Source organism: Schistocerca cancellata, chromosome 1 (assembly GCF_023864275.1).
Source record: "Schistocerca cancellata isolate TAMUIC-IGC-003103 chromosome 1, iqSchCanc2.1, whole genome shotgun sequence".
NCBI lineage: Eukaryota > Metazoa > Arthropoda > Insecta > Orthoptera > Acrididae > Schistocerca > Schistocerca cancellata.
Window position 1 is genome coordinate 551,590,231 of NC_064626.1, and position 72,089 is coordinate 551,662,319.

Below are 72,089 nucleotides of genomic sequence, written 5' to 3' on the forward strand. Positions count from 1 at the left end.
TAATTTTATGACACTATATAGTGAGTGAAATAGCATATCTGAGGTGCATGCTATCATCTAGCAGGATTTATGCCGAGCAAACAGGATAGTCTGTTGCAGTGTGCTGCCATCCAATGGCACTGACATACACTTCTAGCTGAGTGGCAAGGGCTAGCTGTGCACATTGTGAGCTGTGCATGTTGTTTATCAAATCTGTATGTATTTGAAACATAAAGCAATTATATTACATGAGTTGCACATGTGCAAAAGCTCCTTAAAATGTGCACAACTGAATGTGTGATCTCGATCCTGACGCCAAGTTTCATGGAGTCAAGAGGAGCAGTAGCATGGTATATTTAAGCGCTGCATTTTTCAGTTGCAGCATCGATCTTATGTTTTAACAGCGTTCAATGAAAAATAACCAATAAATCCGCAAGATGTCGAAAGTTAGGATGTTCACATTCTCTTGTACTCCTACACAGCAGCTGCCACTGCCCACTGGTCCTTGTGCTATTACATAAAACCTCCATTCCTGTTCTAGCTACCTCTTAACCACTAACCCTTCCAAAATATTAAACAACTATTTTCATGAATATCTGTTATCATGGCCTCATGGCATCTTGTATGGTTAGTAACAGTGCTTGTTTCAACACTACTCAATGTTTCTTGTCCTTTGTATCACAACTAATTACATCCTACAACATAACTCCCTAATTACTATATTTAGCTTTTGCACCAATCATACCCTTTCATATATGAGCCATTAACCAGTCCAGTGGTGTCTGATGTGCTGGAGAATCACACTGACAAGTGGTCCACCGCCTAAGGTGTATGAAGGCTACGCAAAACAGACACAATGCTAACACAGTGCTTGTGGTTGTGAGGTTTATGGTCTCAATCAAGTGCTGCTGATCCTCCGAGTATTGTTGTACATGTGGTTGAACATTAGGTTAGGATCCAATACAGGGTGTGTAAATAAAGTTTCAAGACTGGTTTTTTCCTGAGTAGTGGTGCTTGCGCAGACTGGTCTCACCACTTGCCCCAGTGGTGGGGGGTGTTGGCTAAGCAAGCCAAGCATCGGCATTCACCAGCAAAATGCTGGAGTGAAATCATTGTGAATACAAAGAATGTCTGTTTTGAAATGAAATCGGAGCATCTGAAATGCAGCACCTCTTGGAGCAGTGGTGTTCAATCAAATTTTGTGTAAAACTGAACAAGACTGGTATGGAAACATTCAAAATGATTCAAGAGGCCTATAAAGAACACACCATATCACATGTGATGGTTTTCATGTAACACAGGAGGTTCAAATATGGCTGTGAAGACTTGGAGAGCGATGAACCCTCTGGAAGACCTTCAACGGGCAGAACTGTCGAAAATCTGGCCATAGTGCATCACGTTTTAAACAGTGACCGACGTCTCAGCATCAGAATGGATTCAGATGAAATGGGTTTGAATCACCAAACAGGGTTTCAGCATGTGACAGTAGATCTAATAATGAGAAAAGCATGCATGAAACTTGTCCCTAAAGTGCTCTCGGATGAACAGAAGGAGCGGCCCCTGGCTGTTTCACGGGATATGCTTCAACGTTTACCATCTGAACCTGATTTTTTGGAAAAAGTGGTCACTGGTGGTGAGACCTGGGTCTTCAAATATGATCAAGAGTCGAAGAGGCAAAGCTTGGAGTGGCACATCTCCGCATCACCAATGCTGAAGAAAGCCCGCACGAGCAAGTCACATGTAAAAAGCATGCTCATTGCTTTCTTTGTTGCAAAAGTAATGATCGACAAAGAGTTTGTGCCTACCAGACAGACTGTCAGTGGTCAGTATTATACTGGAGCAGTCCCCCGTTTGAGGGATCGAGTTCACCGAGTCCGCCCAGAGAAGAAAGACGAGTGGGTGCTCCATCATGACAATGTGACTGCTCACACCTGCTTCACAGTCACTGAAGTTTTGACCCATTTCAATGTGGCAATGCTGCTGCAGCCTCCCTATAGCCCCAACCTCACCCTCAGTGACTTCTTTTTGTTCCCACAGATGGAGAGAGACCTGAAAGGGAAGTGGTTTGACAGTGTCACAGCTGTCCAACAGGCTTTGATGAGGGTTTCGAACAGCATTCCGGTTAAGGAGTTCCAGGGAGCTTACCAGCAGTGGAAATCTCATTGGTAGCAGTGAGTGAATTCTCAAGGCACCAATTTGAAGAATTTTAGTCCAATGTATGAAAGTATTCAATAAATTTTGTGTTCTGAGACCAGTCTTGAAACTTTATTTACACACCATATATTTCATTCGCATAGGTCTGGTTTTACTGGAAGGATCACAAGTGGCTTCTCTGGCCAGTACAACTGCGGCTGTATAATATTCAACAGTGTTTTCCCCCATAACAGAGGCTGACAGATGAAATGTCTATCCTGGTATGTTGCAGGCCGTCCCATTAATAAGTATTCCACTCTGGTGCACATCCAAACATTCAGCTCCAGTGAGCTTACCTTGCTGTATAGCAGTTTGCTACTATTATTTCAGAACCATTTACAGAAAAAAAAACCAGGAAAACCTGTTAGCTGATGATAGGGTTGCAGTTCTTCAGTATGTGACGTGGACAATCCTGACCTAATACTTTACCAAAGTACAACTTCACCTCACATGCACTGGTGGCCATAGGTACCACCTGGGTTGGGCAAATAGTAACCCTCTCCTTCTGATAACATCTGAGTTCAGTAAGTGACATCACCACAAGACTACCACCATCTTCTACGATCAGCAACACCTCCTGTGTCCTTACTTGGACGAATTTCTCCAAAGTTTAAAGTCAGCTTCAGTGCTCAATGATGGCTTGTGAGTACCACATCATTTTGCCTTGTAGAAAGTACTCTTGTTTCCAATGGTAGTACCCAAAGCAACCCCACTCCACTCCTACTGAAGAGGTGGTATACTGCTAAGGTAAGGACTTCCCTCAGCTTTTACTTCCACCCCTAGCAACCAGGAAATAGGGAACTCCCATAACTCCCTCCATCAAGAAGTCTGCTGTTACATAGGCACACAACACTAAAATATCCAATTTACACACAAATTAATATAACAGCATAATCCTGCACATAATATCAACAAAAATGCTTTCTCCTATCCTCCTCCTCTATTGATATGGTAATCCCTTAAGCCTCTAAATAAGACATACACTTCCACCCAAATGTAAGCCATTCTCTCCTACTTTCTTGATCTTAATCCATGTGGAATCTCCTGTGCAGGCCATGCAAAGTTTCCTCTTCTTCCTACTATCCATATCCCTTCCCTCAACAGATGACAACACCTGTGTTAATTCATCTGGAGCATTTTGAAATGGCTTCAGATGCCCCACATGCACAATAGTTGTACAAGTGAGTAACTTATGCTTGACATTTACCAGTGATGTTGTCTCAACTACCTGATATGAGCCTTGATAACAAGTTGCAAATTTCTTGGTCTTACACTTTGGTACATGAGGTTTTGATAACATTACCCACTGACTGATTTTACACTGTGATAATCTGTCCATACAATTCTCCAACCGCTCTCGACATTCCAGGGCTCTGGTGTTTGCTCCCTGAACACACTCCAAAATTTCCCTCACTTTTTTGGCAAAATCTGTCACGGACTCCCTATCCCTGCCAACTTTTGGCCTTATTTTGTCAAACAGCATTGGCATGAGCCTCCTATAAACTACCTCATATAGTGATAACCCCATCACAGAATGGACTTTTGAATTGTATGCACTCACCATGAAAAATAAATACATGTCCCAATCATTATGTTGTATGCCCACATAATGACTCATCACCCTTCTGATTTTACGATATACCCTCTCCAACCCAGCTTTAGCCTGAGGGTGCAATGGAGTCATACTTAACTTCTTAACTTTCGCTAAAATACACAGGTGCTTTAACAAATCAGACATAAAATTGTCCTTTGATCAGGGATCGTAGTTTCTTGCATTCTAAATTTGAGCGCCCTACTGTTGACTAATGCTTGTGCTACCATTGCTGCCTGTGATTCCAATCATTTCCAGATATCTAGAAAAATAATCAATAATATTTAACACAAATGGATTCCTGACTCAACTCTTGCTGGATGGCCCAAGAACATCCAACCCAATCATTTCAAAAGTTTCTGTAGCTTCTGGTAATCTCTGCAAAGGTATTAACTTATGGCTCATATCTACACACATTGCACATAAACTCTTAGCATACTGTTCCAAGTCTTCCTGGACATCCACAAGTAGTGCTTTGCTACTTAACTATTTGTAGTTCTACAAGCCCTATCTCTTGACAATACATGGTCATGTGCTTCTTTCAGCACTTCCTCTTTTAGCTTTGCTGGCACTACTACTCGTGTCTCCAGCCTAGTTGTTTTACACTTTAACCCATCTCACACACTGAACTGTGGCTGCAACTCATACTGTTTACATTTCAAGTATGCCTGTTGTGCTTCTTACCATTGTGCAAAGTCATGTTCCAGTGTCTGTACAAGTGCTACTTTTTGGTTTACACTATCTGCATTTGTGTGTCTCTTACCAGGATTGTGCATAGCTTCATACTCAAATTCACTTAACCTCAATGCCCATCTATCCAGCCTTCTAAAAGGGCCCTCAAGCCCCAGCAACCATCTAAGGGTTGCATGGTTTGTTACTACTTTAAACTTCTTTTCACACAAATAACACTTCAAATACATGATCCCATACATCACACGAAGCTTCTGTTTTTTCTGTTGTTGAGCAGTTTTTCTCTTCAGTTGAAACTTCTGGGCTGAGAGGCTATGGTCGACGTATAAAATTTTCAACTAACATTTCATCTCCATCTGTGGGAGACATCTTCTGAGGTCGTCCAGCTACTACCTCAGAAGATGTCTTCCGCAGATGGAGATGAAAAGTTATGTGGAACTTTCACACATCGACCATGGCCTCTCAGCCCGGAAGTTTCAACTGAAGACAACACCAGCCATGGAAGCCTACACTGTATGAGTTTTTCTCTGTTCTGTTCAAATGCCTAGAAGCACATACGTCCAGATGCTCCTTAAGAGGGGAAGGATGTCAAACGGACCAACTTGCAGCAGGAGAGGTACCACAGGACATTTTAATTTCCACTGTCTATACTTTTACAAATAAATTCATAAAGCTTTGTCAGCATGAGCAGGAAGGATTCAGAATTCACACCCATTGCAGTGGAAGTTTGAAAACATAACGAAGTAACTTTTTTACATGTGAAATTTCATCATTTTTTTCACTTACTAATGTCATCATTTGTTGCTATAGGTACACTTTTCTTCTAAGTAAGAGAGATTCTTTGATGAATTTTGCACAACATACAAACCACACTTAGGTGTATGAAACTCTAGAATTTTCCAAATCTATTAAAAACTGTAGTAAAAATTGAGGTAATTAACTATAAAATTTGTGTTTTTTCTAAACATGAAGTTTAAAATATAACAGTTCATTCGTTTTTTCATAAATTAAATAAATTCTAGAATTTCCTACACCTGTGACTATGGTATGTATACTGTGCAAAATTCATCGAAGAATCTCTCTAACTTATGAAGAAAAGTGTACCTATAGCAACAAATGCAACCATTAGTAAGTGAAAAAATGATGAAATTCTGCACGTAAAAAAAATTTACTTTGTTATATTTTCGAACTTCCATTGCAATGGGTGTGAACCCTGAATCCTTCCTGGTGATGCTGACAAAGTTTTATGAATTTATTTGTAAAAGTATAGACACTGGAAATTAAAATGTCCTGCAATGCCTCTCCTGCTCCAAGTTGACCGTTTGGCGTCCTATCCCCCTTAACTGAGAAAACATTCGATAGCGAGATTGGAAGTGTCACTTGACAAGACAAACTCTTTTTCATAGCATGTAAAATTTGTACTGGGCTTGGTGTCAGTACACTCTTTAATTCTTAAAACATGTCTCAGCATTCCTTTTTCCACTCAAACTTTACTCCTTTTTTAACAGTCATGTATCTGCAAATCCTTTTATGAATTTTCTTTAATAATTCACTAAACCCAAAAAGGATTGTAACTCCTTGGTATTACTAGGGAGCAGAAATTCCTGTACTGCCTGTATCAACCCTCTCACTGCTAATAAGATGCACTAAATGCATAGATTTGACAGAGAGATGGGGGGAGGTGGAGACGGCCAGACAGAGGGGGAGTAGGTGATGGACAGAGATAAGGAAGATGATTGAATTGACAGAGAGAGGCAGCAGATTAGATGGACAGAAAGAGCAGAAAGGATGAGATGGGAAGAGAGAGAGGACGGGGGTGGAGGGTAGGGAGAAGATTAGAGCTCAATGTCCCACTAACATCAATGTCATTAGATACAGAGTGTAAGCTCAGAATATTTAAAGGATGGGGAAGAAAATTGGTCATGTCCTTTCAAAGGGACCATCCTGGTGTTTGCCTGGGGCAATTTAGGGAAATCACAGAAAACATAAACCAGGATTCATGAACACAGCTCTGAACTGTAGCCTTCCCAAATTCGAGTCCACTGTGTTAACCACTGTGCTACCTCGTGCAAAGAACTGCGATGGAGATGGAGAGAGGTAATATGGAGGAGGATGAGATGGACAGAAACAGGGGCAAGGAGGGAATGGACAGAGGGAGGAGAGGAAGAGGTTTGGTGATAGAGGGTAGGAGGAAATAGTCAGAGAGAAAAAGAGGAAGAGATTAACAGGGATAGGGGGAAGAGGGAGATGGTCAGAATGAGGAGATTGGCAGAGAGATGGGAGAAGAAGGAGACACGCAAGAGGCAGGTGGTGGGTGTAGAGGGGGATTGGGCATGTGGAAAAGGAAAAGGGGGGGATGATATGGACAGAGAAAGGGGAAGGAAGATATGGTCGACTGATTTCAACCACCCTTGGTAAACACAACACTTAGTGTCTAGAAACATGAGCTGTGTGTGTGGGGTGGGGGTGGGGGGGGGGGCAGTGAGAGCCCCCTAGCTCCCTAAAACAGATCGCTGTTCAGAATAGTGTCAGATTTGAATGGAATATTATAGAAGGGGAAACATTATATATAAATGTCTCAATTCCGTATCATGCACTGTTGGTAAAACTCTTTTAGAAAAAGTTATACTGTGCACCAGTAGCTCTTCAGAAGTTCTGGACACTCAGGGGTATGAAAAACAGCATTGGATCAATGTCTGCCAAGGGTCTGGAGAATATGATTACAAAACTCAAAAATACAGGTTTGTTTGAAGTGCAATGTAGCAGAGGGAGGAAAAAAATTGATCTGGCATCGGTAGAAGATGTGGCCACTGCACTGCATCAGTAGTTGGGAACTGGTGTGCAAACATGCAGTGGGTTGGAAACTACCCAAAGTTTGGATGTGCCTGTGAGCATAGTGCATAAAATTCTATGAAACATCCTGCATTACTATCCATACAAAATTACCCATGTTCAGGAGTAGTTTCATGCTGACCTGCCAGTAAGACAAACATAAACTCTAGAATTTCTTGCTCATGTTGAAGTGGACAATGAGTGGCTATGGAACATTCTGTGGACAAATAAAGCCCATTTCCATCTCCAATGACATCTCAGTACACAGAACTGCAGAATATGGCCAATGGAAGATCCACTCATACATCAATTGGTACTGCTTCATTCTGCAAAGGTAATTGTATGATGCAGGTTTACAGCATTGTTTATCATAGGGCCATATTTTTTCGAGGAGGTGGGTCCTGCAGGTTCTGTTACCAGTACTGCCACTGGCAAATGCTATGAGAGTCTTTTGCACACCCTTCAATAGCATGGGTGTATGTGTAGGATCATTTTTATGCAAGTTGGTGCTCCTCTGCATACTATACTGCCAGTGAAGCAGCAGCTGTAGAGGCATCCCGGAAATGTCGGAATTATCAGCCATCATTCCCCTATTGCGTGGCCTCCACAGCACCCAATCTTACTCCAAGTGACTTTTGGCTTTGGGGTTATTTGAAAGATGTTGTCTTCACTGCTCTGATTACAAACATAGCTGAACAGAAAGCACACAATGCATGCATTCCAAATGTGACCCCCTGAGACCCACTAATGTGTTGTGTAACATGCTGTTTCTCGATTTCAACTTGTGACCAAAAATGCTGGACATCATATTGAGCATCTCTTGTGCCAGTCTCATTACACTAGAAAATATAATTTATTGTTGCTTTTTATGCTGTTTTTGGCCTCAGAATAGTTAAAAACTGATTTTATTGTTGCTTTTATGCAGTTTTTGGCCTCGGGACAATTACAAACCAATGTTATTGTAGCTTTTTATGTTTTTTTGGCTTCACGACAATTAAAGGCATTTTTCCATTTCAGTGTGGTATGACCTCACTGTGAGGGATGGGCTTGCTTAAATAACAGTGCCACAACTCTTGAATGCCAGACTTAGATCGTCTTGCACATTGCACAGTAGTGTAATGCCATCAATGAATTCTGGACATTATTATTAAAGCAATTCCAATGCAGCCATGTGAGAGACAGGCAGGCAGGCACAAGCACCCAGGTTGAGTTGCGCAGTCATGGTGACATTATAGAAAGGACATGCAATGATGGGTGCTGCTAATCAGTATAAATGTCCTCTGTTTCTAGTACAGTTGCATGCAGCTTGGCACCACCTTCCACGACATTGCATCTACAGCAGTGTCCAACATGCAATGGGCTAGCCAGCAGCTGAAGCTGGTCTGGGCAGCCAGTCCCACCAGACCAGATCATGATTCTAAGTCTGCTCCATGGACATAGGTGACACAATGTGAAGACATCACCCAGGTACCATAGCAGTACTGAATTTTTGCCTTGGAGGGAAGCAATTCGCAACCAGGGTGGTACTGCTACCATCTATCCCTGGCCACCTATGGGTATTTTTGCAGATGTACACGTCACAGGCAATGCTCATTTGGAGCTACGTAGTGCTGCTTCAGACACGCACAGCTGAGTTTTGGTAAGTGGTGTACGCAAAGTGAGATACAGATGTCAAATGGCCATCTCACCACTGCTGTCTTCCAATGCCATTGGCATCACACGTGGACCATGCATCTGCAGAGGGTGAATCCAAGAATATCACATCACTCTGTCATTGTTAACCAAGACCAATAAAATACGTTGTATCTTGAAGCAGAGTTTTCCTACTCAACCCTGGTCAGCACCGTCACATCCACAACCCATCACTCCACCACCTCTACACCACAGCAGCCCTGCTCACACCCAGTTTACTATAGAGTGGTGCCATAAGTACTTGTGAGCCTCGTCTGGCAATTGGTGCCAGCACAATCAATCTCCATGCAGCACTGCTTTGCAACTACAGAACACAGTTTCATCAAACAGTGGGGTAAGTGAGCAGACTATTGGTTTTTAGGGTTGTTATGTCATGTTTTATGTACAAAGGGCATGGAGACTAAGTGAGTGATGCATAGGGATTTGAGTATTGTGTTTGTACAGCCAGGGGATCCAGCTGATCTTTCGCAGTCTGTGGTCATACAGAGGAACATTATTAATGATCTGTGAGATGTGGTCAGTGTAACTTGTGAGAGCATTCCGCATCATATACAGTTTCAGTGCAAATAATTTGTGTTAACTGTCATCACCTCAAGCGTACAGTTAGTAGTGCACAGCGTCAGAATGGATGATGATGATGATGAGTCGTAAGACGTAAGTGTGAATGGAGTCATATGACCTTTCGTGTGTGAATTTTGTATCCCTTAGTGTATACTGGAAACTAAGATTCAGCAATAACAGATTCTCAAGTGCAGGTTATCATTAGTTGGGAGGTTGTTCAAGCATTGGTTTATAGTATGACAGAGTTAAAAGCACATAATGTAGACTTGCATAATAGTCTTACAGCTAAACAGGAAGAACTGGACTTAGGTGAGCAACCTAGTCATTTATTAGACCAGCCACAGACAGTTTGATCATGTCCCTCTCTGGAAAGCCGACTGACGTATAATGTCCTTTTCGGATGACCTGCAGTTAGTAGCTAATAGGATGGTGGGAGGTCACAGGACCAGTTATTACAGGTGCCAAAGTTGCAGTTAGTAGGGGAAGCCAAGACATGTCAGATGTACAGAAGGACTAAAAGGAGCCCAGAAATTTGATGAATTGAAAAAATAGAAAAAAGGCCTGCTACAAAGATACGAGAAGTGAAACATCTGAGGTTTTATCAAAATCAGTTGGTAGAATATGGAAAGTGAATGTGCAGACGTATGAATTAGGGGAAAGTGATGAGTGAAATGCAATCATACACTGCAAAGTGGAACAGAGAAGACTGAACAAATTTTTGTGAGGCTTGCTGTCTAATATATCTAGATGGGTGAGAACATGTGCCCCAAAGGATTCATATTCTGTGATCAGATTAGCCATGGAATTTGAAGAAATTAATGTAGTAAGAGGAGTAAGGGATAAGAGAGAAGTATTTTCCACTGATGTGAGGTGTCACAGATGTGGTAGAACAGATGTGCAGAGGCAATGTTTCCAATCTCATTGTAGTAGGTGTGGTGTGCTTGGATGCCACCAACATGATTGTAGGAATGATAAGGGGAAACAGGGGTCAAATAAGCAGGTATTAAACACAAAAAGGAACCTCAAACCCACCATATGAAGCTACCAATAAATTTTAATCCAATGAATACAGATTCATGGGTTGTAGGGGGGTTGTAGTATAGTGGGAATAGTGAAAGACAGAAAGCACAAGTTTTTATTAGACACAGGAATGCATGTTACAGTAGCAAGTGTGGACCTTGTGTGTCAGAGCCTATTAAACTCTTCACAGTGTAATGTATGTGCAGTTGGAGATAATATGTGGAATTTTCAGGTGGGGATGCAGTATTTTAGGCAAAGCATAGAAGTTGTGCTCTGAGTAAGTGATAGTTATTGCATGATCTTAGGACTGGACTTTCTGACAACACAGCATGCCAAAACTGACCTCAGGTAATATAGAGTTGAACTTAAGGGGACAACATACCAGCTAGGGGAGATGGCCACCTGTAAAGTCTAAACTGCAGTCAGCAGCACAAAGGATTAATTCACATGTGCCGCAAGGTACCAGGAAGTTGCTCTGGGTAAATGCTGAACTGGAATGACCTGTTAATGCATTCTGCTTATACTCTGTCTCTCATGACATTGATGTCAGTGGGACATTGAGCTCTAATCCCCCCATGTCCCTCCCCATTATTCCTCCTCTCATCTCTCTCTTCTCATCTCATCCTCTGACCCTCTCTCTGTCCATTCCCTCATCTTCCTTATCTCTGTCATCACCTACTCCCCCTCTCTCTGTCCATCTCCACCTCCCCCCCCCCCTCGTCCATCCCCTCCTCTATCCATCTCAACCTTCCCCAAGCTGTGCCCATCCGCACGTGTACCTTCCTGGAAAATGGGTCGATGAAGTAAGCTGTTTCAACTCCTACTACACTCCTGTCATACAGGGCAACCTAAATGTTTGCAACATGAAAAATGTTTCTTGCACTGTTCTGCAAAGCAGGTTGATAAGGCAGGTCAGTCTATCCCAATACATCATGTCTGTTGTTCAGGGCAGTCATGTCACAAGCTGAGAAACCATTTCTTGCCCCTACCTCCCTTCCTGTGGGACCTGTGAGGTTCTAACCCTGACAGTGCCTTGTGTGAGACAAGCAGTATGTGCACCAAATTTCGCTGAGAAGAAAATGATGCAACACACTCAAGGACTATGTTCAGTGGCACAGCATATAATATGTGCATATTGAGAAGTTATAATGTTAGTGTTTCATTTACCTTGATCATTGACTGTCAGATGATCCTCAGGAGGGCTGTCTGTGCATCAAGTGTGTGACAGCATTCCCTGCTTTTATCTCTTCATTGATTATCCTCTGTGTCGATGTACTGGGTGAAAAAAATAGGAGGTGGAAGTGCAACTACTGACAACTGTAAATGATGTAGCTGACAGATGCACAGTTACATTTCACAGTGTTTTACTTTCACTGTTCGCAACCCCCCAATATTACAGTTATATGGCCAGTGCACTATTTTTTAACTTTCAATAAGCCTCATTAATAGGTTGCAGGTGAACATCCACATACTGCTACAATAGTTTACTGTTGAACATGTACAAGCAGGAAAAAACATAACCACATAGTCAACAGTTCTTTTGGAATAATCAGGTATGTATGGAATAGACACTGTCGTCGTTTTAACACACGGCATAATTGTGTTACACTTATTTCACAGTTAAGTTAATGAATTGTTATAGTTCTAACCAACAAAGGTTTCTCATCTGAAACTTGGCCACGGACTGACTGTCTCAGGACCAAAAATTGGGTCCTTATATATCCTCACAATAATAGGTACAGGAACTACACATTGTTCGAAGTTAAATTTACAGAAAGTACAATTAAAACTTAACTCATTAAATTAACTGAATACACTGAAAAATTGGTTCTTTTTAACAGTTTCTTCTACTACAAGAGTTAGACTGAATTATTTGTTTAAATCATGAAATTAACAAATATCATTACACAAACAATACTTTTCACAAAATTATTAATTACTTTGGAATTAATTAAGGGCTGGCTTTGTTAACATGTTTTTGAATAGAGCCAAATAAATACTTTAAGAATACTATTAGTTGTTCCTCCAAATGTTTGTCATTAGTACAGAATTTATATTTCTTTATAAGTCAACAATAGAATTTAAGTTACGAGACAATTACCAATTTCACCCTATAACAAAAGATACTAACTAGGTATAGTTGAAATAAATTAGAAAATCAATTACATACATAAAACTAGACACAAAATTTGATCTGGTGGTATATTCTTTAGAACTGAGGGCCAACCTTTCTCTTTTATAAAAATGCAGATTATACTTGCATCTGTTAATGGTAATTAGTTAGAAGTGAAAAAATTAATTCTAAGGAGGCAGATGGCAAAACAAGGGGGGAAGTAAAAATATCCCAGCTTGCTTCATCACAAGTGTTTTGACTCTGCAGGCAGGAAGTGTGCTAAGCTTAGAGGTGAACAGTGTTTGCAACAACCCTTATAGGGTAACCATGCTCCACCAAGAGTACATGCTCCTGTTGAACGAACAGCTTCAGCCATTTGAATTGGGTCACATTGTGGGCCAGCAGCAAGCAGGCTAGATGTATCAAAGGCTTGCCATACATGTTGGGCACAATGTATTGGTAGTGGGTCACTGCTTACAGCAATGGTCTGTGGAACATTACCACACCTGTAGAGCTTGTCCTGGATGTCTGCGTTTTACAGACATACGTCAAGATTGGTGCATAGTGCTAACAGCGGTGGCTGACCAAACTTCATCTGTGGAAGAAATCTGGGGCACATGCTGCACCTGCTGTGTCACCAGGAACCATTGGCAATCGTCTACTTGCAGTAGAACTATCCCCATGTGTGCCTCTTCCCACACCAATGCTAACATCACAACACCTCCAAGGAAAGGTACTCTGGTGTTGTAAAAGAGCTGAGTGAAGAATGAAATGACACTCTTTTTGTCTTCAGCGATGAGAGTAAGTACTGTATGTATGCAAGTGATGGACATACACATATATATGGTGTAGACCTGCTGTGCAGTAGCGTTCTCGCTTCCCGAGCCCGGGGTCCCGGGTTCGATTCCCGGCGGGGTCAGGGATTTTCACCTGCCTCGAGATGACTGGGTGTTTGTGTTGTCCTCATCATTTCATCATCATCCAGGAAAGTGGCGAAATTGGACTGAGCAAAGGTTGGGAAATTGTACGGGCGCTGATAACCACGCAGTTGAGTGCCCCACAAACCAAACATCATCATCACACCTGCTGTGCAGCCTATTTCAGAGTGCACTTGCCCATGACACAAGGGTCCCACCCTAGGCTTCGAAATGTGGAGGCCATCAGTCACATTTGGTGTTTCTGTAGGGTGAAGTAACAAGTGCCCACTACAATGCACAGGCTTTTATCTCTGTGCTACTGCCACTTCTTCAACATGAAGGTGATTAGCTTTTTCAGCATGACAATGCATGTCAACATACGGCTGCCATTACACAAAGTGCTTTCATGGTATACAAGTGCCCTGGCCCGCAAGATCACTATATCTCTTGCAACTGAACACATATGGGACATGATGAAGTGGGAACTTACTCGATCTACAGGGCCTGCAAGAATCATTGCCAAATTGAAAAAAAGTGCAAGATTCTCAGGACAGCATTGGACACCTTTATGGTTCTTTGTATGTGAGATTCATGCATGTACTGTGGGCAGAGGGGTACAAACTATGTACCGATGTGACTCACTGAGTGGGCATCCTTTACTGTGATGTGTGTGTCATTTGATCAGAATTTATCATGTACTCCTACAGTTATGAACTACCTGTCACTTGTCAGTAAAATGACATTGCCATTGAAGGTGCTGCATTTTTTCCAGCTGTGTATATATAGACAGCTAGATAATGCAGATATAGTGTTAGATATACTATATAAAGAGGTATGGTTTCCTGGTCTTTTTTCAGTGTAGACCTTGATTCGTTCCGTGGATCTGAAGGTTCACTTCTTTGATAATTTGTATGGAACATGATGACTGGATGAATGACTGAATTGTCATCTGATTACAGCCATTGTTTCGTAGAACTTCAATATCTTTATGTATAGTAACTTTTCCAGATGTTTGTTCATACCTTTAGTTATTAATTTATTAATTGTTTTCTATAGATCCCTTCATGAAGGAGAACCTTTAAAGGTGTGGAACAAACCAAGAACACATTAACAAAAGACAAGCAATTGGTGAAAACTTAATCTGTACAATGTATTTTGCATAATACTACTTCGTGTTTACACCAGCAAAATGTAACCTAGTAAATTGGATTCTATCAAGTCAGCAAAAAGTTTTAATATTGTGGTATAAACACTACCACAAGCAGAACTCGCCCCCCTTGGGAACATAAACTTATTGTAACCTCCTAAAAGATTTTATTTGTGAAACTGTCTCTCAGTGAGATAAATTTAGTGTGCTGCACCAACTCAAGATGCATACCTGATCACTTATTAGTGTGTAGAGTAACAGCTGTTTGCTGGTAAACAAGTTGCAAACTACTCAATTACTAACTGGTAGGCCTGTACACAGTGTTTCTCACAGTTGTTCAGTGTATTCACACAGCAAATTGCTATGACATCAGTGCATATGGTGGTGTCAAATAAGTGTAACAGCTTTTGTCATAGTGTTGCACGAAAGATATGTGCAATGCGAAGGAAACGCTGTAATGCTCATTTTAGTGTCACCTTTTATGAACACGGAATGAAAGTTTGGAAGATTCCTCTGTGGTTTTGGAGTACCATGAAGCTTGTCTGCTGGATTTGAAATGTGGGTAGCTATCAGTCCTCTCAGACCAAAGCACAGTGTCAGCCTGATGTGTTTTCTATGGAATATTCTAAATACAAGTTTCCAAAGGACAATGTGTGCTACAACTGATGTCTGTCCAGATGCTTTGTAAGCTGAGTGAATATTTTCTTAACCAGCACAATCACCTTATCTGTCAACAGCACAAGCAATCAATGGATGAAACTCATGAAAAAACAAGGATTTAATGTCAATGAGATCTGTTTAGGTACACTCAGCAATCCTTTTGTTTCCTATATCTCCCAGAATTGGGACCTATTTACCAATGATTTCTTTCTCCAACCACTTAAATATTTTTATTATATTGCAACTAAATTAGCACTTGGCTGCTGTTCTGTACAGCTTGTTTGTGTAGCGTCTGCACATGATTAAATGTCAGTTTGATCAGTAGAATAACGAATTTAGAAAATGCTGTAAACATCTGTTTACTATAGTTTGACTGGTCTTGCAGTAAACGACATTTGAACTGTAACCTTTTTTGAGTAAAAATCATAGCTATGAAATGTATCAGTCAAACACAGATACAGATTCTGATGTGTAAGAATTTTCCCTGCATAATTAGTCTCATATAATTTCTATGCACAAGTTTTGGCCATTATATAATGTATCAAGTTCAAACAATGGAAACATCGAGATATATCTTCTTCATAGTAAGTAACATTGATGCATCAAGCTTATATTGTCTGTTCCCTAGCTTCACTGATAATGCATTCCAGTTTCTCATTATTATTAAATTCTCATCCCACCTGATATATATAGTTTACAAGTTCATTAATACTATGAAACACTTCTCAAATTTCTCTGTCATAGCTATAGTTTGCATAATACCTGTATAATTACAATGCCTGTGGAATATCTGTTTAGTTTCATAATCAATGTTCCTTCCATTTGATGCACATAATTACTCATTTCCAATGCCCTTGTGCATTATTATTTCTATTTCTGCTCTACCATTGCCTAACCCTGTCTGAAAAATTGTATGATCCCCACTCGAAAAATCTCACTCTCTTGTCCATCGCATCTCTCTGGTTCCTCAAAATCTACCTGCATCCTTTTCATTTCTATCTTTAGGTCTTCTAGTAAAGCAAATTGCTTTAGTATTATAATATTCCATGTACTCAGCCAGCATAGAATTCTTTTGATGTCTAATACCAACAGGCCTGGTGGTTTAGTGGTAAAGTTCATGCTTGGAAAATGAAAGACCAGTGACGGAATCCTGGTCAGAGTATAGAATATTTCAGCCTGCCTTTAACCAGGAATGTCAGATGATTCAGATTCCACATTAAACTTTATATCCCCTTTCCCTGGTAGAATTCTGAGGTAAGTTAGGGACACGAAAGTCACCAAAGTGATGTCCAGTTGAAGACTTGCATCAGTGAACTGAGCCTCATGGAATAATTGTACATCTAATAGCTCCAACCAGTAGTACTCCTCATCTGGGGATTCAGATGAGGGAGCATTTTACCTCCAGAACATTTTACCCAGCAGGAGACTTTCAATACATTTTTAGCAGACTGCAAATACTAAGGAAGGTTTCCCATTTCCTTACACATCACAGTACTACAGGTAGCATAATAGTTGTTATGCCAGGTGACTTCCATCAACTGTGAGTACTCAAGGAACTACTGCCTTCCTCCAGAATGAAGTTTCTTTCTGTACTGGCCTCAGCACAGAGGATTGCTGCTTCCTCTCTTTGAATTATGTTGATAATTTCCTGGCTCCATTAGCTACATAACTGTGAAAAAAGACAATGAGTATCCACAAAAATTATCCAACAATCTAAAATTAAACAAGAATCTGAAATTACCTTTTTTGATTAACTTATTAGTGAGTTTGAAAATGTGTCGTGCTCTGAGAAATAAATTCAACGGGAAGTACAAGAATATGTACAGTTTCTCAACTATGACAATGATTGTCTCACTTTTTAAAGATGGATTACTCTGATACCAAAAAGGTACTTCAGTAGTACACAAGAAGTTAATATTTTTATATTGTTAATATGTATTTTCATTTACCAAGCTGATCTTGTATGATTAAATCCACTGTACCCAACAAGCTAGGAAATAAAGTTAGAAAATACTCACAAAATATATTTACTTGGAATATACCAACAATTTCAGGTTGATTTTGAAAATTAAAATCTTAAATATGGAAAAGAAGCCAGATCAATTAGAAAACTTTGTTGGACACCAACAAAACAATCAGCAAATTGTCACTGTCCGACACTCCACAAATTGAAGAAACAAAAAACAAACTTTTAAAAATGCTTATTCAACTTTGGTACCATCTGTAACACCAATTTCACAAACAGAACTTCACATATGATCTCATTAATGGATTTATTTCATTGTTTTCATGTCTTTTATTTGTTAATGTTAACTTGCATAATAAAAGTTGAACAAAATGTTTTGGAAGCTACCTTTTTTGGGGTTCTTTGGGTAAAATTGTAACCCTTGGCTAATGTTTTAAGAGTAGATACGCAAAATCTCCCAAAACAATACTCAAGTCAGCCAGCAGAAATAGACTGTTAACAGTCTAGGATGAACCAAGATGGTCCTCATCTCTCCAGTCTGACACACAATCTGTAGCCATGCCAAATAGACTGGAGAATTTGTAACACTGTGACTGCATGTTGCACTATTCGAGACAGTCTACATTCCTGAAGAGGATATAATTCTGACCTACAAATTTCACATTTGTTTTTTTCCTTTCTAATCCATAAAATGATATCCTTTCTTTTTTTCCAGTGAAGTATTTGGGCCAATAAATAAGGTAGTGATATATAACAGTCATTTACATGGTCGTGTTCTTCAGATTCTACTACAATGACTCTGCCTTGTGAAACTCAGTGTAGTTTAAGGAAGCTTTGTCTTCTCTACATTGCGCCCCCCTCCCCCCAAGGCATACTCTAAAGCACTGTTGTGACTGAATTATGCAGTAGGCTACTGGATGTCCCTGTGAACTGGGACAAATATCAGGAATGCCATGTTTACTTTGTGTTGGTTGTTGTAACTGCAGGTCAGTAATGGCTGTACGAGAATGTGACATACAAATATTGGAGACTATTTTAGCAATATTTTGTAAAGCTTCTTAATTTCCATGATAGCAAAACAATGCCAAAAAACAACTGCATCAAGGAAATGGTACAGTGTACAGGACAAGCTAGACAACCAAATGAACCTGTCATGCAGTGCTTGCGAAAGACACCGCGTTTCCTGCTGCATTCAGCAATGTTAGATCTGTAGTTCAGACAATCATTTCTTGAAAAGTATAGGAATTCTGTAATGAATAAAAATACAATAGATTCCAAGAGGGAGCAAGTTCTCCCTCTTCTCCCGCCATCTCACCCCCTTGTTGCAGACATCCATGCACGAGATCCTTACAAGGTACTACCAGACAGACAGGGATGACTTAGGATTTTAAAGGTGTTACACCTTCATCATATCCATTTTATTCTGTCCTGTGACAGGCAGATGCTGGCCTCCCAGAAGCTGAACTGCTTCCTGCTTCATACTGCAAAATGAAATGTCATCTTACTGTACCCGATCGCATTTGCATCAACTTTATTCACTCCAAAATGCTGAAAGCATCCTCTCCTTTCCCATTTGCTTCAGCTGTGGCTGATAATGAGGAACATATGTATCATTATTGATCATACGCACACAACAAAATCAAATCCTGCTTAGTTTGTTTGCTGCTGTCCACATGACGAGTGGTGTAAAATTCTGTCTTTGTGATCACTTAAAAGTGCATTAAATGTTGTACAGTACAATACAGTAACCAAGATGAGTATTATGAGTAAATACAAATCATTAAGTTTATAAGATAAAATGAGAGTGCTTGATAAAATACAAGATAGTGCTTCAGAGTTTAGGATTGTTAAGTTCATTGTTACAGTATTAAGAAAAATCATAATAAAGCTTTGGACCTTTTTTTGTAAAAAAGGCGAATTAGCCAGAAAGCGGGCAAGAGGTACTGAGAATGAAAATATTGCCACGGCATCGTCATGATGTAGTAGTGCCTCTGCTATGGATCATGGGTCATAGAGCTAGATGACTCCGACAAATAAATGGTAAAATATAAATTTGCAATACAGCACATGTGCAGTAGTGTATATATCAAGCTTGTTTAACATAATCTTTCAAAGTGTATTGTAACCTTAATTTGTTTGTCCTATTTGTAATTATTATGATATCATTACATTGGTTGCTATTAATTTAAATAAACTATACAGTATTTCTCATAATATTATGGTTCATCTAGTTTTTACTTAACTGCTAATGTATGAAATGCACCAATATATGACTGTTAGAATAAGTATGACATGACATGTTGACCTCAAGTATCAGACTGCCACATCTAAAGGCTTATAAAATTTTTTGTAACAATCTTATTTCATTTATCTGGTCTTTTAGAACTGATTCATATTCTGACAATTTTGTTTTGATCTTAGAAAGCATACAAATATCTATGTGCTGGTTAGACTGTTACTGATCGATAGCTGAACATAAAACATAAACAATTCTCATTTTGAAATTCCTTGATATCTTTTAGAAAAAGTGAAACCAGCTTCTTGTTAGTATTTATGGAATAAACTCGTGCAAATGTCAGGAACATTTTCCAACTAATAATCTTCATGATATAAGCATTGTTACTGAACATATTTTGTAAATTTCAATACTAAAAGTCAAAAGCTGTCTAAAACTTTATGTTGCAATGTGTGATTGGATTTTGGATTTGATCAGTCAGCATACACCAGCTAGTTTTTGATTGTAAGACATAAATTTTCTGCTTCTAATAATGAATGATGTAAGCAGTGACTGTTCGAAATATATACAAACAGTGGCATATCAATCACTCAGGGTTTCAGTTTTCTGATGGTTTTTTGTGAGCCAGTTTTGTTACAGTTTTATGCAATAAATATGTAATTCTGGAAGAGAGCATCATGTTAACCTGACTTTCTTGAAATTTCTCTCAGCATCTGCAAATCATTAGCTACATTGCCAAAAATTTAGCAAGTTGCATCTAACTGTTACATCCTGTTATACTTCACATGTTATATACCTTCATTTCATTGCATTTCATTTTATATTTTCATATAAACATTTTGAAAAATATTTGGAGTTTGAATAATATGGCCTGAAACTCACCTCAATTAGTCCAAATCAGTAATCTTTCACTGTACATGTTTTACTCATTTCCTCTGCTCAGAAATTCCTTTATAGAAGACAAACTGTCACTGATTCACAATACTTAGTTTAATAAAAATATTTGTCACCTGTGCTATATATCTTCTTTACCATTGTTTCCTGACACAGAATTTTGCACCTCTTAATATAATTTCTTCCAAATATAAACATAAATTTCTGCTTTAACACATGATCTTAAACTGAAGTTAAGTTCATTTTCTTACTTAAAATAATTGTTTAAATTTTCTGCATAACTTATTTCCCATTTCACCAGTAGCAGATGATGTAATCACAAACTTGAAGGGGAGATAAAAAGAAGCAAAACAATGTTTCTTGACATGAAAGAATCTTTATTTTAATGAAACCTACAGTTTATAACAATACATACTCAAGACAGTTGATTGACATGATACAGAGGCATACTTCTTTTATTTTCAAATATGCTTTCAGATGTGTTATGAAACATTTATTTTCCAAAACCACCTTTACATGCTGGACTAGACGTCACTTCCTTGCTTGACTCTTCCCACTGCTTCGGAGTTTTTGCCTTAAATGACACAAATTAAAGAGACTTCTTTGAAACTGCCACATATAGGTAAACAAGCATTACAGATTGCACACTCACCTCTTTTTATCAGTTTTACAAGGAGCTACCATCAGCAAGCAGATTAGCAAATAATAAATGAAGTTACAGTAGTCTCTCTTTCATAAAGATCATGGCTATGCACACTTAACAGTATAGAAATTGGTTGACAGAAATCACTTCTAGAAATCATGTCACGTACAGCACTGACATGAATGAAATGTTTTTTCAGTTTATGTTGGTAACACTCAGAGCAGAAGTATAATTACATGAAAATGGTCCTTTCAGTATCTTAAACCTGTTCTAAGATGATACAAAAACTTTGTGGAAATGCAATACAGTTTCATTAGTTGCAGATGTTTAACCCCCTCCCCCCCCCCCCCTTTTTTAAGAGTAATGTTCATAATGGCTGTGTGATTAATTCTAAATCTCAGTAGCCCTGCAATGGAAAACACTAAAGAAAATAAGAATCCAAATGCCAATAAAGACAAAAACAAGTTACGAATGTACGAATGATATAAAGTGCACTGATAGCTTGATTGCTATACGTTAATGATTCACTAGCTGCTTTATGCCATTGTGTTTTGGAAAGGCATCTGAGATTATGCAAAAGAACTTGCTCTTCTTCTATCAGGAGTGTACTGAAAGTTTCTAGAGGAATGATGGGTACCAAGTGATCGGAAAAAGGTGCAGGTCATTACCTTTTTCAAGAAAGACTGTTGCACAGATGCACATAATTATAGGCCTATGTCACTGACATCAATCTGTTGTAACATTATGGAACATGTTTTATTCTCAAGTGTTATGGTATTTTTTGAGAATGAAACTCCCCACTATAAAAATCAACATGGATTTGATAAACCAAGATCTTGTAAAACTCAGGTTTCTCTTTTCAGCCAAAAAATTCAGAGCGTCAAACACAAAGTTGTCCAAGTAGATGCTGTTTTTCTTAATGTCTGGATGGTATTAGATAAATTTGCACTGTTCTTTAGTACACAAAAGAAAAGCTTACTGAGTATTGGGACAGATTTGTGACTGGCTCCAGGACTTGTCAGCATGTAGCGCTTTTCTCACATGATATACTGAAAGCTTTGGATCAAGGTAGTCAGATAGATGCAGTATTTCTTGATTTCCAAAAAGCATTTGACTTAGTCCCACATCTACATTTGTTGTCAAAAGTATGATCATATGGCGTATCAAGTGAAATTTGTGACTGGACTGAAGGAACTGACCTGGAAGATTCTTGCAGACAGACATAAACCATCCTGGTCAAGTCTATTAACAAAGTTCCAAGAACTGGCTTTAAATGATGACTCTAGGAATATACTAATTCCCCTATGTACTGGTCACATAGGGATTGTGAGGATAAGATTAAAATGATTATTGTGTGCACAGAGGCATTCAGTGATATGTACACTCTGCCAAGCAACTAATGGTAACTTGCAGAGTGTACAATGATGAGACAAAACATTATGATGACCTTTTTCACAGCTTGTTTGCCCATCTTTGGAACAAGATACACCACAGATTCTGTGTATCAGGGGTCTGACAGTTTCTTGGTAAGTTTGTGGAGGTATGTGGCATTAGATGTCTATGCATAGGTCATGTAATTTGTGTAAATAGCAGGCCACCGATTTATATACAATGTGCTGATGCCCGATAGTGACCCAGATGAGCTGCATAGGATTTACATCAGGTGATTTGGCTGCTGAGACATCAACATGAGTACATTATAATGCTCCTCAAACCACTGCAGCATGGTTCTGGCTCTGAGACATGGACAATCATGCTGCTGAAAGATGACATCGCCGTCTGGGAATACATCTAGCACGAAGGGATGCAGGTGGTTTGCAGCTGTCAGTGTGTCTTTAATTACTGCCACAGGCCCTATGCAAGTGCAGGAGAATGTCTCCCATGGCACAGTACTGCTCCCACCAGCCTGTGGCTATGGCGCACTGCACGATTTGAGCCACCGTTCACACTGATGACAGCATTTGTGGAGACAACCAGCAACCTAGTGTAGCAAAAATGTGATTCACCTGAAGAGCCGACATGTTTCCATTAATCGATAGCTGAATCCTTGATGGTCCTGCATCCACTGCAATTGCAACTGGAGAGTCATTGTTGGGTCAACACGTGAACACACAGGAGTGGTCTGCTGCGGAGCTCCATGTTCAAGAATGCACAATGAACGGTGTGCTCCGAAACATTTAGGTGTGCACCAGCATTGTGCTCTTTCGGCAGATATGCCATAGGTCACCATCTAAGCACTTCACAGAGCAAATAAGCCTCCGAAACCCCATATTCTGTGAAAAGTCATGGATGTCCTTCCATTTAGTGTTTACTGGTAGTTTCCCTGCCCTTCTATTTCTTTTCATAGATGCTCACAACAGTAGCATGTGAACATTTGACCAGCTTCGCCATTTTCGAGATACTCCTTTACAGGCTCTGTGTAGCAATAATCTGTCCTTTGTCAAAATCACTTATGTCTATGGATTTCCCCAGTTGAAATCCATATCTATGCTATGGTGATCCCTTAGCAGATCCATGTCTGCTCCACTAACATAGCATGTCACGTGTTGGCAATGCCACCAGGCAACACCCAATGTCGTGTGAGCATTGGTCATAATGTTTTGCCTTATTAGTATAGATGTAGAGCTCAAAGTGTGGTTCTTAAACGTTTGAAAATGGCAGACGTAAAGGTAAGTTAGTGAGTACCCCAAAGAAATGGTGTAGTGGATAATGTTGGAAGTTCTATGATCCTGTTCATAGACAATGTTGTTTTCTATAGGAAAGTTGCAATTCCAGAATATGGTAGCAAATTACAGCAAAAGCTGTGTTACAGGGCCAGGTAGATGACCTTTAACATTAACAAATGTAGCACAATGTGCATAAATAGTTGAAGGATCATTTACTGTTTGTTTAGCAACTGTAAAGTACATCTACATCTACATCAACATGATTACTCTGCAATTCACATTTAAGTGCTTGGCAGAGGGTTCATTGAACCACAATCATACTATCTCCCTACCATTCCACTCCCGAACAGCGCGTGGGAAAAACGAACACCTAAACCTTTCTGTTCGAGCTCTGATTTCTCTTATTTTATTTTGATGATCATTTCTACCTATGTAGGTTGGGCTCAACAAAATATTTTCGCATTCAGAAGAGAAAGTTGGTGACTGAAATTTCGTAAATAGATCTCGCCATGACGAAAAATGTCTTTGCTTTAATGACTTCCATCCCAACTCGCGTATCATATCTGCCACACTCTCTCCCCTATTACGCGATAATAGAAAACGAGCTGCCCTTTTTTGCACCCTTTCGATGTCCTCGGTCAATCCCACCTGGAAAGGATCCCACACCGCGCAGCAATATTCTAACAGAGGACGAACGAGTGTAGTGTAAGCCATCTCTTTAGTGGACTTGTGGCATCTTCTAAGTGTCCTGCCAATGAAACGCAACCTTTTGTTCGCCTTCCCCACAATATTATCTATGTGGTCTTTCCAACTGAAGTTGTTCGTAATTTTTACACCCAGGTACTTAGTTGAATTGACAGCTTTGAGAATTGTACTATTTATCAAGTAATTAAATTCCAACGGATATCTTTTGGAACTCACTTATCGTTACTTAGCGTCAACTGCCACCTGCCACACCATACAGCAATCTTTTTTAAATCACTTTGCAACTGATACTGGTCTTCGGATGACCTTACTAGACGGTAAATTACAGCATCATCTGCGAACAACCTAAGAGAACTGCTCATATTGTCACCCAGGTCATTTATATAGATCAGGAACAGCAGAGGTCCCAGGACGCTTCCCTGGGGAACACCCGATATCACTTCAGTTTTACTCGATGATTTGCCGTCTATTACTATGAACTGCGACCTTCCTGACAGGAAATCACAAATCCAGTCGCACAACTGAGACGATACCCCATAGGCCCGCAGCTTGATTAGAAATCGCTTGTGAGGAACGGTGTCAAAATCTTTCCAGAAATCTAGAAATACGGAATCAACTTGAGATCCCCTGTCGATAGCGGCCATTACTTCGTGCGAATAAAGAGCTAGCTGCATTGCACAAGAACGATGTTTCCTGAAACCATGCTGATTATGTATCAATAGATCGTTCCCCTCGAGGTGATTCATGATGTTTGAATACAGTATATGCTCCAAAACCCTACTGCAAACCGACGTCAATGATTTAGGTCTGTAGTTCGATGGATTACTCCTACTACCCTCTTAAAACACTGGTGCGACCTGCGCAATTTTCCAATCTGTAGGTACAGATCTATCGGTGAGCAAGAGGTTGTATATGATTGCTAAGTAGGGAGCTATTGTATCAACATAATCTGAAAGGAACCTAATCGGTATACAATCTGGACCTGAAGACTTGCCCGTATCAAGCGATTTGAGTTGCTTCGCAACCCCTAAGGTATCTACTTCTAAGAAACTCATGCTAGCAGCTGTTCGCGTTTCAAATTCCGGAATATTCCATTCGTCTTCCCTGGTGAAGGAATTTCGGAAAACTGCGTTCAATAACTCCGCTTTAGCGGCACAATCGTCGGTAACAGTACCATCGGCACTGTGCAGCAAAGGTATTGACTGCGTCTTGCCGCTTGCGTACTTTACATAGGACCAGAATTTCTTCGGATTTTCTACCAAATTTCGAGACAATGTTTCGTTGTGGAACCTATTAAAGGCATCTCGCATTGAAGTCTGTGCCAAATTTCGCGCATCTGTAAATTTTAGCCAATCTTCGGGATTTCGCGTTCTTCTGAACTTCGCATGCTTTCTCCGTTGCCTCTGCAACAGCGTTCGGACCTGTTTTGTGTACCACAGGGGATCAGTTCCATCTCTTACCAATTTATGAGGTATAAATCTCTCAATTGCTGTTGCTACTATATCTTTGAATTTGAGCCACATCTCGTCTACATTTGCATAGTCAGTTCGGAAGGAATGGAGATTCTCTCTTAGGAAAGCTTCTAGTGACACTTTATCCGCTTTTTTAAATAAAATTATTTTGCGTTTGTTTCTGGTGGATTTGGAAGAAACGGTATTGAGCCTAGCTACAACGACCTTGTGATCACTTATCCCTGTATCAGTCAGGATGCTCTCTATTAGCTATAGATTTTTTGTGGCTAAGAGGTCAAGTGTGTTTTCGCAACCATTTACAATTCGCGTGGGTTCATGGACTAACTGCCCGAAATAATTTTCGGAAAAAGCATTTAGGACAATCTCTGAAGATGTTTTCTGCCTATAACCGGTTTTCAACAAGTATTTTTGCCAACATATCGAGGGAAGGTTGAAGTCCCCACCAACTATAACCGTATGAGTGGGGTATTTATTTGTTACGAGAATCAAATTTTCTCTGAACTGTTCAGCAACTATATCATTGGAGTCTGGGGGTCGGTAGAAGGAGCCAATTACTAACTTAATTCGGCTGTTAAGTATAACCTCCACCCATACCAATTCGTACGGAGTATCTACTTCGACTTCACTACAAGGTAAACCACTACTGACAGACACAAACACTCCACCACCAATTCTGCCTGACTATCTTTCCTGAACACCGTCTGAGACTTCGTAAAAATTTCTGCAGAACTTATTTCAGGCTTTAGCCAGCTTTCTGTACCTATAATGATTTCAGCTTCTGTGCTTTCTATTAGCACTTGAAGCTCAGGGACTTTCCCAACACAACTACAACAATTTACAACTACAATTCCGACTGTTCCTTGATCCAAGCACGTCCTGTATTTGCCATGCACCCTTTGAGATTGCAGCCCACCCTGTACTTTCCCGAGGCCTTCTAACCTAAAAAACCACCCAGTCCATGCCACACAGCCTCCGCTACCTGTGTAGCCGCTAACTGAGTGTAGTGAACTCCTGACCTATTCACCGGAACCCGAAACCCCACCACCCTACGGCGCAAATCAAGGAATCTGCAACCAACATGGTCGCAAAACTGTCTGAGCCTCTGATTCAGACCCTCCACCCGGCTCTGCACCAAAGGACCGCAGTCGGTTCTGTCAACGATGCTGCAGATGGTGAGCTCTGCCTTCATCTCGTAAGCAAGACCGGCAGCCTTCACCAAATCAGATAGCCGCTGGAATCCAGAGAGAATTTCCTCAGATCCAAAGCGACACACGTCATTAGTGCCGACATGTGCCACCACCTGCAGTTGGCTGCACCCTGTGCTCTTCATGGCATTTGGAAGGACCCTTTCCACATCAGGAATGACTCCACCCGGAATGCACATGGAGTGCACACTGGATTTCTTCCCCTCCTTAGCCACCATATCCCTAAGGGGCCCCATTACGCACCTTACATTGGAGCTTCCAACTACCAATAAGCCCACCCTCTGCGACTGCCTGGACCTTGAAGGCTGAGAATCATCCTCTGAAACAGGGCAGGCAGCTGCATCTGGCTCAGCCAGAGACAGTACCTGAAACCTTTTTGTCAGACGCACCAGGGAGGCTTTCTGATCAGCCTCCGGGGACATCTTTCGCTGCCTGCCATGCCTTGGAACGACCTCCCAATCAACCACAGGCGAGGGCTCAGCCCCCACTGCGGACAGCAACCGAGGCAACCACAGTGGCAGACCGATCTCTGGACAGACGGGACGAGGTTGACATCCCCGTGATACCCAAGTCCGGCTCCCCACAGTGGTGCCCATTGGCGACAGCCCCAAGCTGCGCGACCGAAGTTAGCGCCGCCTGCAACTGTGAGCGAAGGGATGCCAACTCAGCCCCATCCGAACACAGCAATCACAGTCCCCGTCCATTCTAATCGATGTTGAACAACAGTTACTGAAACACGAGTCTGTGCCTAGATAAAGCAAGGGAAACACGCAAAGAATGTATGAACTGACCGGTAGAAATGCCTAATGACTGTGCTACAATCTGCCTGAATTTACAATTACAGTAACTAAAACTCGAAATTACACCTCGTGTACGAAACTATGTAACAAATAAGTGAGCTGGGAGTATACGACTTGCTGCTGGCAACTGCTATCGAACGGCGACAGGGAGCACACTGGCTGTGACCAACCGACACTGGCCGTTCAAAACAAAAACAGAAGACAAACAACTACGCGAATTTACACTATTCAGATACTACAGCGCGATGCTACAACTCTCAAATACTATAATACCTAGTAGTAATTGTCATGAGTGACCTAAATTGAACATAAAACTAATGGTAGGAAATGCAGATATCAGGCTGACAGTGATTGAATGAATCATAAGGAAGTCTAATAAATAATTCATGAACAAAAGAAGTAACTTACAAAACATTTTTAAGGTAGAGTCCTGAGTACTGCTCAGCAGTCTGGGACCAACACAAAGGGGAGGGGGAAGAGGTAAAAAAAGTGGGGGGGGGGGGGGGGAAGAGAGGAAAAGATAGAGTTAAAAAGATAAAAAGATAGATGTAAAAACAAAGATGATGTGACTTACCAAACGAAAGCGCTGGCACGTCGATAGACACACAAACAAACACAAACATACACACAAAATTCTAGCTTTCGCAACCAACAGTTACCTGATCAGGAAAGAGGGAAGGAGAGGGAAAGACGAAAGGATTTGGGTTTTAAGGGAGAGGGTAAGGAGTCATTCCAATCCCGGGAGCGGAAAGACTTACCTTAGGGGGAAAAAAGGACAGGTATACACACACACGCACACACACATATTGTGTGTATTTCCTGATGAGGCAACCGTTGGTTGCGAAAGCTAGAATTTTGTGTGTATGTTTGTGTGTCTATCGACATGCCAGCACTTTCGTTTGGTAAGTCACATCATCACATCATCTTTGTTTTTAGATTTTTTTTTTCCCCACGTGGAATGTTTCCTTCTATTATATTAAAAAGATAGATGGATGGATAGATAGATAGGTAGACAGAGAGAGAGAGAGAGAGAGAGAGAGAGAGAGAGAGAGAGAGAGAGAGAGAGAGAGAGAGAGAAAGAGAGAGAGAGTTAAAATTCTGAGAGCATACGTTGTTTCAAGAAGAGTAGACCAATGTATTGTTTTTCCACACACATCTCCCACAATAACAATGATGAGAAAATCAGAGAAATTACAGTTCATGTGGTGGTTTACTCATACTTATTCTTCCCATTTACAAATGGAACATGGAAAAATGTGGGAGGGGGGTATATATTGTTGCCAGATGAACCCTCCAACACACGTAAACTATGTGATCAAAAGTAGCCAGACACCCCCCACAAACTCACGGACTTCGAGCGTGGTCAGGTGATTGGGTGTCACCTGTGTCGTACGTATGTACACAAGATTTCCACACTCCTAAAGATCCCTTGGTCCACTGTTTCCAATGTGATAGTGAAGCAAAAATGTGAAGGGACATGTACAGCACAAAAGCGTTCAGGCCGACCTCGTCTGTTGACTGACAGAGACCGCTGACAGTTGAAGAAGGTCGTAATATGTAATAGGCAGACAGCTATCCAGACCATCATACAGGAATTCCAAACTGCATCAGGATCCAGTGCAAGTACTATGAAAGTTAGGGGGAAGATGAGAAAACTTCGATTTAATGGACGAGCAGCTGTTCATACACCACACATCACACTTGTAAATGCCAAATGACACCTCGCTTGGTGTAAGGAGTGTAAACATTGGACAATTGAACTGTGAAAAAATATTGTGTGGAGTACACAATGTGGTAATCCAATGGCAGGGTGTGCCCAGTGAACATCATTTGCCAGCATGTGTAGTGCCAACAGTAACATTCGGAGGTGCTAGAGTTATGGTATGGTTGTGTTTTCAATGGAGGGAGCTTGCACTCATTGTTATTTTGCATGGCACTATCACAGCACAGGACTACATTGATGTTTTAGGTGCCTTCTTGCTTCCCAATGTTGAAGAGCAATTCGGGGATGGTGACTGCATCTTTCAACACGACTGAGCACCTGTTCATAATGCACAGCCTGTGGCAGAATAGTTACATGATAACAACATCCCTGTATTGAACTGGCCTGCACAGAGTTCTGGCCTGAATCCTATACAACACTTTTGGGATGTTTTGGAACGCTGACTTCATACCAGGCTTCACCTACCGACATCATGCAGCACTCCGTGAGGAATGGGCTGCCATTCCCCAAGAAATCTTCGAGCAACTGATTGAGCAGATGCCTGCAAGAGTGGAAGCTGTAATCAAGGCTACGGGTGGGCAACAGCATACTGAATTCTAGCATTACTGATGGAGGGCACCACAAAGTTCTAAGTCATTTTCAGCCAGGAGTTCGGATACTTTTGATCACATAATGCAGCACAATGATAGTGGCTTGGAGAGTATAGATGTGGATGTAGAAGTACAATGTATGAAGTCAAAGAAAGGTGATCTACTTTTATACCATCAAAATACAGCAATTTGCACAACTCATAGAATTAGTAAGTTTTTTAGTCAGGTGAGGTGTTGTTGCAGGGTCATACACATTTTCCAATTGTGACTCTTTATATACTGAAGTCAAGCAGAATTATTCATATGATGTGGATGTAACACCCTACATAAGTGTGCTGAAAAGCATTCTTCAAGAGGAGTGTACACAAACAATTGTTCTGAAAAATATTTTCACTTTTTCCTCTGGTTTGGTCAGTCACTCTTCATGAAAGCACACATCTCTTGCACTTTCTTTGGACATATACAGAAAGTAATGAATTCAGAACAACTATTGCATGAGTATAATTTTAGGTGGTGTAGCTTACTTTAGGATATTACCTGGTGCTGAAATACTTATTTGCTGTACTAAAACGTGAGCATATGCTCATGGATGCTCCCTCTCTCAAAAGTTCCTAACATATGATGTAGCACAATGTGTCTTAAATGTATTCGCCCTCCCCATCTCTCTACATTCTGGTTGCACAATTTATATGTTAGATATAAAGAGAATATTGTACAATGTACATTATGCTCTGTAGTCAGTACTTGTTCTTATTTTAAGCACACTTACCACAATTGATAAGGCATGAACACCATTTTTCAGTTCATCCTTCAGTATTTCATTTACTATTCGATGCCTCTGAAATAAAATGAAAAATATTAAATACTTAGCTGCACATAGTGACTAAATTACATGGCAAATTGCTGAAAGTATGTTACTGAAATGTTAACGGACTTGATCAAACACACTATAGATGGTATTAAGGTGTTCCATAGGTGGACAATGCATATAACTGAGAAAATTGCAACTTTTTGTTTAGTGGTGTCTTTCCTTTCATTTTACTAGGTTACATTTAGCTTGTGGAAGCATAAATAGTATTTACCAATGTAGTAATAGTTTATTGATTAAGTTGCGTCTTTTTTGTGTACTGGTGTGTCTACATTGGCTCCTCCCACATCCCACAAGGTTCTCAGTCCTTATGGTGTCTATGGAACCCAATGGATTATGAAAATTCAACAGATATTGACACAAATAAAAATCTTACAGAATGAAGAATATATGACAGAAAAATTATAAAACTAAAGACTTTATCATAAGCTAATGCACAATGACAAAATTTTCAGCATGTAATAATACTAGTTTTTTTACTAAACAATACCCATATATGTTACTTTTGTAATGTCTGCCTTTGTTAAATTCAGTAACCACAGTTATGCTTTCTACTGCCTTATAAAGAGCAAATAATGTTTTTGAATTTTAGATGAATAAGTAAAAGTTTAAAAAGTTTGAGCATTTGGAACATGCCCTCCATTGTTCCAGGTCAACACTAATAACTAATGTCTTGGCATCAGTGGTGATTTCATTATGCCGTTTCTGGCCATAGATTCTTTTAAGTATATTCAAATCTGCAGAGACGCTTATTGGCCCTACTGAAAAAGAGGATCATGTGAGATACTACCAAATATGGTATAGGCAATCGTGGAAGGCATGAATAATTTAGAATAACAGCGTTTGGCCATTTACACATTAAACGCAGTTCTCAGATCAACTGTACAAAATCATTATTCAGGGGTCTCAAACACAACGCAACTAAATGTAATGAATGCACTTGTTTCATGCAGTCACTTGACAGTTCATTCTAACCAAAGATCTGCAAAAAGTACGAAAAACTTTATATTACATATCAACCCACATTTATAAGAGGCAACGTTTCAAATTTTTCTGAAACGACGACGACTTTGAAATGAGTTTCCGAACCACGGGGCACATTATGCATGTATGATTCATTAATAATCTGAATATGGTGTGGCTGCAAATTCTCTGACAGTTTTTGGCGTATTGATGTTTCAATCGGTTTCGCAGCTGGTTCTGAATTAATAGACATTTTATTTAACCCACATCGACCACAGAGTCGTACGTTTTGTACACCTGTAAAGAAAAAGGTTCATCATAAGGAATATGGTTGGAAGGAATTGTAAACAAATTGAAAATTTTGTTCGATGTTGCTAATGAGTTTAATTGACATAAGGAAATATTCTCACTTGTAACCAATTTGACTGATCGAATCATTCGCCGAGTCGTCGACTATTGAAGGAGTCAATCAGCTGTCAGCTGTCTAGCATAAACAAACCACAACTGCCTACTACAGCACTGGCAACCCAAACTCGACAAGCTGCGCGCATCTTCCGTTTAACGATTTAAATTGTGACGATTTACTAAAAGTGTATTTAGTTCTTTTTGGAGAGGAGAAACTTGCGTCATTAAAAAATAAATAAAAAGTACTCATTGGGCAAATGTGTGTGTTTCGGACTATATGAGGACAGCTGACTTTAGAGTCTGTGATATGAGAGTGGACAACAATACTTGACGAATTTTTGTATTCGCGATGTCACTTTGTAAGCCCAGTGTCTGTAACTAGATGTTATTTATTTTTGCATGTATTTTAAGTACGTTTTACAAACGGATTTTCATTTGATGGTTGTATTATTGTAACTCTATCCATAGCACTTCACTTGACTACCTACAGCTACCTACATCTTTGGTCAGCAAATTTGAGGAATCTTTGACAATGTTTTGATCAGCTGTGCGTGATTTTCAAATTTGATTGTCGTCGCGCAAGAAATTTTGTGGATGATCTGAAACTACTTGAATCATGGCGTATGAAGTACATGTACTTTACGATGGATTCTCGAAGATGACGGAGAATGGAATGGAAGCTAACTGTAGTTGCACGTTAATTAAAGGACCGAAAAAAATAATAGTCGATACTATGACAGCATGGGACAAGGAACTTATAATCGAAGGTTCTCTAATTTCTTGTTTTGTAACGAATGACACTTCTTGCTTTCTTTTTTTACAAACCCTTTTTCATTTTGACGTAAATACAAATATCTAAGACCACGCATTTTTAAAATATTTCTTAAAACAATTTTCGAGCCCCTTCAGCGTCCTATTCAGATGGGACATGCAATTATCAGTATGTGCATTCAGTTAATACATGTTCATATAGTGTACAATATTCATAATAGATAAGCTTAATGTTGAGCTTTGCCGCAGTTTAATTGAAATCACTCATTCTGCAGGACTAGCACGCCATGGAGTCACCTGCGAGGAAATTGACTATGTGGTTTGTACTCACGGTCATTCAGATCATATAGGGAACAACAACCTTTTTATGAATGCAAAACATATTGTGGGGTTTTCTGTATCCTTCAAGAATACGTATTTTATTCATCCATTCGAAACAGGTAAGTAACTCCATTATCTTTTGGAGTTCGTCAAAAGTAGGATTACAATACATAAACAAAAATTGGCGCTTTACGAAGATACAGCGAATAGTAAGTGATATCAGATACCAGCGGAATGCATTTTCATTGTACAGTGGAATGTGTGCTGATAATTGGCCAGAAAGTTTCAGTAAGTGATACTCTTTACTATGTATGGTTATCAGCCATCTGCTTAACTTTTTGCAGAATGGTGTAAACAATTGTTGTAACAGTAAACATAGCCAGTGAGTTTTCTGTGTTGGACGTCATGCTTTGTCACTAGTCAAACACGTCCCAAACATCCAGCACTGCACGATATATCGCGATAATTCATGTAGATACCAGTAAAATGGCAGTTGGCAGTTGGCAGATGGCTATATTATCAATGCCAGCGGTCTTAAAATGCCTAATAAGATCTTTTAGTATTGCTCCCAGTGTACTGAGAACCACTGGGACCACTTTTATTTGCTTATGCCAAGCCACTGTAGCTCAGTTTTCAAGCCCTCATACATGGAGTGTTTTCAAGTTATTTGTCATCTTATCAATCATTTGGAATAACAGTATCAGTGATCCACACTTTTTCTCCACAACTGTGATGTCTAGTATACTGTTTTACAGCATTCAATCTCTCTGAAATTGAAAATACCACAGTAATTTGCAATGTTTGTTTTCTTTAACTTTTTCTAGCTGGTGATACCACCAGATCCTTCTCACTGGCAGGTAGTAATTTTGGCTAAGTTCCAGCAGATCATTCGTGCATCGTTGTGCCTCTGCTTGTAATCAGTCTGAGCAATCATTTTGCTGTATCTCAAGATACAGTCAGCAGTTTCATCGTCATTTTTTCAGGGTATGTACTTTCAGTTCTTTGCTGATTTCTCGATTCTGGTTGTAATGGCGTTTGTTCTGATTGCTTGTCTCTTTGCAGCAAAAGTTAGTCTTTCAGTTTCTTTAATCAGATTTCTGTTGGTCACTCAAGACCAGGTATTTTCTCAGTCGATTTTACCTTCAGTCTTCTGCAAAAAAATCTGCCCATGCAACGCTTTTGTAATGGAGTCAGAAAGAGTTGAATGGGCAAGTGGTTGTGTGCTGGAGGTGGGTGGAGGCGTAGGCAATGAAGGCAGCTGGATGGTGTCACAGTTCTTTATTATCAACCTAAGTGGATACAATGCAGCATTCTTGCAGTAAGCAGACAACAGGTGTCGAACCCTGCAAACAGGAGCGCAGGTCTGGATGAGTCACTGTAGGCGTTCTGATAATGAATGGACTTGACTACCAGTGCATTCCACATGGCAGATGGCTGTTGGTGAGTCAGGGTGGCTTGACACTGCCGGGCTTGGGTGGATGGAGAGAGGGAGGTTGGTGGCCAGTGTAGTGGGAAACAGCAGTGACATCCAGATAAGGAACTCTGGACCAATTGGTGGGGTACTGCATCTGGTTGTGTTGGGCCCCAGTGGCACAGAGCTGGGAGGATCCCAGTTTATATGTCAGACAACGAGGTGGTGGCAGGTTCCCTGGCTGACAGTCTCGTGTAGACAGCGGCAGAGTGAAGGTGGCATGATGGATAGGCCAACAGGCAGCAGTTGTTTACTCACAGCCAGGCTGCATCAATGATAGCTCCATCAATGACAGCTGCTTCGCAAGGGTGTCGGTGACCCACAGCAGAGACCAACACATGGCGGGTGTCGATACATGGCCCAGCCATGCCAATGACCTGCTTGGCCAACCCAGGGGATATATGTGGTTGAGGAGGCTTTTTAATATGGAATACAAGTACTGCCACATATATTCAGTGCCACTGAAACTTCCTAACACTGGTCATTGCCCGGAGAACTGAGTCGCTATTGAAGAAGCTGTTGATACTGCGAAATGCTATGCTGGCTGGCTGCAATCCATGCCCTGATATGGCATCAGGCTCCTGCCTGGATGTGTATAGCTACATTTACACTCTGTGAGCAATGATTCGACCCACTGAATTTCTGCTTGAGAAACTGGCTGTAACAGAAGTATTTTTCAGTTGTTTACATTTTGTATTCTGCTACTCAAGACCGGACTGTCCACTCTTGAATGACCAATACCTTTTAGTATTCTTTTTCCTTTCTACATTTGTGCTATGTTCACTGTCTTGACTCCTGTGATGGACAGGAGTGGAGTCTTTAGGTACTGTTTTGCCCTATCCTTCTTTATTTCTTTTGTTTTTAGTCCAGTAAGCAGCTGTCATTCCACCTTGTAGGAAGAGAGGCCTATCACTGCATCCCCACAAATTTTTCTTATTTTTGTATTGTCTTTCTTATTGTCACTTGATTCCAAATAGCTAATAAGAAGACATGAGGAACATGTGTGCCCTCTTTTGTCCTAAGTAAAAAGTACTTGGTGCTCATCCGGCACTCAAGACAAGTCCAAGGCCCTTGTTGGCTTGTATGAACTTATCCGTATGCATATTGCCATAAAATGCTGTATAACTATGTCATAACAAATAAGGATCTTTATTTACAAAGTAAAGGTGTCCGTGGTAGCATTGCTATGGTCATATTCTTGGATGTAGTGACTGAGGAAGTATCAAAATTCCATTGTTCTCATATACTGACATTACTACAAAATCACAATCAGATTGTGCTGCATGTGCTCACCAGTATCACTGACCTGAGGGTCATAGTCACTTTTCAGTTACCCCATGTGCCCTTAGTCCACCTGTCATAGTTATCATAGATCATAATACTTTGCTGAATACCTGATATATTCTCCTGCAGTTTCGTGTTTTTAGCTGGGACAGATATATCTCAGATGGATTTTCTGTTGTCATGCTCATTGAATCTCAAGGGACATAGTACTTGAATTGATGATGTCACGACCAAGGTCGTTTGCTGTCTGGCAGAATTAAAATGCCATCGGCAGCCCTCGAATGTTGTATTTCTTCTCTCTGCATTTTAATTCCATTATCAGTGTTTAAGAACTGCAACTAAGCTACTGCTTATGGGTGGTATGTAGCTCAGCTGAGAGGAAAGAAAAGTCATTATTGTGGTGTGCTGCCTCTGCCCCCACTCACCATTTATGTATTGGGAGCTACTTGACACCATCCTCACACCTGGAATTCACAGTATATGTATATATATGTCTGCTTGTGTCTGTATATGTGTGGATGGATATGTGTGTGTGTGCGCGAGTGTATACCCGTCCTTTTTCCCCCCTGGAAAAGCAGTTGAACAGAATGGACACTGCTTTGAAAAGAGAATATAAGATAAATATCAACAAAAACAAAATGAGAATAATGGAATGTAGTCAAATAAAAATTGTTCAGTGACTCTAGTTCTTCCTGGTGCCCAAGCAGGAGGTAGTATTACTTCTGTGCCCAAGTTTTCCACTAGACTAAACACTTTGTTCCTTAGGACAAATTGTCTGTAATTGGATAGTCATCATTCTGTTATCTTTGAGTGTGAATATTCTTGTTTCCAGAGCAGGTACATGTGCTTTTGGTAGCCACTCTTATAAAGTACTGATGGCTAGAAGCATTTGATGACTTCGCAGTTGTCTTACATAGTGTATTTCTGCAGCTTCAGAGTTTTTTCATTTTGTATGGTAGGCCACCAGCCAACGGCTGCCCAGGTTCGTCAGCAGCCACTGTCCTCCTTTTTATCCTGAGTGACACCTGAGCCAGTGTGGCTTCCTGTTTTTGGTTTGTTGCTCCATTTGTTCAAATCGGTTAGGTGCATTTAGTCCTTCCCCTCAGCTTTGACCTCTTCATTGTGGTTGAAACTGCCAGTAGGTTGCACTATTGCTGGCATGTCTCTCAGCTTTACTGGAGCACTCAAGGCCCTCACCTCCTCCTGACCACATAAAGGTGGCACCTGTTGGAGGGAATATAATTTATTATTATTATTATTATTATTATTATTATTATTATTATTATTATTATTATTATTTGTATTATTGGTGGTGGTGGTGGTGGTGGTGGTGGTGGTGGTGGTGGTGGTGGTGGTCGTAGTAGTAGTATTGTGACAGACTGGGCATTTCTCAGTATATTTATTACAAAAAGTGTTTCAGCTACCCTGGCAACAACCAAGACACAGAATTTACTGTTTTACATGGTGATAAACATATCCATAACCCAGAGATGTTGAGTGGCAGAAGAAATTGCAAATGAGCCCAGATATTAAACATAAATACATGAAATTGTGTTTTTAACATATTCTCATTGAGCTGTTGAGCCACACTTTGAAATAAAAATCTTGATTTGGTCAGTTTAAGTATGTATGTGGTTTAGCAGGAGACAGGGAGGGGATTCAAGGCACCATAGCACTAGGCTGGTTCCTTTATTAAATGTGTGTGCCTTCCATAAAACTGAACTAATCTGTCATACATGAAGATTTTGCAGCGAGGCATTAAAGCCTAGCAAGAAGTCTGCAGATTATGCTGTCTTACCCCAATATTCTCTAATATGAAGTTTTTATATGATCAGGCATTTGATGTTCAATGGAATAAAGTGAATATTTCAACCATGTGCTCATAGGGACTGTCACAATTCAATCTTTAACTTACTAATACCGGTAACCTATTGCTGTGTTGTGACACTAGTTAGAGTTAGTGTGATAATGTCCCTCCCCACCTGAAATCTTCATTGTTGTGACAAAACTAATCTATAAAATTACGAGAGACTTAAGTTAGGTAGGAATGCGACATTTGGGTTATGATTTATTGAAGCCAACAAATGTAAATGTGAAATACATATAATGGTAATGGATTGATATTGTTGCAGTTTGATGTCTAAAGTTTGTGCCATATTTAACACATTTTTTGTTATAAGAGTTACATCTACAGATATCTTATATAAACTATGAAAATTTTGCGGGAAGGTACTACATAATTCTTAATGTAGTTAATTCTCAGTGAATGCTTTGTATCTCTCCCTTCATGCACACTTTTACTATTATTAACTTCTATTAACCAGTTGTGGTTTCTCGTTACTACTTCATATCTAAGAATTCATCTATTGTCATTCAGAAATTCTTTTAATTTGCTCTTATATATATTTTGTTTATCTGTTCCAGGTAAATTTGTGTGCTTTTTATAGTTTTGCAATTCTTTCTTTGTTAGCTTCTTGATTTAGCCCCACTAGTTCAATAATTTCTCCTAGATACTAGAATTTGTCTAGCTGGGGTGTGCCAAAATTGCTGAGTAAAAGTTGATCGTTCAGTCTTAATCTGGTCCCTTCCATATAATGTTTTTTCTTATGAAATTTGGTCCCAGTTTTTGCCACCATTTCATAGATTTTCTCTACAGAAAGGGTAGCTTCCGGTCTGTTATTGGAGAGGATTAGAATGTCAACAAAAGCTAGGCAATGAAGGCGAGTTTTAGTTTGGAGACATCTGGCAATATTTATACATTGAGTTTCATTTTGCTATTTCCAGAACTAAATTAAACAGTAATGATAATAATTTATTCTCTTGTTTAATGTGTGTTTTGGTTTCAAATGGTTCAGTTTATTAAACTTCAATTTATTATTATGTGCCTATTTTTTGTAATTGTACTTAAATGAACACAAGATAACCTTGTCACAGTTTACAGAAAAATTTTATCATCACTTCTGAGATTAAAATGTGGAATTTCACAAACCAACATCCCAAAAATAATAATTGTTACATGTGATAACAATTTCATTTCTCCTCTTGGTATTAAGAAACCTTTTAACAAAAACCACTTTAATTTCTAGGGGAACCTTACATTATAGATGAAGATGTGAAAGTTATACCAACACCAGGCCACACTCTCAGTGACGTATCTGTAATCGTTAAAACTAAAAGTAATGGCATTTTTGCAATTACAGGTAAAGTTATAAATTTACTTTTCAATCATTTATTATTAAATGTTAGTTTACTTTGATGGAATTTAATTTAGGCAAATAAGTCTTCAGCTCCTCCTCCCCCCCCCCCTTTTTCCCTCATGTTATGGAGCAATACTGTAATTGAACTGGAACAGAAATAGATGCGTGTCTGCTACTTGGATAGAATAGTGATAACTCAAAACTTGGCTTTATAAGTGTGGTGCTGCCATGGTTGACAACTTAGCATCAGGTAATAAACTAATAACCAAAATTTATTTTGTGGCCCTACAGCTGAGACAGCTTAAAAAGATCACTGACAGCTCATAGTGCTGTTGTCAGCTTCCAACTGTAAGCACTGATGGCTGCAGGAGAAAACAGTAGCCATATACAGCTGGGAGAATAACTAGGCATTGCCATAGAGACTTACATCATGTTATGTTATTAGTTGATGTAGACCCTCAAAGCTTCTGCATCCAGCTGACTGCAACTGCGAGGAATCAGCTTATGCCGACTCAGCTATAGCTCCGCATGTTCAGTGGTGACTTTGATTTAAAGTTATAAGTGAGTTACATAACTCACCAAAGCAATGATCACAATTCATCCACACCTTAGGGACCTTTGCTAATCCTGTCTGGTACAAGTTTAGAGAAGCTGAGAACTGGTCAGTATCACTAGTCCTTCATTACCTTAACCTCTAGGCATACTTTAGAGACTTCATTTAAGCATGATGGTGTAAATGATTGTGTTGAGAAACTGGGTATTTAGGCTTATCTGCTGTGGTTTTAAGGATGTTATAAAACTAAAAGTCCTTGGTTTTCTGTATGGTGTCTGTTGAGGTGAAATATCATTAGTGAGCAACATTGAGGGCATTTGGCACATCTCAGTTCTGTGAGGCTTACTCAGCCATGTTGGGCTCGACTTTGACCAACTGTTAACTCCATAGAAGTCAATGAAATGAAAGTGGGTGACATTTAAGACATTTCTCACAGTCAAAACCTGTCTGTTGGTGCTTCTAGGTCAGGGCTGGCCACAGTATGCTGAAGTTCATGCATGCAGCATGTGCAGGCTGTGGGCAGTCCAAGGCCCGTCCTGTCATTTGACTTTGCTCACTCCTTGTTGGAAGTACCCGGAACAGTGTGATATTTCATTTAGCATTGCAGTGAAGCATCGTCCAGTTGGCACAACACTGAGTTCAGCAGAATCATGGGGTCAGTAATGCTTACTCTCTGCTGTTTCTAGAATGAAATTTTCACTCTACAGCGGAGTGTGTGCTGATATGAAACTTCCTGGCAGCTTAAAACTATGTGCCGGACCGGACTCGAACTCGGGACCTTTGCCTTTCGCGGGCAAGTGCTCTAGGAGACGAGGTACTGGCGGAATTGAAGCTGTGAGGACGGGGCGTGAATCATGCTTGGGTTGCTCAGTTGGTAGAGTACTTGCCCGCGCAAGACAAAGGTCCCGAGTTCGAGTCTCGGGGTCCGGCACACAGTTTTAATCTGCCAGGAAGTTTCTCTGCTGTTTGTTTGTGATATGAAGGATGTTCACAGGTCCATTGGCTGTTTGCACAAGAAGAAGCAGTCTAGAGTGATCATCACAATTCTTTAAAATGAATGGGAATGACGAAAGAGAGGGGTGAGAATTCTCAATTTGCATAAGCGAAGGGTACTACCTATTTGCTATGCAACTACATTAGGCACCATGCAGAAAAAATTTAAGCTTTTAGATGACAATGAAATGGCAAAGAATTACAATGGTTGACAGGTGTGATTCATTGTACACCAAGAAGTACTTCGTGCTAAATTTGCAGCCATGGAGCACTTGAAGAAATTGGTAGTACGAGCAGTAAAATTTCTGAAGTCGCATCTGTTATTCTGTTTTTAGTTGCAACAGTTTTCAGTTGAAATGTACAAAGAGCATATGGAGTTCATTTACTACTTCAAAATATGTTGGTTAAGTCAAGGGGCATGCCTGGAATGATTTTTCAATTTAAATCTCACTACTGAATTTATGAAGGAAAAAGGAATGCAGGAATAAAAATTAGATCATCTGGAATTGATCGTAGACTTTGCATTTTAAATGGACTTACCTGCACACTGCACACAGTAAGATGCTGAAAGGCAGCGTCTTTGTGATTTGATAGGGATGCACTTAAAAAAGTCACTTTGTAGAAGGGACACGTTCTGAAAGACAGGCCAGTTCCCTGGTGCAGTGGCATTAAAAAAAGGGTGAGATTTGGAGAATTCATTGTGACCACTAGCCACTTCACATAGACGGCCATCCAAACTGGTGACCAGGAAAACCAAAATGCCTTTCGGCTCTCTCATTGGTTAATGTAATTTGAATTTCTGTGAGGAATTAATTTGATAAACCAAGAGAATGCTGAGAAGCTACACAACATGCATACATTGAATGTATTGATCAGTTGTAATTTTCATAATTGAAGTTTTAGTATTTGTCTTGCAGGTACAAATTAGGTTTTGCATACTTTAATGTTATGAATGTGGTTTAAGAGTTACAAAATAGTCGGAAGTGCAAGAGATCTAACATTTGCAACATAAGATTCAGTGGCACATTACATTCAAATATGAACTTGAATCTGTTGTTCACCAGCAGCATAATTAAAATTTAGGTATTTTTCCTTACATCACAACACATTGTTGTAATTCTCAAATTTGTTATGTTATTGTTGGCCTTTTACTTGTAGTGTGTTTAGCTGAGAGTAACGTTTGCTTATGGAAGATACAGAAATTGGCAATATTTGCAGTGCCCACCAATAGAAAGAAATTCACTGGCCCTCACAGACACATCCTGATGTCAAAGTAAAAGTTTTTGAATTTGCCCGTTAAGGTAGTATGGGTAATCTGTAACTAGTGACACCACAAGAAACAAACCAAAGAGGTGGCTGCAGCTCTTAATATACCGAAACAAGAGTTCAAGGCTAGCTGCGGATGGGTTGATCATTTTATGAAACGGGCAGGCTTATCTCTATGATTCTGTACAACAGTATGCCAAAAGCATCTACAAGATTTTGAGAAAAAAGTTAAGATTTTCAGAGACATGCCATCACACACTGAAAAGAGAATACTTTTTTGATGGGCCAAATAGGCAAAGCTAATGTGATAACAATTTGGTTTGATTTGGCACATTATTACACGGTTGATCAGGAGACGAAAGAAGTTGCCATCAAAACAACAGGATGTGAGAAATAGCACAGAACTGTAATGCTGGGAATCACAGCTGGTGGGTGCAGACTTCCCCCTTTCTTAATTGCCATGTGGAAAAATGCTCAAAGACATCTAAAAATGAAAAGTTGTTACCTGTTGACTTTTTGATCAAAACCAAGAGAAGGAATGGATAACTGGAACTTAAGTGCTTGACCGTCTCCAAAGCGTATGGGAACTAAAACTAACATCAGTGTTTTGTCTTAATGCATTTTGTGATCATCTCACTGATGACATAATAAAGAAGATCCACAGCCTAGGCGGTGATCTTGTTGTTATTGCTGGAAGAGTGACTTCCGTATTACAGTCTCTGGATGTTAATATAAATAAACCTTTCAAAGGCTACAGTTAAAAAAGAATGGTTTTGTAAACCAAACTGTGAACTGACTCCAACAGGAAAAATTGTGTTGCACCCTATATTATTGCACAGTGGGTTTTGGCTGCCTGGAGAAGCATTGAAACACCAATGATTGTAAAATCATTCAAGAAATGCTGCATTTCAAATCCCTGGACAGCACTGAAGATGATGTGCCCTGTAACATCACCAAGGATGAAGGGGGAAGACAAAATTAATATATTTCTTATGTAGAATCCTCTGAGGATACCGGTAATGATGACATTAGTGAATAGTGATGAGTAATGCTGGTAATTTACAGTATGTTTGTTTGTTTGTATGTATTTCATGTAGGTAGTTACATTAGATGTTCCTTTTTAATAATGACTTTTTCATTTAACAGAGGATCACTTAAAAATTGCCCCCTGCGGGTATGGGGGTTAGAATAGGTCCGAGGTATTCCCACCTGTCATAAGAGGCGACTAAAAGGAGTCTTTCACTTTTCGGCCCTATGAGTTCAGGTCCCATTCTATGATTTGCCTGCCACTTTCAAAATTCTCTGTAGAAAAAGTGCAGGCCATATGGGGAAGGACACCTTTCGTGGTGCACGAGTGCCCTTAGATTCAATATCCTGAGTCTCTTGTCATGGCTTTGCATCTCCACCTGCGTTTCAACTCTTTGGGTGAGGACACTTTCCGGGGTATGTCATCTTCCGTTGTCTCCTGTCCTCTTTCACCCTCATGACAATATTGGATTTCTCTGCACCCAATACGGTAGCCAGTCCATTGTGGTGGGGCCGTAATGTACCCATTTGGTGGTAGCTCTCTGACAACACGGGTCACACTGCTGATGCCTGAGCTGTAAACTCCCCATGTTTGCGAAGGAGTAGATGCCTGTCTTCCTGGGGCATCAGGACTCCTGGCAACGGCCATCGTGCCAGTTGGCCTTTGCTGTGGCTGGGTGGCGCCCGTGGGGAGAGACCCCAATCAGAGTGGGTGGCATCAGGGCGGATGACTCGCAATGAAGCAGACTAAGCCATCCCTGGCTGGTGACCATACGGGAGGAATGTAGAGCTACAGAATGGAGAGAGCATATTCGCATCAGTTTTTAGTCTGTAGCAGAACCAAAGACCAATGGGTACTCTTTTCTACTGACAAAGCCTCAATTTTTCATTGGACACTTTGAGGATAAGTTTGGAGAAGTGATAGTGCTCTCCAATAGTGCAAAACGGCGCAGTCTTGATTCAGACAGCATCCCCAGCCCAATCCCAAGCGTTACTCGCCTGTGACAAGCTGGGTGATATTTCTGTTTCCGTCACTCCCCATAAAAGCCTCAACATTGTCCAGGGGATTATTTTCCATCGTGACCTCCTCTTGCAGTCTGACGATGAGCTCCACGCCAATTTAGAACAGCAGGGTGTTCATTTCATCTGGCGCATTTCCAGGGGACTCAAAGACAACAGGGTTGCTACCGGTGCCTTCATCTTGGCCTTTGAGGGTGATTCATTGCCTGAAAAGGTCAAGGTGATCGTTTACCGCTGTGATGTTAAACCATATGTTCCTCCCCCTATGCAGTGCTTTAAGTGCTGGAAGTTCGGGCACATGTCTTCCTGCTGCACTTCCAGTTCCACATGTCGAGACTGCGGACGTCCACTGCACCCAGATACTCAATGTGCGCCACCTTCCACTTGCATCAGCTGTGAAGAGCACCACTCCCCCAGCTCATCAGACTGTCCAGCACTCTGTAGGAGGGGAAAATTATGGAGTACAAGACCGTGGACTGGTTGACTTACACAAAGGCTAAACGTAAATTCAAAAGATTACACTGCATTCGGTTGATGTCAACATGCACTGCAGCTACATCACCACCACCATTGCCGTCCCAAGTGCCAGTGGTTCCTCACTCTATGCCATGAATAGTTGGCCCTCCAGGCCACCAGAATACGTCCGCCCCCTTGGTGGTAGGGGGCAAATCTTCCTCCGTTGCTCTACCTACTTTGGGAGCAAGAGCCCCTAAATGCAGGGGACATCCAGTCCCCTCCCCCCTGCCAGAGAAGCCACAGCCTCCTCTCTTCCAAGATCTCCACTAATGCCATGGCAGACACTCGCCAGTGGCTCAAGGAGCCAAATGCTGCTGGATGAAGAGTGTCAGTCTTCCTCCTTGCCTGAAGCTGCATCAGAGAAATCTTCCCAGCAGCCCCCTAAAGAGAAACGAGAGAGCAAGCAAACTAAGAAGAAGTCTGCTAAGAAACAGGACCCTGTGGTGGCTCCAACACCACCCCTCCCGATCATTTCTGCATCTGAGGATGCAGTGGCGATCTTAGTGCCACCTGCAGACCTTGGTCTCACTGATGCCTCATCCACCATAGAAATGGCTACAAATATTCAGTTGCAGGGTGCAGGTGACCCTCAGGCATAACCTGCCTCCTTGTGTGCTTCATGCCTTCCCAGCCTCACGATTACGTCATCCACCAGTGGAACTGCGGTGGTTTTTTCCACCACCTGGCTGAGTTATGGCAACTGTTAAGCTTTACACCTGCTTTCTGCATTGCCCTCCAGGAAACCTGGTTTCTGGCAATGCTGACCTGTGTCCTCCTTGGCTATAAGGAATATTACAGGAACCGTAGCAACTATAGTAGAATGTCAGGTGGAGTTTGTGTCTGTCCTGAACAAATCAGTATGCAGTGAACCTGTGCCCCTTCAAACCCCTCTTGAAACTGTGGCTGTCAGGATAAGAACAACGCAGGAAATAACTGTCTGCAACATATATCTTCCTCCAGATGGTGCACTGATTGTTCAACTTCCTAAACCTTTTCACTTTGGAGAGATTTTAACACTCATAATCCCTTGTGGGGTGGCACAGTTCTTACTGGCTGAGGCAGAGATGTCGAAAATTTACTGCCGCAATTTGACCTCTGCCTCTCAACCCATTTCAGTGTGGCACATGGCACATATTCAGCTATTGATCTCTCAGTTCGCAGTCCTGACCTTCTCCCATCTATCCACTGGAGAGTGTATGACAACCTATGTGGTAGTGACCACTTCCCCCATCTTCCTGTCAATGACCCAGCATCAGACCCACGGACGCTTGCCCTAGAGGAAACTTTCACCTCTGATGTCACTATTGAATCTCTCCCACACGGTAGCATCGATGTGGTGATTGAGCAGATAACTACAATGATCGTTTGTGCAGCGGAAAATGCGATCCCTTGTTCTTTAGGGTGCCCCTGGCGAAATACAGTCCCTCAGTGGTTGCCAGAAGTTGTTGGGACAGTTAAGGAGTTTCGGTGAGCTCGACAGCGGCTTAAGTGGCACACTTCCCTGGAACACCTCATAGTTTTAAAACAGCTCCATGCCCACATTTGCCATATTATCAAAAGGCGGAAACAGCAGTGTTGGGAGAAATACGTGTCGACCATTGGCTGCCATATGTCACCTTCCCAAGTCTGAGCAAAGATCAACCAAGTTTTTGGGTACCAGACCCCAACAGGTGTTCCTGGTGTTAACATAAATGGTGTGTTATCTACCGACACAAACGCAATTGCGGAGCACTTTGCTGAACACTGTGCTTGCACCTCTGTGTCAGAGAATTACCCCCAGCCTTTTGCACTCTCAAACGGTGGATGGAAGAGAAAGTCCTCTCATTCACTACGTGCCTTAGTGAACCCTATAACACCCCATTTACAGAGTGGGAGCTCCTCAGTGCCCTTGCATATTGCCCCGACACAGCTCCTGGGCCCAATCAAAACCACAGTCAGATGATTAAACATATCTCGTCTGACTACAAGCGACATCTCCTTATGATATTCAACTGGATCTGGTGCAATGGCGTCTTTCCGTCACAATGGCAGGAAAGCACCATCATTCCAGTGCCAAAACCCGGTAAGAGTCCACTCGATGTGGATAGCTATCAGCCTCACCAACATTCTTTGTAAGCTGCTGGAACATATGGTGTGTTGGCGGTTGGGTCAGGTCCTGGAGCACGTGGCCTACTGGCTCCGTGCCAGGGTGGCTTCTGCCTGGGTCGCCATACCACTGATGATCTTGTGTCCCTCAAGTCTGCCATCCAAACAGCCTTTTCCAGACGCCAGCACCTTGTTGCCATCTTTTTTGATTTATGAAAAGCGTATGATACCACCTAGCGACATCATATTCTTGGCACATTATACGAGTGGGGTATCCGAAGCCTGTTCCCAATTTTCATCCAAAATTTCCTGTCGCTTCGTACTTTCTGTGTCCAAGTTGGTGCCTCCGGTAGTTCCCCCCAAATCCAGGAGAATGGGGTCCTGCAGGGCTCTGTATTGAGTGTGTGTCTATTTTTAGTGGCCATTAACAGTCAAGCAGTAGCTGTAGGGCCACCCATCTCACCCTGTCTATATGCAGATGACTTCTGCATTTCATAGTGCTCCACCAGTACTGGTGTTGCTTAGTGGCGCTTACAGGGAGCCATCCACAAGGTGCAGTCATGGGCTCTAGCCCACAGCTTTCAATTTTCAGCCATAAAGTCGTGTGTTATGCACTTCTGTCAGCGTCATACCGTTCATCCAGAACTGGAGACATATTGATTTTTAGGACTGGTTTTCGGTGCTTGATTGACTTGGCTTCTCACTTTCGTCAGCTTAAGTGGAAGTGCTAGTAGTACCTCAATGCCCTCTGCTGCCTAAGCAACAGCAACTAATGACGGGAGCTTTTAGGACGGGTCTGGTGACCAGCATCCTTGCGGAGGTTGGAGTTCCTCCATTGCAGGTCAGGCATGCACAGCTGCTCAACAGTTACATTGCACATATTTGTAGTTCTTCTACCCATCCAAATTACCGTCTCCTTTTCCCACTCACGGCAGTTCATCTCCCACATCGGCAGCCCAGGTCAGGACTTACAATTGCAGTTCGCGTCCGATCCCTCGTAGGCCGCAGCTTCCCCTGGACCTTTCACATGGCCCAAATGACTCAGTTCACCTCGCGGCTCTCCACTGTCACTTCATCTCAGTTCTTGACATGTACCGACACCATGAAGCGATTTAGACGGACAGGTCGATGGCTGATGGTCATGTCCGCTTCTCGTATGTCCATGGAGGACATATTGAACGCCATTCCTTGCCTGATGGCTGCAGGGTTTTCACTGCAGCGCTGGTGGCTGTATCTCGGGCTCTTGAGCACATCTGTTCATGCCCTGGGGAGTTGTTTCTTCTGTGTGCTGACTCCTCGAGCAGCCTACAAGCTATCGACCAATGCTACCCTTGTCATCCTTTGGTAGTGAGCATCCAGGAGTCCATCTAAGCCCTGGAATGGTTCGGTCATTCAGTGGTGTTTGTGTGGACCCCAGGACATGACAGAATCCCAGGCAACAGACTTGGTGACAGGCTAGCCCAACAGGCTCCACAGAAACCACTTATGGAAAGTGGCATTCCAATATCTTACCTGTGTTTGTTTTTACATCGCCAGGTTTTTCGGCTTTGAGAGAAGGAATGGCATAGTCTCAGTACTCACAACAAACTGCATGCCATTAAGGTGACCATGCATGTGTGGCAGTCCTCCATTTGGGCCTCTCACAGGGACTCTGTGGTTCTCTGCCGCCTCTGCATTGGCCACGCTTGGGTGACCCATGGCTACCTCCTGCGCCGTGAAGTCCCGCCTCAGTATCGGTGCGGCGCCCAGTTGACAGTGGCCCATATTCTGGTGCACTGTCCCACTTTGACTGCCCTTCAACGAAATCTTCGGTTGCCAGACTCGTTGCCACTAATTTTATCTGACAATGCCTCATTGGCTGATTTAGTTTTATGTTTTGTTCATGAGGGTAGGTTTTATCGTTCTATGTAAGTTTTAGCGCATGTCCTTCATCCCTCTGTATCCTCCACCCTAGTGCTTTTAGGGTGGAGGTTTTAATGTGTTGCAGAGTGGCTGGCTTCTCATTTTTATTTGCGTGGTCAGCCAGCCATGGTAATCTGTTTTGTTGTTTTAATCTCTTCTACCTGTTTCTTGCTTCTCTCTGTGGTTTCCTTCTCCCCTTTTTTTCTATTTAAGTGTTTGTTGCCCTTCCTTTGTTTTGTGGTTTTTTCCTTTCTCTCCATTTTGTGTTGTCAGTCTTGCTTGTTTTATTCTCACCCTTGTGGCATTGTTTTATTCAGAACTAGAGACAGATGACCTAGCTGTTTGGTCCCTTCCCCCTCTTTTAAACAAACCAACCAACCACTTAAAAATTGCTGTTTGTTTAATAGTTCATGTATAAATTCATTGTTGTGTAAAACAAATTTAGTCTACCAGTTACGTGCGAACATACTCTTTCTTATGATTTTAATTTTTGGTGCATGCATAACAGTTTATGGAGCATTAGATTCAGGTAAATATGGTAATTAATGCAAGCTTTTGCCAATGAGAGCAAAGTTAAATTCTGGCTATCGGCTTGAGCTGTATATTGCTTCCAGCTAATTGACTTAACCCATTAACTCAATTATCTTACCTTTCTGGAAAGTATAGATTTGACTGTTCTCCTGCTTCTAAAGACTGACAGATGAAAAATTAAAGATCCACATACCATCTCTATAATTACACTAACTGTAGTTTTTTAACATATGAGAAATTGCAAATAAATATTCCATGACACATTTCCGATGGAGTATTAGTAAAAAATGAAATTAAATTGGTCTTGTGTAGCTGCAAAATGTAGTTGTTACCAGCTGTACCCAGCACAAATTGCTGTGGCTCAGTACGGTTAAAAGGAAAAGAAAGAAAAGAGAAAGCATGTCCTAATCTCCTCCTGCTCCCCTTCCCTCCCACAGTCTCTGTCCATCTCCTCCCACTCTATTTTACTGTTTCCTTTTCCTTCCTTCGCCCTCTCTCTGTCCATCAACTCTTCCCCCATTTCTCTGTCTGTCATCTTCTCTCCTCTCTTCATCTCTTCCTGCCACCTCTGTCCATCTCCTCCTTTCCAATCTCTGTGTCAATTTACTTCCATCCCTCTGTCCCTCTCCTCTTTCCCTCCTCTTTCTGAACTTGAACCTTGTTTTTTGTTATTGCAAATCCAAATTCTTTAGTCTGTATGTTTTATAGAATATTGTTTAAAATTTGAAGTAAATCTGTCAAGAACTTTTCAAGACTTTTTCTAACAACATTTCATAAAAGCTGTATTTGTCCAAATGTTTGAGTAACATGTAAAAATTGGAAGTAAATTGGTCCAGTACTTTTTGAGATTTTGTGTAACAGTATTTCCACATTATACATTATATAATCATTTTTATGTTACATACATAAAATAGTCATAGGAAAACATTCAAATTAAACATTGTGTCAAAGTGACTACTTTTTTAGTTTTGCGAGCAACAATGTACAAAAGGCTCAATTTTTGTGTAAAACTAGCGATGCAGCCCAGATTCGCATAGGTAGAATTAAGTATCTACGGCCAGACAACTTGACTGGTGTAGTGTGTTTTGTTTGGAGTCACAAATAAAACTCAAATAACAACTTTAAGTACACTTCGTGATCAAAAGTATCCGGACACCACAAAAACATACATTTTTCAGATTACATTCATTGTGCTGCCACCTACTGCCAGGTACTCCATATCAGTGACCTCAGCAGTCATTGACATCGTGAGAGAGCAGAATGGGGCACTCTGTGGAACTCACGGACTTTGAACGTGGTCAGGTGATTGAGTGTCACTTGTGTCATACATCTGTACGTGAGACTTCCACACTCCTAAACTTCCCTAGGTCAACTGTTTGCAATATGATAGTGAAGTGGAAATGTGAAGGGACGTGTACACCACAAAAGCGTACAAGCCAACCTCGTCTGTTGACTGACAGAACGCTGGCAGTTGAAGAGGGCCGTAATGTGTAATAGTCAGACATATATCCAGACCATCATACAGGAATTCCAAACTGCATCGGTATCCAGTGCAAGTACTATGAAAGTTAGGGGGAAGGTGAGAAAACTCAGATTTAATGGTTGAGCAGCTGCTCATACACTGCACATCACACTGGTAAATGCCAAATGACACCTTGCTTGGTGTAAGGGGCATAAACATTGGATGATTGAACAGTGGAAAAACATTGTGTGTAGTGATGAACCACAGTACACAATGTGGTGATCCAATGGCAGGGTGTGGGTATGGCAAATGCCTGGTGAACTTTATCTGCCAGTGTGTGTAGTGCCAACAGTAAAATTCGGAGGCAGTGGTGTTATGGTGTGGTTTTGTTTTTCATGGAGGGGGCTTGCACCCTTTGTTGTTTTTGCATGGCACTATCACAGCACAGGCCTACAGTGATGTTTTAAGCACCCTCTTGCTTCCACTGTTGAAGAGCAATTCGAGGACGGCAATTGCATCTTTCAACGTGATCGAGTACCTTTTCGTCGTGCACATCCTATCGCGGAGTGTTTACAAGACAATAACATCCCTGTAATGGACTGGCCTGCACAGTCCTGACCTGAATCCTGTAGAACACCTATGGGATGTTTTGGTACGCCGACTTCATGTCAGACCTCACCGACTGACATCGATACCTCTCCTCAGTGCAGCACTCCTTGAAGAATGGGCTGCTATTTCCCAAGAAATCTTCCAGCATCTGATTGAATGTATGCCTGCGAGAGTGTAAGCTGTCATCAAGGCTAAGGGTGGGCAAACACTGTATTGAATTCTAGCATAACCAATGGAGGGCACCATGAACTTGTAAATCATTTTCAGCCAGGTGTCCGGATACTTTTGATCACATAGTGTAAGTGGATATCATCACATTCATATAACTTACGTAATGCAAGCAGTGCATGCCAGGAATATTGTGTGTTCCATATTGAATTGGTGTTTGGAGTGATAAGTTTGCAACCATTGTGAATATTGTATGTGAATCATGAGTGGTGTGTGTGTGTGTGTGTGTGTGTGTGTGTGTGTGTGTGTGTGTGTGTGTGTGTGTGTCAGTCAGGAAAAATAAGAAAAAATACGCATGATGTACATGTTTGGCTCTTGTTATGGCACTACTCCTGTGAACAGAACCTTAGTAGACACCATGATGCATTGTTGAGACTCATTTCCACAATTCTTTGTCATTGGCTCTTTATGCAGAGGAGCTGCAGTTGAAGTGGAATCTGAACCACATTTCATTTCTGGTGGTCCTCCACGTCATTGAGAGGTAAATGCTAGGTTTTTGGCAGAGTGAAAAAGTTGATCCAGTTGGCAGTTGATCCTGCAATCTCCTGGTCCTTATTCAAATGCTCTACCACTAAGATAGTCTGTGTGATGTATGTGTATATCATATACAAAAACCTTCCTCATATAGCAGTTCCTGAGATTAGCCTACACTTGTAGACAGACGCCAGGAGACAACTTCAGTTTATATGTGTGAAGATGGTGTTGCTTAGTGAAATACACACTTACAAAACTATAGCTGTAATTTTTCATGGAATAAGTAATTACTGTAAATAATATTACTCAATGCAGCTTGCTTCACTTTTTATCTCGCCTTTTATAGCACCATTTTTGCTTGTGTAATGATTTTTCATTCACTTTGTTTCATAAATAACATTTTTACTTATTATATGACAGATTTAACATTGGTCACTTTGCAGTTACATCATGCAGCATAGTATGCAGAACATACCTCAGAATAAAATTTAAAACAATTTCTGTTGTATTTGACATCAATTTGAAAACCTGAACTAACAAAAAAAGTACTCACTTCATGAGCTGTAAATTATACAAAAATGACCACATAATTCATTGTTGTAATTACATTAATTTTGCAGGTAATTGCATAACAAACATTACTGTCCACAATGCAACTGAAATGACAGTTACTACATAGGTCCTGTGTGTTACTGTTAGTTAAATAAGCAGCTTGACAGGTGCTGAACTGTGATTCACATGTGTTTGACTTGTATTGGCACCATCAAAATATGGTGATTAAGAAAAGGATGCTGTTACAGTCCTGTTACGCAAATAACAGGACAAATGTTGGCAAATTACTTCTTTTGTCAAAAAGAAACACACACATAAAATGTCATCTGGAAAGTTTTGACAACTTGATAGTCAATGGACTTCAAAGACCAGAGATGACTTGACCTACTAAGTTCACTAGATATTTATGTATAATTTTAATGACATGTTCTGAACAATTCTTGCATAATGAGTGACAGTGATCCAGAAAATTAATTTTTTTGACTGCAGGAAGGCTTTTTTAATAGTAAATTACAATTTCTCTCAGCTTTTACTTTGTGAGGAATCTGTCTGTTTTTATCTTAGCCACCAATACAGCAGTGCAATAATGTTTACATTATCAGTGCCTCACTAGCTGTGTGCCAGTGTGACAATAGCCCTGGATTGAAATCTCACTGGAAAATTATATTTAAAGTCAGTGTTTTTTCGTACTCTGCTTCACTAATTATTACAATATTTTTTTTAAAGTTCATAGGCACTTTCCTGTAATTTATTTTCGCTATTTTTTGAATGGTGTCACTAAAAGAATGGAAAATCAGATGTCTGCTGAACAGAATATTTATATTTACTTAAGTATTTTTCTTCAAAGAACACAGTCAGAAAAAGTGACAACAAGAAACTGGTAAAGTAGATGTAAATTAGCATCCAGTGTCAATGTCATAATTTATACACACATTTACTGTGGGTACGCACTCTGATGGGGAGGGAGTGGATGTGAAGGATGGTGTGATAAACTGTAATACTTGTTTATCACCTCCACAACAACATGACAGGCTGCTTGGAAGAAACTAAGTCAATGGTAGAAAGATGCAAACATATGGCATTTTGTTGTGATTAACTGGCAGTTCATCGGTCTGTGTTGGGTGTGGGGTGCTGATGTTACTGTCACACTGTTGAGCAATTCTAAAGCAAGTCTCTCTGTGGATGTTCACTTACTACAATTAGTGCTGTGTTCCTCTGTACTGAGGATAGTGCCAATGATTGTATGCATGAGAAAAACATTTTCTAAGCCAATAATGGTGAAAAGATGTGTTACCTGCTCATAATGTTTACAACATAACCACTGTAGCCACTACAAGATTGTAAATCATGTTTTCAATATCTTAAGATGGGGAAACAAAAATAACTGTGACAGTGATTGATTTATGATGATTAGTTTGCAGTTGCTGCATCTGAATATTGTTATTAACTACACTCTATCCCCTAAATCTATTTACAGAAATGGGAATAAAATTCCTTGGCATATACTTTCGGCATTCCAGCCCTCAACAGCCACATGTGTGAGGTGCTAGCTGAGCTCAGTTGTGAGCTTGCTCAAGGAACAGGCTTGGCAACAACACAGAATACATTCAGCAAATGTGTGATCATCGAGTTACTTCCTGGGTGCATAGAATTATCCTGCTAAATTCACTAGATGTTTTATGTTTTCCATTAAGTAATTTGAATGATTTTCAGTCGATATGTGTGATGTATACCATGTAAGTGGTACACAACAAATACCAATGTGATGTATACCATGCAAGAGGTACACAACAAATACCATGAGAAGCCGTCACCGCACAGGAACACACACATGTCTGGCATCTCTCAGTTCCAGGCAACAGCCTCCAGGTGGTGCTCACAAAACTCAGACCTGTTCCTGCTCCCTCACCATTTCATCCAGAGTGTTGTACACGTCCACTGATAGTTTGGGTAGCCGCCACTGGGAGAATTGTAAATTGCAGACTACGTTGCTTCCACAGACATGCACGAGAGGCACTAATATGTGCAGCACTGCAAACACTCAGTCAGTTATGAACTAGCAGTTAGGTACTTGGAGTGCCTGCAATCACCTCAGTACAGTACTCTGAAGAGTATTTTTCGACTTAGCATTTGCTATTTATCGAGAACTAGGTTAGTTTACAGAACAACTGCATACTGCTGTAAGTTATTGTGACAATATCATAGACTACCAAGAGACAGCAAAGATATTTACATATTACTGTATGAGGTTTCAAACATCAATTGCTGTGCTTCAAATTCTCCAAAGTATTTTTTTTAACATTCTCTTAATAAACATTAGTTGTTTCTTACTGTGTTGCCACATTCTGTTATAGTAAAGTGGCTACCTTTAAGGGACTGTAACAAGGAAACATTTTTCTGCTGCCATGGATGTTTGGGCTGAGTTAATAATAGCATTCAGTTACTACATTCACAGCAGTGTAACATTGGGTTGACAGTTTATGGTTTTGAGCCCAGGAAGGTCATTTCATGTGGAAATTGCAACTAATTCTGTCTGGCCATCACTGCGACATTAAGGGAGAGAAGAATTCTGCAGCTCTTGAGTAGCTCTAAGATAATGTGGTCACACTATAAAGTGAAGGCTGGATTGGCTGTTACTTCAAATCTCACTGCAGGTTAGCATTGACTGATGATGTGATAGAGCTACAAGCAGCCAGATAGAAAATCAATAAGGAAATCTTAAAAAAACCTCTCAATCATAAGCCTTCTCATTCCTTCCAGTACCCCATAGTGTAAGGGTGAAGGGCCTATGATACTGCACACTTGATCGTGCCTTTTTCTCCTGCTGACATAATTTTTGTATATACTCAATTTTATGAACTTGTGGCACCAAATAATATATTAACAGAGTTGTTTATGCATCGACTTCAGCTGTCTCTGTTTCATGCTACTTGGGGATGACATAGGACAACATGTGAACATAGACCTTCTCGAAGCCCAAAGTGCCTCTAATATGTTACTTATTTGTGCCGATCTGGCATGCACATCACAGATACTTTATTTTACTAAAATAGATTTTTGTCGTAAGGTTATTGCCGTAAGTTGTAATAAATTTGTATCAGTGCAATACGTATTTATAGCATTTTGCAGTAGTTTATTGAACACTACAGTAGCCAGGAGAGAGAAATCAGCAATAAGCTCTCTAACATCAACTAAAACAGTCTGACTGTGCTCACTGACTATAGAAACCTAATCTTCAGAATTAAAGATGTCATTGAGCTGGGTTTGAAGTGCATTTTTATCTGGAAAGAAATTTTCTTGGTTGTTGTTTCATAAGGAGCAAGAAAGGTGAACATTTGAGGGCACAAGATCAGAAGAATAAGTCTGTGAGGAATTACTTCTCAAACAAATTTGTGAATAGTTTTGTTTGTGAAATCAGCAGGATGTGTTACCATGTAGTAGCAACACTTGATGTAGTTGAGGTGTTTCTCTTACATTGCGACTGAAAGGTATCTCAGTTGTTTGTAACAGATTCCAGCTTTGAGGGACACATCTCTTGGGTGCCACCAGATGCAAAATGGTAACTTCTCACTGCCCTTTGCTTGAGGTGATGAGCTGACTTTTGTTAGGGCTTAACCATTAATTTCTTCTTAACAAGTGAAGATATAGGCATCGTAACTCATCACCAATGACAATATTTCATACGAATGCTCACTGTGTGAACTGATGATGTTCAAATAAAAATTCAGTGTTGCTTTATTGCTTTGAATCAGAGCATACAGTACTCCTAAAACCAACTTTCAAAATGTTGCACTTCATCTCCTGTGTCAGTTATTGATGCTTCCTGAATGTGGAAATTCATTCGTGCCAGAACGATCTTTCTTGAAACAGGAAAATCCTTTTCTGAGGTGATTTCTACAATAGTACTCATCCGACACAAGACGCAAATGTTTCACCCAAAGCAGACAAAATTTCACACATGTTAGACCTTTCTGCACTTGCAATTGTTTTATAACTCTTAAACAACATTCATAAGATTAAATTATGAAAACCCAATCTTCAAGTGCAAGACAAATACTAGAATTTCAATTAGAAAATGACAACTAATAAATGCCCACATATTAATCTATGGCTGTGTAAATGCATAATGTTCTCTCAGTTAATCAAATTTATTTCATGCAGAAATTCAAATTACAATAAGAAACAATTTTATGCTTACCAATGAGAGAGAATAAATCTGCCTTACGTATGAGGCACTGCATTTACCTGTTTGGATGGCAGCCTATGTCAAGCGGCTAATGGTGAGGGGTCGGTGGCTGCTCTAGAGCGAGGAAACATTTGAGCATAAACCATTCTGATCTTGAAGCAGCCGCAAGCTCTTTTTCTGAAGATTTTTTCATTACTGATGGGTTATAAAGTGAACAAAATTATTTTTTAGGCTTCATCAAACTGATATCTTCAGCATACAACTGAAATATAATAAAAAAGTAAAGGACTAAGTGGACTCCAACTCGCGACTTTAAATCTTAATGGTGCATCATTTACTGCTAGACCATGAGCAGATACAGCACTGTAACAGATCAGGTGGAATGCAACACTTTATATGGACATATCCCTCTTGTATGGTGTTGCCAGGTCATTCAGATGGGCAGATATAGAATTCTGAGGGACAGCCAGTTTTATTGGCCGCTTATATGAACTATCAGAATTTGTCTCTGTGACAGATGGCTGGCAGCCATGTTTTATGTGGAATAGTGTACATTTCCAACAATAAGTTAATCCGTAAAGCTGCAGTAAGTAGTGATGTATCTTTTTTATCATCTTTTAATTCCACATAAGAAAATATTTATACTGTTACTGATCCATTTTACAAGTGGCCACCTTAAAAATCGAGTATACCATCATGATTTCAAGGAAATTACTGTGTTTCAGGTGACTTGTTTGAAAGAGAAGAAGATATAAAAGATCCACATTTGTGGCAACATGTTGCTGGCAGTGACGAACCTGGTCTGCAGCGGCAGAATAGGAACAGAGTACTACAGTTGGCTGACTGGGTTGTACCTGGCCATGGTCCTAAGTTCCAAGTAACACAGAAGATGAAACAGGATGTCGAAGACATTTTAAACAATTCTGATAATCAGTTTCACTACATCTAAACTATGTAAATGTTCAATAACTTATTAAAAATTTTATTATAAAGTGCTATTCATGTTTACTATTTTTTGTTACTGGAACCTTTTACGTTGTCCCTTTTATCCCACTGCATGAGAAACAAACATGTGTCAGTACTCATATCAATTTTTCCAAAGCAAGACCAGTTGCCTCTAGCATTTTTCCATGTGGGGTGGGGTGAAACTTTAATCTATACATTTTACTTTGATATTTAGCTGCCATTTCGATAACCTGGGTTTTGGAATCACACTTCATATGTTTGCAGTTGCTGCTACAGAATAGTTGAAGGGGGAGGCGGGGGGTGGGGGGGGGGGAGGCTGAGAGAGAAAGGGAGGGGGCGGGAGACACCAGTAACATAAAGTTGGATACAAGTTAATATCATCTAAAGCACAATACAACATCACTTTTTTAGGAAAATGTAGAATAATTTTGCTTTAGGTTTTTTGTCTAAGGAACTTTTTGTCTCGTCTGTAAAATTTATTAAAATTGACTTGTTCCATTTCTGCACTTTTTTAACAGTTCATAATTTTCATGAGTCACAGATGCCAGTGCAGCTGTGCAAGATTTTTCTTTTCTTTTCTTTTCTTTTCTTTTCTTTTCTTTTCTTTTCTTGTCTTGTCTTGCCTTTACATCATTGTTAGGTTGGGGGTCTATTTTACATTCGCACTAACAGTGATTTAGGAAAACTGTTAGGAAGTTCTGGAGGAGTGGATACAGATACATTCATTGATTAGGCCAGAGCAGTACAGATGATGAGATTAAAAAGAATTCCAAGCAAGACCAGTCTGTAGACGTGTCACAGTACCTAAATCTCTAACATCTGAGGAGCAGTCCTAGAGTAACAAATCTGTACCAAGAATCCATTAAACTATCACAGTGAAAAGATTTGGATGATATTAAAGGTTACTAAAGCACTGGCTGAAAATTGCATAGTCAACCTTTTATACACAGGCCACAGTCAGAAGCCATGAGAGCGACACTTAAGGCTTAGTCTTGGATCTCACCCTGGTGAGGTTGCAAAAATCTAAATTAAATTTCCATTTACTGTGCTTTCACATAAAAAAACAGATGTTGCATTTCTGATGCTTATTGACTGTAAACATTTGTGCTAACTTACTTTGTGTTTTGAAATATCTTTGTGGCTCCATGATATGAAAAGTTTATGCTGTAAAGTCAGCTTAAAAAACTCAAAACAACATTTGCCAAGCCCTATACTAACCAGACATTTATATGCAACAAGCTCTCCTGAAGCTGCTGTTTATTTTTACAAAAACTAGTTTACTGTGAAAAAAGTGTAGATTTGTTTACAGCTGCTTATTGTCATTTTAAACATACAGTGTGTCCAAATATTATATAAATACATAAAATACAGGATTTTGACAACTAAATGTCTTCATTCTGCTGAAGTTGATGCTTGAAGAACCAAGACAGCTGTTTCTTTTGAAGGAACTTTTTGTCCTCACTCACAGGATCACATTCACTAAAACTGCACTAGAATTCATATTTTACTGTGACAACTTTAGTTCGAAAACAGTTTGGAGCTGATGCATTGAGATACATGTACTTATTGGACAGAGAAGTTCTTTTATAAGACTGCTCTTTGTTAAGCTTTGCTTATTCCCCTATTTTCCCACTGGTTAGATCACGAAATTTCTATACCCATCTGTAAACTCTTGGACACATCAGAAGTATCTGAATACAACTTGTAACAATTTAGTAAACTCAACATAATGAATGACTGGAATTATTCTGAAAAACAGAGTGGTTATGAAAAAAAAAAAAAAATTTACAACAATCTCATCCTTTTTCTGATTGACTCCTTATATTGTGACCTACCCCCATGAACCATGGACCTTGCTGTTGGTGGGGAGGCTTGCGTACCTCAGCGATACAGATGGCTGTACCGTAGGTGCAACCACAACAGAGGGGTATCTGTTGAGAGGCCAGACAAACGTGTGGTTCCTGAAGAGGGGCAGCAGCCTTTTCAGTAGTTGCAGGGGCAACAGTCTGGATGATTGACTGATCTGGCCTTGCAACACTAACCAAAACGGCCTTGCTGTGCTGGTACTGCGAATGGCTGAAAGCAAGGGGAAACTACAGCCGTAATTTTTCGCGAGGGTATGCAGCTTTACTGTATGGTTAAATGATGATGGTGTCCTCTTGGGTAAAATATTCCGGAGGTAAAATAGTCCCCCATTCAGATCTCCGGGCGGGCACTACTCAAGAGGATGTCGTTATCAGGAGAAAGAAAACTGGCGTTCTACGGATCGGAGCGTGGAATGTCAGATCCCTTAATCGGGCAGGTCGGTTAGAAAATTTAAGAACGGAAATGGATAGGTTGAAGTTAGATATAGTGAACGCATTATTGTGGCCAAGATAGACATGAAGCCCATGCCTACTACAGTAGTACAAGTTTATATACCAACTAGCTCTGCAGATGATGAAGAAATTGATGAAATGTATGATGAAATAAAAGAAATTATTCAGGTAGTGAAGGGAGACGAAAATTTAATAGTCATGGGTGACTGGAATTCGAGAGTAGGAAAAGGGAGAGAAGGAAACATAGTGGGTGAATATGGTTTGAGGGAGAGAAATGAAAGAGGAAGCCGCCTGGTAGAATTTTGCACAGAGCATAACTTAATCATAGCTAACACTTGGTTCAAGAATCATAAAAGAAGGTTGTATACGTGGAAGAATCGTGGAGATACTAGAAGGTATCAGACAGATTATATAATGGTAAGACAGAGATTTAGGAACCAGGTTTTAAATTGTAAGACATTTTCAGGGGCAGATGTGGACTCTGACCACAATCTATTGGTTATGAACTGTAGATTAAAACTGAAGAAACTGCAAAAAGGTGGGAATTTAAGGAGATGGGACCTGGATAAACTGACTAAACCAGAGTTTGTACAGAGTTTCAGCGAGAGCATAAGGGAACAATTGACAGGAATGGGGGAAAGAAATACAGAAGAAGAATGGGTAGCTCTGAGGGATGAAGTAGTGAAGGCAGCAGAGGATCAAGTAGGTAAAAAGACGAGGGCTAGTAGAAATCCTTGGGTAACAGATGAAATACTGAATTTAATTGATGAAAGGAGAAAATATAAAAACGCAGCAAATGAAGCAGGCAAAAGGGAATACAAACGTCTCAAAAATGAGATTGACAGGAAGTGCAAAATGGCTAAGCAGGGATGGCTAGAGGACAAATGTAAGGATGTAGAGGCTTATCTCACTAGGGTTAAGATAGATACTGCCTACAGGAAAATTAAAGAGACCTTTGGAGAAAAGAGAGCCACTTGTATGAATATCAAGAGCTCAGATGGAAACCCAGTTCTAAGCAAAGAAGGGAAAACAGAAAGGTGGAAGGAGTATATAGAGGGTCTATACAAGGGCGATGTACTTGAGGACAATATTATGGAAATGGAAGAGGATGTAGATGAAGATGAAATGGGAGATATGATACTGCGTGAAGAGTTTGACAGAGCACTGAAAGACCTGAGTCGAAACAAGGCCCCGGTAGTAGACAACATTCCATTGGAACTACTGATGGCTTTGGGAGAGCCAGTCCTGACAAAACTCTACCATCTAGTGAGCAAGATGTATGAGACAGGCGAAATACCCTCAGACTTCAAGAAGAATATAATAATTCCAATCCCAAAGAAAGCAGGTGTTGACAGATGTGAAAATTACCGAACTATCAGTTTAATAAGTCACAGCTGCAAAATACTAACGCGAATTCTTTACAGACAAATGGAAAAACTGGTAGAAGCCGACCTCGGCGAAGATCAGTTTGGATTCCGCAGAAATGTTGGAACACGTGAGGCAATACTGACCCTACAAATTATCTTATAAAATAGATTAAGGAAAGGCAAACCTACATTTCTAGCATTTGTGGACTTAGAGAAAGCTTTTGACAATGTTGACTGGAATACTCTCTTTCAAATTCTAAAGGTGGCATGGGTAAAATACAGGGAGCGAAGGACTATTTACAATTTGTACAGAAACCAGATGGCAGTTATAAGAGTCGAGGGACATGTAAGGGAAGCAGTGGTTGGGAAGGGAGTAAGACAGGGTTGTAGCCTGTCCCCGATGCTATTCAATCTGTATATTGAGCAAGCAGTAAAGGAAACAAAAGAAAAATTCGGAGTAGGTATTAAAGTCTATGGAGAAGAAATAAAAACTTTGAGACTTCCTGGCAGATTAAAACTGTGTGCCCGACCGAGACTCGAACTCGGGACCTTTGCCTTTCGCGGGCAAGTGCTCTACCAACTGAGCTACCGAAGCATGACTCACGCCCGGTACTCACAGCTTTACTTCTGCCAGCTTTACTTCAGCGCACACTCCGCTGCAAAGTGAAAATCTCATTCTAAAAACTTTGATGTTCGCTGATGACATTGTAATTCTGTCAGACAGAGCAAAGGACTTGGAAGAGCAGTTGAGCGGAATGGACAGTGTCTTGAAAGGAGGATATAAGATGAACATCAACAAAAGCAAAACGCGGATAATGGAATGTAGTCTAATTAAGTCGGGTGATGCTGAGGGAATTAGATTAGGAAATGAGACATTTAAAGTAGTAAAGGAATTTTGCTATTTGGGGAGCAAAATAACTGATGATGGTCGAAGTAGAGAGGATATAAAATGTAGACTGGCAATGGCAAGGAAAGCGTTTCTGAAGAAGAGAAATTTGTTAACATCGAGTATAGATTTAAGTGTCAGAAAGTCGTTTCTGAAAGTATTTGTATGGAGTGTAGCCATGTATGGAAGTGAAACATGGACGGTAAATAGTTTGGACAAGAAGAGAATAGAAGCTTTTGAAATGTGGTGCTACAGAAGAATGCTGAAGATTAGATGGGTAGATCACATAACTAATGAGGAGGTATTGAACAGAACTGGGGAGAAGAGGAGTTTGTGGCACAACCTGACAAGAAGAAGGGACCGGTTGGTAGGACATGTTCTGAGGCATCAAGGGATCACAAATTTAGCATTGGAGGACAGTATGAAGGGTAAAAATCATAGAGGGAGACCGAGAGATGAATACACTAAGCAGATTCAGAAGGATGTAGGTTGCAGTAAGTACTGGGAGATGAATAAGCTTGCACAGGATAGAGTAGCATGGAGAGCTGCATCAAACCAGTCTCAGGACTGAAGACAACAACAACATTAAGTGTGAAAACAATTAACCAAATCTCATTGTTCTTCTGCTGGAAGTAACTGCCATCATTAATATGTAAATGATTTAACAGCTGAGAGGTTATTGCTTATCGTACATTTCAGATATGTGAGGTGTACAACAGAGATCATGGTACATCTTACTATATGTCTATAATGCCGTTGGTTCTTAGGACAAGGAATTATCGTAAAGTAAATGAATCAGAGTCTGTGTCCATATGGGTTAAAGGTTCACTGAATTGTGCAAAGATTAAAGTTGTTGGTGATGTCACGCATTATTGTAGAAACTGAAATAAAGCACCTGTCCTTTCCTTATTTGACCTTGAGAAAAAAAATATTACACAACAGCAAAAAAAGAAACCTATTGGGTCATGTAAATGACAGGACAGTCATCCAGATACTGATTCACCAACAGACACTGACACCTCAGAGGGGGAACCATGCCAATGGGGGGGGGGGGGGTCTGAGACCCCTCTTTGATTATATATATATATATATTCTAGGCGCGCCCGTCCGCTGTTTGTCAGCCTTGTATATGCTGGCGCGCTGCCACGATTGCGTCAGCCGGCCTTATCGGCCGGGGTCAAAGGTCAGGCGCTCAGAGAGATGACGTGACATGCTGTTACCACCTCTATGCCGACAGATTCTAGATGTACCCTTGTCCAGTTTTCAGCTACGCTACAGATCACTTTATTTATGAAAATACAAAGAACAATCAGCAACAAACTTCACATATTCACAAGTACCTTTGCCTTTAATCCAAATAAATACAGTTTCATTAGTGGATAGCTTACGTCTATTACGGGTATACAAAGTAAAGGGAGAGGGTGACATATAGGTAGATTTGCCAAAGTCTTTATTAGCATTTTCAGTAACATGATAGGTTCTGTACGCAATGACATCTCGGTCCACAAAGCTCTCCAGGCCGGATACATTTGGAACTCCAGAACCACCTCGTACAATAGCAACAGTTAACCATCCATTGCCATGTGTGAAGGAATCATTGATGTCAATGCTGAAGTTGAGACGACATCCACAGAAGACTGCTGGTCCATCCAGTAGAGAGTGTGCTGCGACAGACTTTATAGTATTCTTCTTCTTATCTGCAGCAGAAGTTGTCATTTCGACGTCTTCAATTGTTTTATATATTGTCTGTCTTGAACGTCGACGATATCTTCTGTAATAAGGCATCGTGGCAGCGTTCAATGCAGTTGCCTGTGCAGCAGCAGCAGCGCGAATGAGCTGCTACGCAGCGCTCGCTCGCTTATATAGGTAGGCTGGACTTTAACTTTTTATCGGACTTAGAACATTTCACAGTGTTAAAGTCCAGCCTGCCTATATAAGCGAGCGAGCGCTGCGTAGCAGCTCATTCGCGCTGCTGCTGCTGCACAGGCAACTGCATTGAACGCTGCCACGATGCCTTATTACAGAAGATATCGTCGACGTTCAAGACAGACAATATATAAAACAATTGAAGACGTCGAAATGACAACTTCTGCTGCAGATAAGAAGAAGAATACTATAAAGTCTGTCGCAGCACACTCTCTACTGGATGGACCAGCAGTCTTCTGTGGATGTCGTCTCAACTTCAGCATTGACATCAATGATTCCTTCACACATGGCAATGGATGGTTAACTGTTGCTATTGTACGAGGTGGTTCTGGAGTTCCAAATGTATCCGGCCTGGAGAGCTTTGTGGACCGAGATGTCATTGCGTATAGAACCTATCATGTTACTGAAAATGCTAATAAAGACTTTGGCAAATCTACCTATATGTCACCCTCTCCCTTTACTTTGTATACCCGTAATAGACGTAAGCTATCCACTAATGAAACTGTATTTATTTGGATTAAAGGCAAAGGTACTTGTGAATATGTAAAGTTTGTTGGTGATTGTACTTTGTATTTTCATAAATAAAGTGATCTGTAGCGTAGCTGAAAACTGGACAAGGGTACATCTGGAATCTGTCGGCATAGAGTTGGTAACAGCATGTCACGTCATCTCTCTGAGCGCCTGACCTTTGACCCCGGCCGATAAGGCCGGCTGACGCAATCGTGGCAGCGCGCCAGCATATACAAGGCTGACAAACAGCGGACAATATATATATATAAAGATTCATTTGCTACCAGTTACTACGATATATATCTTTAATATGCTAGTGTACTATGTGCGGCGTTCTAGTTACTTTGCGTTGCCCACTGGGCATTCTAGCGCGATGCTGCTAGTATTACTTAGCATCGTGTGGACTAAAAATCCAAGGACAGAAGTTGATAAGCGGGCTGATAACTAGCAGCTATATAATTGACGGTTCTGATAAGACAGTGTCAGTTGTCGAGCAGCCACATGTGCAGCAGCATCCACACAGACAAGTTATGCTGCATTATTTTAAGAGGAGAAGGCTTTGGACAAAAACTGGTCACTGTGCATCGCCACCGTATCCTGCGTAAGCTGTGATATACAGCAATCTTAAATGCCTATAGCAGTACCTCTAAGAAAAGCGCATTGTAATAAATAAATAATGAATAAGTAAGACATGCAATGCCCATCACGTACCATAGTCTTTTGGATCTAGACATTGTGATTAAGTGGCGTTTACAAATGGAAAGAAGGACCGAATCCTTCTGCTGTCACTCTCTCTTCTTCTTGCCACACTCCTCAAAATAAATTTTTTATGCTTTATCTGTAACTTCTTTCAAGTTTTTCCTCATTACCCTTCTCTTTGTTGATATTAGTGCCATAATCAACAGATTCTGATATTACGATCATATGGAAAAAGCATATCAAACTTTATTTTGGAGCTGAAGAAACTGACTGGATCACATGAACTATTTATCCAGTTTTGTCGTCTTTCATACTGTTTGGATTCCAATGACTTTACTTAGGATTTAACTGTTAGGTTCACTACAATAAATGAAAGTACTTCCAAAACTGCTTTTTTTTAGCAATAAATTGTGATCATGGCTTATCAGAAAACGCACCTTCTCTATGTCCAACCATAGCCATTTTTCCATTCTGTGCTATGGACACATTAATAGACACTGACGAATTATACACTTTTTTAACCAATAAATCATTTATATGTAAGTCATTTGCTGTCCTATGATCCACTTTTTAGGAATGCTGCTGAAAATACAATGCTGAGCTGTGGTGATCACTGCAGGTCTTGCATTGCAATTATTGTCTCCGGTGCTGCCCAGTATTATCAGCTAATAATAAATTATTTCTGTCTGCTACATTAGCTGTACAGCCAGTGCGGTAGATAGCTAACGGAAGGGGTCTTGTTTGATTCCCAGCAGGATTGGAGATTTTTTCCACTCGGGAACAGAGTGTACTGTTGTTCTTACGTTTGTATAGTCAGAAATGACTATACATGGCTGTATAAAGCCAATAAAAAGAAAAGTATATCCACTATGAGGATACTCAAATTACAAAGATTGTGGGACATTCACAAGGTTGCTATTAATATAATAATTGTAGCTTCATGCAACAGATACTTTTCTCATTATACAGGATTTGAACATGTGAAGGAATGAGGAATTATTCGCACGGGAATTTTGTTAGGTGAATGTGCGAGATGTTTCAGCATTTCTTAAAAAGGCAGTGAAATATTATTAACCTGTAAATATAGCAATATTTTTATCACTTTGTGGCATTTGGATGCAGTTCTAGGATATTCTGGGATAACAAGAAATATTTTTATCGTGCTTGACACACTAAGGTCATATACCGGTATATTTTTAAAATGTCTAACTTCTCACCCTTGGTGAGGAAAGAAGGTTTGATAAAATTGACTGCCAGAATTCTGACACATTTTCTACTTTCAGGACATAGATATAGGTCTATACCATGCATATTTTATTGTACACAACATTTTATCATCATCTGCTGTCATCAAAAATTAGATTTAATAAAGTGCGGGAGGGGGAAGGGGAGGGGTTAGGTTAGATTACTAACCTAACCTACCCTCCTTGCTCATTTCTTCACGCTAGCTACTCTGAGATTCCCACAGGAGGTCGGACATACTCTGTATCGGCCACCCCCCCCCCCCCCCTCCTCACCCCACGCCAAACCCTGCCTTTCCAACCCCTTCTCATGCACTAGTTACCATTCCCCCTGGGCTCTTCTTAAGACCTTTTTCAAATTAAAATCTATTGAGTGTGGAAATGGGTTGTTTTTTCTACTAATTATGATCCAGCCTGTGTACAAATTTTATCATTTGCGGCACCCTTCTCAGCTTGATGCCCCAAGCGGCTGCTTGCGTCACCTGGGCCATAAATTGGCTTTGTCTGTATTGGAACTAAGGGCAATTTTTGGATTCTCAAATGACATGTTCTTCTATAAATTGTTGTGTACTGGAAACCTCTTTTAGACATCACTATCACACATTTTATCAAATTTCACACAAACTAGGCTCAGCTGTTTGTCCCTCTCACCATGGTCTTTCTGCACTTTCACTATTTTTCCCCCCATATTAACTTCTTCAGTACCAAGCAACACATCAGGGGCATACATTTAAATTGTCTAACCTCTCATTCTTCTATTAAATCTTCTATTCTCTGGGTATACATCCTGTACAGAGTGTTTCTGTGGCTGAAGCATCACATTGAACTGATTAATTAGTGGCAGTACATGATTTAAAAAATGAAGGTAAGCCTTTATGTAAGGATTTTGAAGTACAGAAAAGACAGTGTTCCATACAGGACTCTTATCCTTGAATGCTGCTTCTCTAAACAGCCAACAAAAACTTTCCATTGTTGCAATACATGATTAACACTGTTCGAAAGTGCTGACCATCTTGCTTTACTGGCACTTAATCTCTCTGATAAGAATTGATGAACTTCTGAAATCCTGCTATTACACTCTGGCATTTTGGAGAGTGAAAAAAATACCTGTAAGTACTAATATTCCATATCAGAGCTTCAACACAGCTAGAGATTTCTTGTAAACTAGCTGTGGTTTAGTCCAGTGAAGAAAACAACCATTCACAATTATATCGAATTTTTCTCTTAACAGGTAGGCCACAAATGATTCATTATCACCATTATAGCCTGGGCATTATTGATGCAAAACCCAGCAGCATTATCAACAGATAACTGGAACATCTCTGTAAATTTTTTGAAAAGTTTGTACAGATCTCTAGCATTGCCTTCATTTCCATCTAAGGCAATTAGATCAAAAAGTTGTGTTTTGACTGCATAATTGTCTACATATGTCACTAATATATACATTAATTGAATCACTATTGCTGATATCTGAACTATCTGTAACAATGGGAAATGCATTGTTTCTTAGGTCATTAAATTCCTTATTCTAGCTTTAAACTTAAAATTCATAAAATAAACTTCAATAATAATACTACATTAGTAATAACATCCACTGCTATTGTCTAACTCATTTGAATTTAAAAAAATATTGTGAAAAGGGAAGTTGCTACTTACCATATAGTGGAAATGCTGATTCGAAGATAGACACAACAAAACAATTCTCACAAATAATAGCTTTCGATCAGTAAGGCCTTCGTCAGAATTAGACGGAGAGAGTCTTTTTGTCGTGCCTATCTGCGACTCAGCATCTCCATTATATTGTGAGTAGCAACTTTCCTTTTCACAATTTTGTTGCATTCCATCCTAGATTTTCCATTGTTTGAATTTTAAAAAAAGACATTTTCTTATGCGAGAAATATTCCTTAGCTTTCACTTTCATCTTATGTGTCTGGCTACTAATGTGATTCCCCAACTCAATTCGTTTTGTTCCCAGAACTTATTACATGTCTTGCATTTTGCTTTAATATTGTCATCACTAACTGGTTGTAACCATGTCTTAAAAATGTCTTCATTCACCTATTTTGCAGAGAATAATTGTTTTCTTGATTTTTTCCTCATTTCCCACAATCTCATTTCCGTATTCTCTTTTTCTTCTTTGACATTGATGAGTCAGCTTTAGCACTCATTATTCAGTAGCATTATGCTGGTACCTTTAAAGTTACTACATACAAATCACATGCATCTGACTCACACAGCTTGCTGTTATGAATAGATTTAATACGAGGGTTGAATGAAAATTAATGCCTCCACCTTCATTAATTGGGTTTGGATGGGAATATTTTAATAAATCAAATGCAGAAACAATGTGTAGAATGTGATCTTTAATTACCAGTATTCACTTTTCCACATAATCACCAACCAATTGGATACATTTTTGCCAACGATGAACAAGTTTTTTGAAGCCATCATGGAAGAAGTTGACACTCTGTTTCCGCAACCACACCCCCACAGTTCTCTCAAAGTCTTCATCAGAAGCATAATGATGTCCCCGCAGATCGTCTTTCATTATCAGGAACAGAGGGAAGTCAGACAGTGCTAAATCTGGACTGTATGGAGGATGCTGTACGGTGATGAGATTCACTCTCTGGAGTTCTGCTGTGGTGGCACATGAAGTGTGTGGTTTGGCACTGTCATGCTGCAGGAAAACATTTCCCTTTTCCTTTCAGACTCTTGTTAGCTGTCGTTTCAGAGTCCCAGAACACTGTGGCCATGATTTTTCCAGCTGACAGCTGTGTCTTGAATTTGTTTTTCTGGGGCGAGCCTTTGTGTCAATATTCCATCTCTGGGTTGTAATGATGTACCCACATTTCGTCTCCTGTCACAATTGAATGGAGAAAGGCGTCACCTTCATTCTCGTAACGTGAGAGGAGTTCGTGGCAAATTTGAAGTCTATGCGCTTTTATTTCAGAAGTCAGCATCCGGGGTACCCATCATGCACAGGTCTTCCGATAGCCAAGCAAAGCAATAGTGTGACCCACATGTTCTTGTGAAATGCCGATTGTGCTTGCAGTTTCTCTCTGAGTGATACGACGATCGTCCCGAATAAATCTGTCAACATTTTGCTTGTGAAACTCGGTGGTTGCTGTCATGGGACGTCTAATTCTTTGTTTGTCACACAGGTCAGATGTTCCCACCTCAACGTCTTTAAACTTACTCACCCAACGAGACACAGTACTCACATCACCACAATCACCATAAACTGCTTTCATTCTCTGATGAATCTCTTTTGCGGTGACACCTTCTGCTGTCAAGAATTCAATGACTGCACATTGCTTAAATCGCATTGACCGATGTTCTGTGCAGGGTTCCATACTTTACACCGTAACAACACAACCGTTCACTGCTAAGGCTTCCCGCCAATTGGAGCTGTAGGGAAAAGGCTATGGAACAAGCCAATATCTGCTGCATACCAATGCTGCCAACTGTTGAATAGTTATGAAGGTGGAGGCATTACTTTTCAGTCAACCCTCGTAATATATTTTTATCATCTCATGTGTCAACTGGCACTTCATTTATAGTACCAGATGATATCGTTGACTGACAATGTCAGTGGCATTCTTCAGAATATGTGATATGTTAAATACTACTGTTAATATCCAAAAGAATAGGAAAGCATGCAGATTTAACTGTAGGAAAACATAAACAGTAATATTAAATCTATGTTAGTCTGTAAATTACCAATGTTTTAAAGTTCACATAAAGACGGATTCACACTGGCCATTGGATCATGTCACATATGACCTGTCCCATCAAAACATTCTGCAGTGGATTTCAAATGAGTGAAATCCACAGTGGCCATCCTGTCACTATCAAGGTTTCTCAAGAAGAAAGTTTTGACAGGTGATAACATATGACTCTTGCTCATTTCCTCCCGATATATGGCCATGCACAGATCTCCATACCTCATTTCATCGTAGTTTTCATGGTTGGTATCATTACTTGCCCTCAATTACATTTATAAAGTGGGTTTTTATTGAAGCCAGTACCGTATTTAATATTTCATAAGGAAGAGAGATGCAATATGACTACAACTTCAAGTGAAGAAAGTACTGTGGGTAGAAATCGATTGATTAGTAAGTGAAATTTATTTGTGTATTGTCAGGCATTTGTAGTGTTTCATAAAGAAATGAACTGAAACCTTCAGACACTGCAAGTTGTTTGTTTAAAAATGTGTTTGTGGCAGGCTTATTTATTGTTAAGCAGCCTTCTGGACTGTGTGTGAAACAGTTTTGCAAGCACCACTGGTCAATATTCACTAGCTAACCCCAGTATGAAAAAGACAAACTATTAAAAGCTAAATAAAAGATGTAAAGAAAACCTATAAAATCTTGAAGGGAAAGGTATTAAAGGAGATACGACTGTGCCAAAAATTTGCACTGGACCAGCCAATTGAACTTAACCTTAAACAAACCAATTTTTTACAGGATGTGATAGCAACTTGTAACATTGTATTCCTTTTAGAAATTCTGAGTGCAGTTTGACAAAACAAATGGAAAAACTAATGCTTTGACTTTCTAAAATACAAAATGCAGGTTCCTCTTCCTGGAGCTCCTTGTATCGTGTGAGAAATTCTCTTTCTGTACCAAATACTGACATTTTTCAGACCCACAATCTTTTTTTGTGTTGTTTTTTCTGCCCTCCTTGTCTGATATACAAGCTCTCTCTGGAAATAATTTGAGTCCAATAAATGTCATTTTCATGCTAATGCGGACTTCATTACTTACATACATAAGTTACCATGCTGTCTACACGCATTTCACGCACAAAAACAGTTGAAAATCATGTAGGGGAGATCACAATTCCTCGGAGGAAAAGAAAAAAAACAAATAGTGGAGGACAGCTATGCGAGCTGAGATCACATGACGAACTGACTTGATGTGCCATGACATGATGGACATTATAAAGACACCTTGATATGACGATGCTGTGACAGCCAGTGAGAATTGGCCTTAATACTGAATTAAATATTTTTTGTACTTCCCAATGGAAATTTACCGAGGTTCTACATTCAACCAGGAAGTTAGATTATACCATGTTTTTAACTATTTTACAATTCTGTCGCTATGTCACGAAAGTCAAAAACCTCTTCTATGTGTAGCGGAATTCTGCTATGGTTGGCAACACTTGCACTGCCACATTGTGTCAAGGGTAATGTT

General features: G+C 40.3%; 2 protein-coding genes across 3 annotated transcripts; one reads left to right on the plus strand and one right to left on the minus strand.

The window, feature by feature from the left end:
• Window positions 1–20,847: 20,847 nt before the first annotated feature.
• Window positions 20,848–32,673, minus strand: LOC126180361 (bolA-like protein DDB_G0274169). Its single transcript, XM_049924688.1, has 4 exons — window positions 32,537–32,673; window positions 32,188–32,423; window positions 31,065–31,133; window positions 20,848–21,065 (listed from the first exon to the last, which is right to left on the minus strand). Exons 1-4 carry the CDS (start codon window positions 32,562–32,564, stop codon window positions 20,985–20,987), a joined length of 414 nt encoding a protein of 137 aa, XP_049780645.1. The 5' UTR covers window positions 32,565–32,673; the 3' UTR covers window positions 20,848–20,984.
• A 334-nt stretch (window positions 32,674–33,007) lies between these two features.
• On the plus strand, window positions 33,008–57,976 carry LOC126180335 (metallo-beta-lactamase domain-containing protein 1). Of its 2 annotated transcripts, XM_049924685.1 has the most exons (4): window positions 33,011–33,298; window positions 33,578–33,742; window positions 39,465–39,578; window positions 57,704–57,976. In XM_049924685.1, exons 1-4 carry the CDS (start codon window positions 33,148–33,150, stop codon window positions 57,925–57,927), a joined length of 654 nt encoding a protein of 217 aa, XP_049780642.1. In that variant the 5' UTR covers window positions 33,011–33,147; the 3' UTR covers window positions 57,928–57,976. The 2 variants fall into 2 exon arrangements, with proteins under 2 accessions (XP_049780644.1, XP_049780642.1); XM_049924687.1 differs by lacking the exon at window positions 39,465–39,578 and having other exon boundaries at window positions 33,008–33,298.
• The last annotated feature ends 14,113 nt before the right edge of the window (window positions 57,977–72,089 follow it).

Bases quoted from the DNA above. Each gene is read 5' to 3' on its own strand.
- LOC126180361 (XM_049924688.1), bottom strand. From the start codon at position 32,564: ATGATTCGATCAGTCAAATTGGTTACAA. The intron at 32,424-32,536 runs GTGAGAATATTT...TTTTCTTTACAG, and splicing joins ATCAGTCAAATTGGTTACAA to GTGTACAAAACGTACGACTC. The intron at 31,134-32,187 runs GTGGGTTGATAT...ATTTTATTTCAG, and splicing joins AAACGTTGCCTCTTATAAAT to AGGCATCGAATAGTAAATGA.
- LOC126180335 (XM_049924685.1), top strand. From the start codon at position 33,148: ATGGCGTATGAAGTACATGTACTTTACGATGGATTCTCGAAGATGACG. The intron at 33,299-33,577 runs GTTCTCTAATTT...CTCATTCTGCAG, and splicing joins CAAGGAACTTATAATCGAAG to GACTAGCACGCCATGGAGTC. The intron at 33,743-39,464 runs GTAAGTAACTCC...TTTAATTTCTAG, and splicing joins TATTCATCCATTCGAAACAG to GGGAACCTTACATTATAGAT.